This window comes from Delphinapterus leucas, chromosome 11 (assembly GCF_059928025.1).
Source record: "Delphinapterus leucas isolate spDelLeu-1000000601 "Yukka" chromosome 11, BTC_Dleu_Yukka2, whole genome shotgun sequence".
In the NCBI taxonomy this organism is placed as follows: Eukaryota; Metazoa; Chordata; class Mammalia; order Artiodactyla; family Monodontidae; genus Delphinapterus; species Delphinapterus leucas.
The window spans coordinates 37,609,921-37,682,009 of NC_143139.1; the positions used below are offsets into that span (position 1 = coordinate 37,609,921).

General features: G+C 41.0%; 1 protein-coding gene and 1 long non-coding RNA gene across 7 annotated transcripts; one reads left to right on the forward strand and one right to left on the reverse strand.

Moving 5' to 3' along the window:
• The first annotated feature begins 22,571 nt into the window (after positions 1-22,571).
• Positions 22,572-48,296, forward strand: PCED1B (PC-esterase domain containing 1B). 6 transcript variants are annotated; one of them, XM_089920590.1, is made up of 3 exons: positions 22,572-22,717; positions 35,010-35,211; positions 46,651-48,296. In XM_089920590.1, exon 3 carries the CDS (start codon positions 46,707-46,709, stop codon positions 48,024-48,026), a length of 1,320 nt encoding a protein of 439 aa, XP_089776716.1. In that variant the 5' UTR covers positions 22,572-22,717; positions 35,010-35,211; positions 46,651-46,706; the 3' UTR covers positions 48,027-48,296. The 6 variants fall into 6 exon arrangements, with proteins under 6 accessions (XP_089776716.1, XP_030618974.1, XP_089776717.1 ...); XM_089920591.1 differs by lacking the exons at positions 22,572-22,717; positions 35,010-35,211 and adding exons at positions 36,286-39,617; positions 45,376-45,550; XM_030763114.2 differs by lacking the exon at positions 22,572-22,717 and having other exon boundaries at positions 33,974-35,211.
• Positions 27,582-35,396, reverse strand: LOC111174079 (uncharacterized). Its single transcript, XR_002644363.2, has 4 exons — positions 34,908-35,396; positions 32,959-33,208; positions 31,348-31,399; positions 27,582-29,169 (listed from the first exon to the last, which is right to left on the reverse strand). It is a non-coding gene; the product is annotated as an uncharacterized LOC111174079 (long non-coding RNA).
• Positions 48,297-72,089: the final 23,793 nt, after the last annotated feature.

The window sequence follows — 72,089 nt, forward strand, 5'->3', positions numbered from 1 at the left end:
ATCATCTCATAACGTATTTAAATGTCAAATCACTATGTCGTACCCTGAAACTAACATAATACTGTATATCAGCTGTATTTCAATAAGAAAGGAAGGGAGGATGGAAGGAAGAAAAATTTAGGTAAGGGATCCAGTTATATGGTTCCAGGTAAGAAGTTAGAAAAATGAGGGGCAGTGTTCACAGGAAGAGACCGTGGAAGCTCATGGAAAACCAAGAGAGGGATGGAAATTTTAAAGAAAAGCAAGTGTCAGGAAACTGGAAATCTCAGGGAGAAAAGGCAGGTGAAATGGTCTGGTACTAATGAAAATCCCCTATCCCTACTCCAAGGGAATTATTAAGCCAGTTTCAAAAAGAGAGAGAATAAAGGAGAAAGAGAGAAACAGAGATGTCATTTTAACTGTAGGCAGTATCGTATAGTGAAACAAATTTTTCATCTTCATTCAGTGACAGGTTTAAACAGTTAAACCTAGCACTAAACAGTAAAATGTTGAAAAATCCATGTTTTAAAATCTATTTTTTCACAGTTAAGGCAGAGACTAAAGATGCTTAGGAATTCAGCTCTGAGAACCAGAGGCAATAGGGAAGTAACTGTCGGAGCATTCCATCTCCCAGGCAACCCCCAACTCTACACGTTCTGGAATTGCTCTTAAACATTAAATTGGCTTCATTGAAAGCATATCTGGGAACTATAGACCATCATATGGCGGCCAAGTCTTGTAAAGACTGTGGCTTTAAGGGTTACACTCCCACTGGCCCCGTCAGCCTCCTCTTCTACCTGGACCTATCCTTTATCCTACCTGCTGGACCTATCCTTTATCCCACCTGCTCCAAGGATAGGATTTCGATTGGTCAACTGGATCTACCTGCATCTTCCTGACTATCCCAAACTCTTTGACGCATGGCTGCTTTATTTATTCCCACAGTTTGCTCTGCCTTGGAGCACCTCCTTGTCCTTTGTGTCCCCTCTCTTCCCCAGACATACATGTCATAGCACTAGAGTATTTCGTGGCATTTATTAAATTAAATGTCTGTCTTCCCTTACTAAATAAGGACTTTGGAAGCAGTAGCCATGCCTTAGTGATCTTTGTGTTCCCAGCGTCTAACACAGTGGGGGATCTATTAAATGTCGGATGAATAAATAAATTTTCAAAGGCTAATCTCAAGGGAAACAGATCATGTTATAAATTCCTCAGCTGGAACCCATAGGAATCAGTGATGTTCCATGCAAAAGCCTTATAGGGATAGGAATCCAGAGTGTCGACCACAGGTCTTCTTAGTCTATTGAAAAGTGTGGGACATACTGTGAGCCTAAAGACAAATATCCTTTGAACTAATCTCATTTATTTCTATGAAATTCTTTGCTTAGGTGTTGTGAGCTCTGTTTCTAATGTGCAAATTCTGCGTTCCTTAGAAATTGAAAGGGGCTTGAGACATTTCTTAGGTAGTTTCAAGACGAAACCGCTTGTGAGAGTTAAGGACTTCCTTTTCTGACTGTGTACTAGAAAAGTTAGCAGTTAGAGGTGAGAATGGCAGAGCCTTGCCGATATGAACATAATATGGAAACTCATGATCCAAACTGAAACGTAAAACATTAGCAGTAGCCATCCAGTTCCACTGAGGTGTTGGAATGGGCTGAGGAGGAAGGGATTTTGGATGAAAGTGAAAAGAAGTGCAGAGGACCACTGGAAACGTACTCATTTTATATTTTCTCTCTAAAAATAGACTTGCTGCTGGTAAAATGGACTTTTTCTAGCCCCGGTTATACAATTGCTGGATTTAGATGCCAGATTCATGTTGCTTCTTATTGCAAAATGCCTCTGTGTTGCATTTTGCCTCGTTTTCATTTCTGCCATTCATTAGGTCACTGAACTTTTTCTCCGTGTTTACTCACAATATCAGAAAGACATGGGGGGAGACTCCACTTATCTTGGGACCTCACTCTGCTGTTCTTTTACATTTCTTCTTATATTTGATCATTTTTCTCTTCTCTTCTTTCTTCCTCTTTATTGCTCACATCATTGGTTTCCTACCCAAGTCTGGAAGTGACCTTAAGAGGCTACCTAAGCAGAAGAGTATGCACTGTGTCTTCAGACTTTCAGAGATGGGCTGCCATTACTCCATGGGGTGCCTTTGTGTGAGGTGGGAAAAGGCATCCCTTCATCTGGGCTGATGCAGCCCACACTCGGGTGCACGGCTTAGTGAGCACAGGACAGACTGATTTCAGGACCAACTCTATTATTCACTCATGTGACGTGAACAACCAGCCCTACCGGAAGGTGCAACCCTGTTCAGAAAAGAAGAGTCCACAATCTTGCTTAAATAAACCATTATAGCGACCATCATTCTCATGATGAAAATACTCTTCTTTAAAGTCCTCTTAAGGGATGAATAACCTTGGACACACATTTATTTCTTCAATTTTCAGTAGTTTACATGTCCTGAAACACTACTCAAGGTTACATCATGGCTTTCCGGTGCCATTAGCATCAAATCCAAACACCATGATCTAATTTGCTAGGCCATCTCTTCTATTTAGTGCTACATCATCATCCCACATTTTGTCCTCATTTCAGCAAACAATTAATGAGCATGAACTATGAGTCAAACTCTTGAATCCCATCTTTTGTTCCTCTCCAGCTTGGCATTTTCACTTCAACTAGCCCTACGACAAAATAGACATCCTTGAAATCTCCAAACAGAAGGTTCCTGAGCTGTTTGGCAAGCCCTGGGCGTAACTTTCTGCTGCTTCAGACCTGGAATCCACAGAAGAGAACTCATGGGTCCGTTCCTCCAGCCCTGCCTGGCATTTCTCTTAGTCACCCTCACCCTCCTCCCCACAAACCCACACGCCCGCTTCAATACAATGTGCTCAGAATCCTGCTTGAAGTGCATAAGCACCGCACTTGAAGTGCACTAGTTCAACGTCATTTCAGGGGATCTCTAGGTACAAACTACACATAGAAAAGCAATGGTAAGTCTTTATTCACACAGTAGTGTGTTCTTTAGAAAACCCTTTCATATGCATTAGTTCTCTACACAGACTTACCAATATTTGTCATCTGGTCTTTGCCCCAACGTGGAGGTTCTCAGCCTTTGTTGCACTTTAGAATCACCTGGGAGCTTTCATAAAGTGTGGAGACCCGGGCTCCCTGCCCCGGAAACGGAAACAGAATCTCTGAGGGTGGGGGCTGGGTGCAGGTTCCTTTGTTTGTTTGTTTAGTACCAGGTGATCTTAATGAAAATCACTGCCTGCCTTTCTCTTTGCCAGTCTTTACCATTTTTAGAGCTCAGAATTATCCAGATACTATACGGCACACCCAGCATAGCACTGGTCAAAGAGATGATTCTTTTCTCCCCATACATCCTCATTAGCTCCCTCCCAATACACCAATTGACTTTGTCTCCTCTGTTTGAACATATCCAACCTACCCCATATGACCATGGAATATCTATACATTATCGCAGAATTATTGTTTTCTCTTTGCATGTAGATCTGGTTTATTTAAACAAAACGGCAACTGTCTCAAAGATGGAGGCTATCTTTTCTATTCTTTGTCTCCTTCCATAGGGCTAGCGAAGAGCTTCTGAACCACAATAGACAGTAAACGGATGTTGATTACAAGTAGAACCTATCCATTTTGCTTTCATTTTCCTTTGATATGAAAATCAAATAGGCTTCAGAGAATGGGGTTAGAGGGTTGAAATAAGAGAAATATGTAACCTGGAAAAAAAACAAAAGCAAAACCAAGATGTCCAGTAAGACAAAGTAAATTTATATGTACTGCAGACTTAGTACCTGTCAAAGTGGTTAATCCTTTTACATATGAGCTCATTCAAATGTTAAATGATTTCATTTAGAACTTCATTTGGGAAAAGTTGCTAAGTTTCCATGTTACACAAAAAGATCCAACACTCTCTTTAGAATCTCCAGTAGGAAAAGTAGGATGGATGAGTCCAGACCTTTACTTTTATTTTGAGCATAAAACTGTGGCCTGGATCCTAGTCTAGTCTCTGCTATTAACTAGCTGTGACCTTGATATGTCATTGAGTTCATCAGAGCTCTTTAGTACCAGAGTTCTCCATAGTAATAATGTTAATAAAAATAGCCAACGTCAGAGAGAGGGGGAAGATGGCGGAAGGGTAAGACGAGGAGATCACCTTCTCCCCACTGATACATCAGAAATACATCTACACGTGGAACAACTCCCACAGAACACCTACTGAATGCTGGCAGAAGACCTCAAACCTCCCAAAAGGCAAGAAACTCCCCACGTACCTGGGTAGGGCAAAAGAAAAAAGAATAAACAGAGACAAAAGAAGAGGGACGGGACCCACACCAGTGGGAGGGAGCCGTGAAGGAGGAAAGGCTTCCACACACTGGAAGCCCCTTCGCGGGCGGAGACTGCGGGTGGCGGAGGGGGCAAGCTTCGGGGCCGCGGAGGAGAGCACAGCCACAGGGGTGTGGAGGGCAAAGCGGAGAGATTCCCGCACAGAGGACCGGTGCTGACCAGCACTCACCAGCCCCAGAGGCTTGTCTGCTCACCCACCGGGGCGGGCAGGGGCTGGGAGCTGAGGCTCAGGCTTCGGTCGGAGCACAGGGAGAGGACTGGGGTTGGCGGCTTGAACACAGCATGCAGGGGGTTAGTGCGCCACGGCTAGCCGGGAGGGAGTCTGGGGAAAAGTCTGGACCTGCCGAAGAGGCAAGAGAACACTGTTTCAGGGTGCGCGAGGAGAGGGGATTAAGAGTGCTGCTTAAGGGAGCTCCACAGACGGGCGTGAGCCGCGGCTAACAGCGCGGACCCCAGAGACGGGCAGGAGACGCTAAGGCTGCTGCTGCCGCCACCAAGAAGCCTGTGTACGAACACAGGTCACTATCCACACCCCGCTTCCCAGGAGCCTGTGCAGCCCGCCACTGCCAGGGTCCCATGATCCAGGGACAACATCCCCAGGAGAACGCACGGCACGCCTCAGGCTGGTGCAACGTCACGCTGGCCTCTGCTGCCGCAGGCTCGCCCCGCATCCATACCCCTCGCTCCCCGCGGCCTGAGTGAGCCAGAGCCCCCGAATCAGCGGCTCTTTTAACCCCGTCCTGTCTGAGCGAAGAACAGACGCCCTCCGGAGACCTACACGCAGAGGCGGGGCCAGATCCAAAGCTGAACCCCGGGAGCTGTGCAAACAAAGAAGAGAAAGGGAAATCTCTCCCAGCAGCCTCAGGAGCAGCGAATTAAATCTCCACAATCAACTTGATGTACCCTGCACCTGTGGAATACCTGAATGGACAACGAATCATCCCAAATTGTGGAGGTGGACTTTTAGAGCACGATTTATTATTTTTTCCCCTTTTCCTCTTTTTCTGAGTGTGTATGTGTATGCTTCTGTGTGAGATTTTGTCTGTATAGGTTTGTTTTCACCATTTGTCCTAGGGCTCTATCCGTCTGTTTTTTTTTTAATTTACTTTAAAAAAATTTTTTTCTTAATAATTATTTTTTTATTTTAATAACTTTATTTTATTTTACCTTACTTTATTTCATTTTCCTTTATCCTCTTTCTTTCTTTCTATTTTTTCTCCCTTTTATTCTGAGCCATGTGGATGAAAGTCTCTTGGTGCTGCAGCCAGGAGTCAGTGCTGTGCCTCAGAGGTGGGAGAGCCAACTTCAGGACACTGGTCCACAAGAGACCTCCCAGCTCCACATAATATCAAATGGCAAAAATCTCCCAGAGATCTCCATCTCAACGCCAGCACCCAGCTTCACTCAACGACCAGCAAGCTACAGTGCTGGACACCCTATGCCAAACAACTAGCAAGACAGGAACACAACCCCACCCATTAGCAGAGAGGCTGCCTAAAATCATAATAAGTCCACAGACACCCCAAAACACACCACCAGACGTGGACCTGCCTACCAGAAAGACAAGATCCAGCCTCATCCACCAGAACACAGGCACTAGTTCCCTCCACCAGGAAGCCTACACAACCCAGTGAACCAAACTTAGCCACTGGGGAGAGACACCAAAAACAATGGGAACTACGAACCTGCAGCCTGCAAAAAGGAGACCCCAAACACAGTAAGATAAGCAAAATGAGAAGACAGAAAAACACACAGCAGATGAAGGAGCAAGATAAAAACCCACCAGACCTAAAAAATGAAGAGGAAATAGGCAGTCTACCTGAAAAAGGATTCAGAATAATGATAGTAAAGATGATCCAAAATCTTGGAAATAGAATAGAGAAAATGCAAGAAACATTTAGCAAGGACCTAGAAGAACTAAAGATGAAACAAGCAATGATGAACAACACAATAAATGAAATTAAAAATACTCTAGAAGGAATCAATAGCAGAATCACTGAGGCAGAAGAACGGATAAGTGACCTGGAAGATAAAATAGTGGAAATAACTACTGCAGAGCAGAATAAAGAAAAAAGAATGAAAATAATTGAGGACAGTCTCAGAGACCTCTGGGACAACATTAAACACAACAACATTCGAAATATAGGGGTTCCAGAAGAAGAAGATAAAAAGAAAGGGACTGAGAAAATATTTGAAGAGATTACAGTTGAAAACTTCCCTAATATGGGAAAGGAAATAGTTAATCAAGTCCAGGAAGCACAGAGAGTCCCATACAGGATAAATCCAAGGAGAAACATGCAAAGACACATATTAATCAAACTGTCAAAAATTAAATACAAAGAAAACATATTAAAAGCAGCAAGGGAAAAACAACAAAAAACGCACAAGGGAATCCCCATAAGGTTAACAGCTGTACTTTCAGCAGAAACTCTGCAAGCCAGAAGGGACTAGCAAGACATATTTAAAGTGATGAAGGAGAAAAACCTGCAAACAACATTACTGTACCCAGCAAGGATCTCATTCAGATTTGATGGAGAAATTGAAACCTTTACAGACAAGCAAAAACTGAGAGAGTTCAGCACCACCAAACCTGCTGTACAAAAAATGCTAAAGGTTCTTCTCTAGGCAAGAAACACAAGAGAAGGAAAAGACCTATAATAACAAACCCAAAACAATTAAGAAAATGGGAATAGGAACATACATATCGATAATTACCTTAAATGTAAATGGATTAAATGCTCCCACCAAAAGACACAGACTGGCTGAATGGATACAAAAACAAGACCCATCTATATGCTGTCTACAAGAGACCCACTTCAGACCTACAGACACATACAGACTGCAAGTGAGGGGATAGAAAAAGATATTCCATGCAAGTGGAAATCAAAAGAAAGCTGGAGTAGCAATTCTCATATCAGACAAAATAGACTTTAAAATAAAGACTATTAGAAGAGACAAAGAAGGATACTACATAATGATCAAGGGATTGATCCAAGAAGAAGATATAACAATTGCAAATATTTATGCACCTAACATAGGAGCACCTCAATACATAAGGCAAGTACTAACAGCCATAAAAGGGGAAATCGACAGTAACACAATCATAGCAGGGGACTTTAACACCCCACTTTCACCAATGGACAGATCATCCAAAATGAAAATAAATAAGAAAACACAAGCTTTAGATGGTACATTAAACAAGATGGACTTAATTGATTTTTATAGGACATTCCATCCAAAAACAACAGAATACACATTTTTCTCAAGTGATCATGGAACATTCTCCAGGATAGATCATATCTTGGGTCACAAATCAAGCCTTGGTAAATTTAAGAAAATTGAAATTGTATCAAGTATCTTTTCCGACCACAATGCTATGAGACTAGGTATCAATTACAGGAAAAATCTGTAAAAAATACAAACACATGGAGGCTAAACAATACACTACTTAATAATGAAGTGATCACTTCGAAGTGATCACTTTCGAAGAAATCAAAGAGGAAATAAAAAATACCTAGAAACAACAATGGAGACACGACGACCCAAAACCTATGGAATGCAGCAAAAGCAGTTCTAAGAGGGAAGTTTATAGCAATACAATCCTACCTTAAGAAACAGGAAACATGTCAAATAAACAACCTAACCTTGCACCTAAAGCAATTAGAGAAAGAAGAACAAAAAGAACCCCAAAGTTAGCAGAAGGAAAGAAATCATAAAGATCAGATCAGAAATAAATGAAAAAGAAATGAAGGAAACTATAGCGAAGATCAATAAAACTAAAAGCTGGTTCTTTGAGAAGATAAACAAAATTGGTAAACCATTAGCCAGACTCATCAAGAAAAAAAGGAGAAGACTCAAATCAATAGAATTAGAAATGAAAAAGGAGAAGTAACAACCAACACTGCAGAAATACAAAAGATCATGAGAGATTACTACAAGCAACTCTATGCCAATAAAATGGACAACCTGGAAGAAATGGACAAATTCTTAGAAATGCACAACCTGCCAAGCCTGAATCAGGAAGAAATAGAAAATATGAACAGACCAGTCAAAAGCACTGAAATTGAAACTGTGACTAAAATTCTTCCAACAAACAAAAGCCCAGGACCAGATGGCTTCACAGGCGAATTCTATCAAACATTTAGAGAAGAGCTAACACCTATCCTTCTCAAAATCTTCCAAAATATAGCAGAGGGAGGAACACTCCCAAACTCATTCTACGAGGCCACCATTACCCTGATACCAAAACCAGACAAGGATGTCACAAAGAAAGAAAATTACAGGCCAATATCACTGATGAACATAGATGCAAAAATCCTCAACAAAATACTAGCAAACAGAATCCAACAGCACATTAAAAGGATCATACACCATGATCAAGTGGGGTTTATTCCAGGAATGCAAGGATTCTTCAATATATGCAAATCAATCAATGTGATACACCATATTAACAAACTGAAGGAAAAAAACCATATGGTCATCTCAATAGATGCAGAGAAAGCTTTCGACAAAATTCAACATCCATTTATGATAAAAACCCTCCAGAAAGTAGGCATAGAGGGAACTTTCCTCAACATAATAAAGGCCATATATGACAAACCCACAGCCAACATCATCCTCAATGGTGAAAAACTGAAACCATTTCCACTAAGAGCAGGAAGAAGGCAAGGTTGCCCACTCTCACCACTCTTATTCAACATAGTTTTGGAAGTTTTAGCCACAGCAATCAGAGAAGAAAAGGAAATAAAAGGAATCCAAATCGGAAAAGAAGAAGTAAAGATGTCACTGTTTGCAGATGACATGATACTATACATAGAGAATCCTAAAGATGCTACCAGAAAACTACTAGAGCTAATCAATGAATTTGGTAAAGTAGCAGGATACAAAATTAATGCTCAGAAATCTCTGGCATTCCTATTCACTAATAACGAAAAATCAGAAAGTGAAATCAAGGAAAAACTCCCATTTACCACTGCAACAAAAAGAATAAAATATCTAGGAATAAACCTACCTAAGGAGACAAAAGACCTGTATGCAGAAAATTATAAGACACTGATGAAAGAGATTAAAGATGATACAAATAGATGGAGAGATATACCATGTTCTTGGATTGGAAGAATCAACATTGTGAAAATGACTCTACTACCCAAAGCAATCTACAGATTCAATGCAATCCCTATCAACTACCACTGGCATTTTTCATAGAACTAGAACAAAAAATTTCACAATTTGTATGGAAACACAAAAGACCCCGAAGAGCCAAAGCAATCTTGAGAACAAAAAACGAAGCTGGAGGAATCAGGCTCCCTGACTTCAGACTATACTACAAAGCTACAGTAATCAAGACAGTATGGTACTGGCACAAAAACAGAAATATAGATCAATGGAACAGGCTAGAAAGCCCAGAGATAAACCCACGCACATATGGTCACCTTATCTTTGATAAAGGAGGCAGGAATGTACAGTGGAGAAAGGAAAGGCTCTTCAATAAGTGGTGCTGGGAAAACTGGACAGCTACATGTAAAAGTATGAGATTAGAACACTCCCTAACACCATACACAAAAATAAGCTCAAAATGGATTAAAGATCTAAATGTAAGGCCAGAAACTATCAAACTCTTAGACAAAAATACAGGCAGAACACTCTATGACATAAATCACAGCACGGTCCTTTTTGACTCACCTCCTAGAGAAATGGAAATAAAAACAAAAATAAACAAATGGGACCTAATGAAACTGCAAAGCTTTTGCACAGCAAAGGAAACCATAAAGAAGACCAAAAGACAACCCTCAGAATGGGAGAAAATACTTGCAAATGAAACAACTGACAAGGGATTAGTCTCCAAAATTTACAAGCAGGTCATGCAGCTCAATATCCAAAAAACAAACAACCCAATCCAAAAATGGGCAGAAGACCTAAATAGACATTTCACCAAAGAATATATACAGGTTGCCAACAAACACATGAAAGAATGCTCAACATCATTCATCGTTAGAGAAATGCAAATCAAAACTACAATGAGATATTATCTCACACTAGTCAGAATGGCCATCATCAAAAAATCTAGAAACAATAAATGCTGGAGAGGGTGTGGAGAAAAGGGAGCACTCTTGCACTGCTGGTGGGAATGTGAATTGGTACAGCCACTATGGAGAACAGTATGGAGGTTCCTTAAAAAACTACAAATAGAACTACCGTATGACCCAGCAATCCCACTACTGGGCATATACCCTGAGAAAACCATAATTCAAAAAGAGTCATGTACCAAAATGTTCATTGCAGCTCTATTTACAATAGCCAGGAGATGGAAACAACCTAAGTGTCCATCATCGGAAGAATGCATAAAGATGTGGCACATATATAGAATGGAATATTACTCAGCCATAAAAAAGAAACAAAATTGAGCTATTTATAATGAGGTGGATGACCTAGAGTCTGTCATACAGAGTGAAGTAAGTCAGAAAGAGAAAGAGAAATACCCCTACTAGAGAATGGACCTGAGGATATGGGGAGGGGTAAGGGTAAGCTGTGACAAAGTGAGAGAGTGGCATGGGCATATATACACTACAAAACATAAAGTAGATAGTGGGAAGCAGCCGCATAGCACAGGGAGATCAGCTCAGTGCTTTGTGACCACCTAGAGGGGTGGGATAGGGCGGGTGGGAGGGAGGGAGACGCAAGAGGGAAGAGATATGGGAACATACGTATATGTATAACTGATTCACTTTGTTATACAGCAGAAAAAAACACACCGTTGTAAAGCAATTATACTCCAATAAAGATGTAAAAAAAAAAAATAGCCAACGTTGATGGAGTACTTGCTATGTACCAGGCACTGTATTGGGCATTTTTCAGGGATTATTTCACTTAACCCTCACAATCACTCCTTGGGATGATTACTATTATTATCCCTAACTGAGGAAACAGCGGCTCTCGGAGATTAATTTGTCCAAGGTCACAGGGGAGATGCATTTTTGTGGAAACGTATTCATTCAAGCCTGGCTCAAATACCCATTCCCCTCTCCCAACATCTGCAAGCAGAACACCTGATTCTGGGCTCCTCGAACACTTTTGGGAGGCTGATATCTTTGTGCTTATCACTTGCCCCCTTGTAGTGTGTGGATTGTTTCTGCACGTCTCTCCCAGCATACTGGACTTTGAATTCAGGGTTTGGCAATTAATAGACTATCAGTATACGTGTCAAGTTAGTGGTATGAAGTCTCATTTAGCTCTCACAACCACTTTGTAGGTAGAATTTTTCTTGTTTTTACAGATAAAGGCTGAGAGAGGTTAAGTAATTGGCTCAAGTTCACACAGAGCATAGAAGCTGGAGTCAGGTTTTGACTCCAGACATCTAACTGTGCCTACTCTGTGCTGGCATCCCGGTACACTCAGTTGTCCGAGCCAATCCAGAAACCAGTGTTAAGTTAACTCAACAAGGAGACCATTAAGACGGGTGGCACCGGGCTTCCCTGGCGCCGCAGTGGTTAAGAATCCGCCTGCCAACGCAGGGGACACGGTTCGAGCCCTGGTCTGGGGAGATCCCACATGCCGCGGAGCAGCTAAGCCCGTGAGCCACAACTACTGAGCCTGCGTGCCACAACTACTGCAGCCCACGCGCCTAGAGCCCGTGCTCCACAACAAGAGAAGCCACTGCAATGAGAAGCCCGTGCACCGCAGCGAAGAGTAGCCCCCGCTCACCACAACTAGAGAAAGCCCGTGCACAACAAGGAAGACCCAACACAGCCAAAAATAATAAATAAATAAAATAAATAAATTTATTAAAAAAAAAAAGACAGGTGGCACTAATGCCGTGGCAGCCTACGTAAGCAAACCCAAATCGAAATGCAAACCTAAGGACAACCAGTCACAAACAGCCAACGAGGCTTTAAGCTATAGCCAACCAATAATTCCTTGCTTTGCTTCCACCTTCTTTCTATAAAGTCTCTCCCAGAGTTCCTGTTGGTGGAAGGCTCCTAACAACTTCTGGTCTAGTGCTGCTCCATTCCAATTGATTTTTTCTCAAAGAAACTAAGAAGTTTTAATATGCCTCAGTTTATCTTCTAGCACCAAGGAAGCATTCTGTACAATACTTCTCGGCTCGTGATTCTCTCCCATCCCCCACTCCCCTCCAGTCACTGTTCAGTCTATCACCTTGTCCCCGTCCCCTCCATCACCACCGCCTTCACTCACCTGGATTACTGCAATGGTTAGTGTAAAAGATTTGGAATTTTGGCTGACCTCCAAAACAAAAAGACTAAAAATTATCTGTGACTTTCATAAATTGCAAGCATTTCTTATTATCTCCCTTAGAGACAAAGGCATACTTCCGCACCCTCAGCCCTGTGTAGCTTAAATCATGGTTCACTGGGAAGTTAGAATTGTGTTTACACCTTGTGACATAAATTTTGGTATGAGGATCAACACACTTCTCCAATCCTATAAATCACATGAAGCAACTGGATAGTTTCCAAGGTTCTAACCTCGTTTGCTGATTGCATTTATGAGTTTATTTCAGAGTCTGCCATTTGGGACCCAACTGTGATAATTGCACTTGTTTTCCTGAGTTGTTGTTTTCTTTTTGTGGTACGCGGGCCTCTCACTGTTGTGGCCTCTCCCGTTGCGGAGCAGAGGCTCCGGACGCGCAGGCTCAGCGGCCATGGCTCACGGGCCCAGCCGCTCCGCGGCATGTGGGATCTTCCCGGACCGGGGCACGAACCCGCGTCCCCTGCATCGGCAGGCAGACTCTCAACCACTGTGCCACCAGGGAAGCCCCTGAGTTGTTTTTAACCCATTTCATTTGCTCTTTCTCTCTGGGGCTGGGGCCTTGCCTTGCTCTTACCTTCACTAAGCTGCATTTCTGGTTTCCTGCCTTCCTACCTTGGCATTGAATATCATATACTCCTGCTATGCTATTGCTATGCTCTGTCACCTGTAGGGACACTTGGTCGTGTTGTGTTAAGACCCCCCTGCAGTACCGGCTGCCCGCCCTTTGCTGCCAGCATCCTTCAGAAAACTTCCTCTCATGCCCTTGAAACAGATCTGTCTCCCAACTGCCTGCCTCGTCTCGGGGTGGCCCTCTTTCCAAGCACCGGAACTAGTTTAGACCCATAAATGTCCCTTTGATATCTACTTATTGCAAACACAAGAGAAACTTCTTCAGAGCAAAGGAAGTCAGTCATTTTTGGCAGTCGGCTCAGACTGTTTCAACAATAAAGCTTCTCCGAATATTAAGGTCTCCTGCTCTTCTGGGAACAAAGTACTCTAGCTAATATTGTCAGGTGACCTGCCAAAAAGAAAGGTCACTCTGGTAGGAGTTCCACATGCTATTTAAAGATCGGATGTCCCTTGGATGGGAAAGCCGCGCTATATGGCCAGGGTTTTAATGAAGCAGAGAAAGGTACAATGTGGCAAAATTTGATAGTAAACAAAATTGCTCCCTTGAAAAATAACACTGTCCATTTATTCTGTTCTGTAATTCCATTTAAAGTTATTGTCTTCGTTGGAGTATTGTGAATTATTTGTTAGCATTATGTATTTAACTTGTTAAGTGAAGACGTGTTCTTGAATGAGAGGAAAACAAACTTGTTTTAATCGTTTTTTAATAGTCTTAGGAATATTTCTAAAAGTTGGAGCTATGTCTCAAGGGAGGAAATGGAGATCATGAGACAATGAAACAATCTCTCTCCATATTTATTATGTTTACCCTCAACTCCATCTAATAATTGATGCTTGCAAGGCTATTCCTTTTTTGCTCTACCAATCCTTCTTCTTCCTCTGATTGTTCTACATTCATTTGGAAATAGCGATTCCCCAAAACTAGAGTTGTCTGTTCCACTTTCTCCATTTTCCACTTCCTCACCTTTCGTTCACTAGTTTTGTGTAGTTAAACATTCATTTTTCACTTTATTATGTCCATGCAAATAACATTCACAACTTAATGTTGTGTGTACTGTAATCGTGAGGTTTCTCTTTACCATTTGCTTTTTCCCTATAGTTAATAATTGCCTTTTCTTAAAAATTGCTTAGTTTTCCTTGTCTCATAATTTCTCCCACATCTTCGAATATTCTATCAGTCCACTTTTCCATAAGATCAAAGTACATAATGCGTCAATTCCAATTCCAAAATAAATGAATTCTTTTAAATTTGCAAGGGCTATGACATATAGCTCTATGTTATAAAATTTGAAAATCTTGACACTTTAAAAGTAGAGTGTTTATGAGTGTCCTTTTTAAAAAATATGTAGACCATTGAAAAATATTGATAAGTCATACCACCTTCAAGTGGCAGCACTTCTCTGGGAGGCAGTAAAGCTTAGGGGCTGAGTGTCTGGTATTAGAGTGCCTAGCTTCAAATCCTGGCTCTGTGCTCACCTGCAACTAGAGACTCACCGTCTTGTGCCTCAGTTTCCTCATCCTTAAGATGGAGATAATAATACCTACCACAAGGGTTCTTGGAGGTTTAACCTAGATAATATACAGTTATCCATATACTATAGATAACTATGTTATATATATTATATATAATTATATATCTATACTCTATAAAGTATATAAAGTATTATATACTTTATATAATGCCCGATGCACAGTAAACACTTAGTGAATGTTAGGTATTATTTAGCACGATAGCAAAGGAAGAAACAATGTTTAAAATACTGAAAGACTTTATCTAAAGCCTATGTATGAAAAATATGAACACAAAATTAAGAGGAAAGTAATAAGTTGGAATAAAAACATTCGCAGCATGTGTGACAGAGCAAAAGGTAAACATTTCATATTAGATAAAATAGAAAAACCGGCAAAGTACATAAATTCTGTGGTTTATAAAAGAAATAAAACTGGGGACTATATGGGGACTTCCCAGCAATCCAACGGTGAAGACTCTGTGCTTCCACTGCAGGGGACATGGATTCAATCCCTGGTCTGGGCTCTAAGATCCCTCATGCTCTACGGTGTAGAAAAAAAAAAAAAAGGCTATATGAAAACATATCTGCTTTCATTTATAATAAAAATTGCACATTAAAATATAATGTATACAAAAAAGAGAGAAGACAAATTGCTAATATCAGAAATGAAAAAAGGGTTATTACTACTGATCCCACAGATATTAAAAGAATAATAAAGGAGTGTTATCAACAACTCTGTACCCACAAATACGATAACTCGGGTGAAATGGACCATTTCTTTGAAAGACACAATCTACAAAAACCCACACCTAGGAGAAACAGACAATCTGAAAAGCCTATATCTATTATGGAAATTGAATTAGTGATTAATAATATTCCAAAACAGAAGGTACCAGGCCCAGATGGATTCACTGGTGAATTCTACCATACATTTAAGGAAGAAATGATACCAGTTCTCTACAATCTCTTCCAGAAATAGAAGCTGAGGGAATACTTCCCAACTCATTCTATGAGTCCAGCATTACCCTAACAGCAAAACCAAACAAAAACATTAAAGAAAGGAAAACAAGCCAATGTCTCTCATAAACATGGATGTGAAAATTCTCAACAAAATATTAGCAAATCAAGTCCAACAATGTATAAAAAGAATTATACACCATGATGAAGTAGGATTTATTCCAGGTACATGAGGCTGATTCAACATTTGAGAATCAATTAATGTAATTCATCACATCAACAGGCTAAAGGTGATCATATGATTATACCCATAAATGTAGAAAAAGCATTTGAAAAAATCCAATAGCCATTCATAATTCAAACAAACAAAAGAAACCTTAGCAGACTGGGAACAGAGGGTAACTTCCTCAACCTGATAAAGAATGTCTACAAAATACCTACATCTAACTTCATACTTAATAGAAACTAGATGCTTTCTGCCTAAGATTAGGAACAAAGCAATGATGCCCCCTCTCACCTCTCCTTTCCAGCACTGCACTGGAAGTCCTAAGTAATGAAATAAGATTAAAAGAAGAAGTAAAAGGTATACAGTTTGGGAAGAAAGAAATAAAACTGTCTTTGCTCACAAATAACGTGACTGTTTGTGTAGAAAATCCCAAAGGAAGAACAAAAAACCTCCTGAAGCTGATACATGATTGTAGACAGGTTGTAAGATACAGATGAATGATACCAAAGTAACTGCTTTCTTATATACCAGCAACGAACAATTGGAATTTGAAATTTAAAACACAACACCATCTACATTAACACCATTTACAAAAGAAAGAAAAAGAAACACTTAAGGAAAAATCTCCAGAAATATATATAAGATCTAGCTGATGAAAATTACAAAATTCCGATGAAAGAAACAAAAGAAGATCTAAATCAATAGAGATGTATTCCATGGATAACGAGAGTCAATATTGTCAAGATATCAGTTCTTTCCAATTGGATCTATAGATTTAACTCAATTCTAATAAAAATACCAGCAAGTTATTTTGTGGCTATTGACAAATTGATTCTAACGTTTACATGGAGGGCCTTCCCTGGTGGCACAGTGGTTAAGAATCCACCTGCCAATGCAGGGGACATGGGTTCGATCCCTGGTCTGGGAAGATCTCACATGCCACGGAGCAACTAAGCCGGTGCATAACAAATACTGAGCCTGCTCTCTAGAGCCTGTGAGCCATGACTACTGAGCCCATGCACCACAACCACTGAAGCCCGTGCACCTAGACCCTGTGCTCCATAACAAGAGAAGCCACCGCAGTGAGAAGCCCACGCCCTGCAACAAAGAGTAGCCCTCGCTCACCAAAACTAGAGGAAGCCCGCAAGCAGCCACGAAGACCCAACGCAGCCAAAAATAAGTAAAATAAATTTTTTAAAAAAGAAATTTTTATGGAGAAGCAAAAGACCCAGAATAGCCAACACAATATTGAAGAAGAAGAACAAATTTGGAGAACTGCCACTATCTGACTTCAATTCTTAACTCTAAAGGTACAGTGATGTGGAATTAGCAAAAGAATAGACAAATATATCAATGGCACAAAATAAATAGCTCAGAAATAGACCTACACAAATCTGATCAACTCATCTTTGACAAAGGAGCAAAGGCAATTCAGTGGAGAAAGGATAATCTTTTCAACAAATGGCACTGGAAAAACTGGACCTCCACAGGCAAAAAGAAAAGGAAAGAAGGAATTGACACAGACCTTACATCTTTCACAAAAATTAACTCAAAATGGATCACAGACCTAAATGTAAAATGCAAAACTAAAATTCTAAGAAAATATAGAAGGAGAAAGTCTAGGTGATCTTGTGTTTGGCAATGAGTTTTTAGATTCAACATCAAAAGTGCAATCCATGAAAGAAAACTTAAGTGGAACTTCATTAAAATTAAAAACTTCTGCTCTACAAAAGACACTGTTAAATGAATGAAAAGACAAGCCATAGACTAGGAGAAAATATTTACAAAACACGTATCTGATTAAGAACTTATATCTAAAATGTACAAAGAATTCTCAGAACTCAACAATAAGAAAATAAACAACCTAACTTTAAAAATGGGCAAAAGATCTAACACCTTAACGAAGAAGCTATAGATGGCAAAAAAGTATATGAAAAGATGCTCAACATCATATGTCATTAGGGAAATGACAAACTAAAACAAAAATGAGACACCTATTAGAACGGCCAAAATCCAAAACAATGACAATACCAACTGCTGAACAGGATGTGGAGCTACAGGAGCTTTCATTCATTGCTGGCGGGAATGCAAAATGGTCCAGCCATTTCAGAAGACAGTTTCTTACAAAGCTAAACCTAGACTTATTGTACAATCCGTTAATTGTACTCCTTGGTATTTACCCAAATGAGTTGAAAATTATGGCCACAAGAAACCCTGCATTTCAATGTTTATAACAACTCCATCACACTTTCCTGAACTTAGAAACAACCAAGATGTCCTTTAGTAGGTGAATGGATAAACAAACTGTGGTACATTTATAAAATGGAATAGTATTCAGTGATAAAATAAAATGAGTTATCAAGCCATGAAAAGACATGGATGAACCTTAAATGCATATTGCTAAGTGGAAGAAGCCAACTAGAAAAGACTATATACTGAATGATTACAGCTATATGGCATTCTGGAAAAGGCAAATTATAGAAATAATAAAAACAGTAGCGGTTGCTAAGGCTTCTGGGGGAGGGGAAGATGAATAAGTACAGTACAGAGAATTTATAGGACAGTGAAACTATTCTGTATGATACTGTAATGGTGGATACATTATATGGTGAAGCATGATAATACATGACACCATGAAACATAATGTATGCAAATAAACACTTGTCTAAACTCATAGAATATACAACACAGAGTGAACCCTAATGTAAAGTAAGGACTTTAGTTAAAATAGTATATCAATATTGGTTCATCAGTTATAACAAATGTACCACACTAATGCAAAATTTAATAATAGGGGAGGGCTTCCCTGGTGGCGCAGTGGTTGAGAGTCCGCCTGCCGATGCAGGGGACGCGGGTTCGTGCCCCGGTCTGGGAGGATCCCACGTGCCGCGGAGCGGCTGGGTCCGTGGGCCATGGCCGCTGAGACTGCGCGTCCGGAGCCTGTGCTCCGCAGCGGGAGAGGCCACAACAGTGAGAGGCCCGCGTACCGCAAAAAAAAATAATAATAATATAGGGGAATCTTTGGGGGTGGGAGGAACGTGTATGAGAGCTCCATACTTAATAGTCTATTAATATATATTTTATATAATGATATAACATGTTTCATCCATGACATTTCAAAATTGTTTTTGTATTGCAATAGCCACTGTTAGTGAGGATGAAATCTATTTTCCACTCAAGGCCTGAGTTATCCATTTTTAAAATTACATATGTATTTATACATATAGTGTAGGTGTGTGTGTATACCTTTTTTAAAACCTCTGTTTTTTTCTCAGTGTTCTCTACAAAAAAAAAAAAAATTCATATTTGCTCCTATCCTTATAGAACCTAGAGCAGTACCTAGTCCATAGTAGATTTCCAGTAAATATTTGCTAAATCAATGTTGAATGATATGTTGAATGTAGATAACTAACTGTGAATGCACTAAAATGTGCTGTCATCTAGTTCATACGTACTTCTCCATCTTATTTCTAATGTTATAATGATAGGCATTGCCAAATGCCTTGCTGATATCTGGATACAGTGTGACTATAGCTTTCCCCTGTTGTGTCAGATCACTAACTCTAATCCATCTCAATTTGGCTTATTAGAGAGTATGTGGAAAAAATAATAAGGACAGTTAAACAGTAAAGGGCCCATGAGATGTGGACTAAAAGGCACAGTTGTTCATTTAAATTCTATTTCCCCAGTGTTCTTAAAAACAAAGTAGAGATTTGTTTGAAGTTATTTGGAAGGCTTTTTGAAGTCCTAGACAGTGTGGTTATTCATACTGCCCAAACAGTATTTTATTACCATTATTATTCCTTAACAAAAAAAGCAGATATCTTTAAGTTCATCTTTGAGTAAAACTGAGCCTCTAACTGAGCTGTGCCCAACTGTGAAGAAATATTAAAATCCATTTAGATCAACTACACTACCAGCATATTGGTGTTACAAATATCCAAGTATCTATATTTGTTTTAAGCACCACAGATAAAATAAAAACAATGCCTAGAAGATTCTTATGTGGCAGTCAGGCTTTGAGAACTTGACTTCAATGAACTACAAAGACAAAGAAATGAGAATTCATTAAGAACTGTGTACTTCACAGAAGGGTTAAAATTGGCCATGACAGGGAGTTGCTACCCAATAGCACCATCTCACCTTCCATTCTTGGGTTGGTTATACTCTGAGAACTGGTGCCAAAATTTGCCTATCAAGAAATTATGCTGCACTGCAGAAGGACATGAGTTTTCAGGCTATTCCAGCCTGGATGTTGCCTGGGAAACTGTCACTGGTTTGTACTACAACTAGAGGGGAAAGTGTTCCCAAGGCAAGAAAGTTTTCAGAATTCTGTCTCTCTCTGGCCCTTCTGTAGCTCCTGCAATCCTCACTGCTTCCCTCTCTTCTACCGACTGCTCGCATTTGATAGGATTCTATGTGGTTCCCCATTCTCAGATGTTTGCTCTAACTTGACTCCCTCACTGTCTAGATAGAAGTAAAAAAAACTGGATACTGGAGCCAGATTCTCCAGTATCTGGAGTATCTCCAGTATCTGAAGCAATCTGCTAGAGCAGAGTGGTTCCTGCCCACTTAAATGGTACATGTGTTCTCCAGTTTGCCACAATCCCCACTACTCCCTAATGTCTCCAACATTGAGGCTGAGTATTAAGTTTTTGTTTACCACTATACTTTCACTTCTGTTTTATCCTTATGGTAGAGAGGTATTTCTCTGTTCCCATATATAATATTTATCAGAAGTGGCAAAACACGAGATATGAGAGGTTTAAGAATTTAAAAAAAAAAACAAAAACGTATAGTATAGTCATCCCTTGGTATGCATAGGCGATTGGTTCCAGGACCCCCAGAAGATACCAAGGTCCATGGATGCTCAAGTCCCTCCTATAAAATGGCCATATATTTGCATATAACCTATGCACATCCTCTTGTATACTTTAAATACTCTAGATGATTTACAATACCTAGTACAATGCAAATGCAATGTAAATAGTTGCCAACACGTGGCAAATTCAAGTTTTACTTTTTGGGACTTTCAGGAATTTTTTTTTTTTTTAATATTTTCAATTCCCAGTTGGCTGAATCCATGGATGCAGACGGAACCTATGGAAACGGAGGGCCAGCTATACAAGTCTTAGAGTTAACAAAGACTATTCCTACATGTTTAATATGCAAAATGATTGTCCATACAATGAACAGACCCTGTTCCTGTACCCTCTTCCATCTCATGTCTAATCCCTACAGCCACGGGAGCTTGCAACTCCTGGTCTTGTTCTCAGGCATCTGGGTGTTCCTGGAGTGTGTCTTAGGTTCTGGATTAGTCCCAGTGCTTGCTAGTTTCCTTAATCCCCCACTGCCTACAGACCGGGACAGGCAGGTCAGACATCTAAAAGTAAAGGTTCTGGTGGCTCTAATTCTCCTCCTTATTTACATGCCTCATTGTCCAAAAATAAGCTGATTTCCACAGTTGAGCCATCATATTTCCTCCTAGTTTAGCATTAATGCTATATATTCAGTGGTTCTTAGTGTAGAAGAATCTGAATACCCTAGTTCAGTTACCTCCCTAATCATTTCATCTCCTTGTAATTGAGGTTATGTGTAGATTGTTATAACCAGCAATTCATTGAGCCCATAGTTTTTTTTATGAAAATGAAGGAAAGGGAGGGAGGGGAGGAGGGAGCAGAGACAGGAAGAGGAACACAAACAGGGCTCAGTAAATGTGGACCATAGTGTGATCAATAGTTGGCCTCAGGACTGGTGTGTTTTACTCTGAGTCCTCTCTCCTTGGTAATTCCTTCAGCCTACTGGAGACAAGGCAAAACTGTATTTCCATTTTCTGCACTCTCTCTTTATATTAATTATTTAAAAAATTCTAGGTTTTTAAAGGACCTGGTATGTTGGAAAGGAAAGTGAAGAAAGAGATCTGCGTGCAATCATCCACCTTCCACTCTGCACCCCCAAATCTCAGCGCACCTCTGGGGAATAGACTGCTTAGCCAGTGTCCCCCTCCACAAACAGATGGCTGTCTGAATGGACAGGGACTTGGATGGACTCGCCCAGAAGAACTGGAGCCAGCTTCATCGGCATCCAGATAAAATGTCTCACTGCTCAGACTGGCAGGGGCATTGAATGGGATGTCAGCAAAGCCGACAGATTTTTTCTCCAAAAGCTCATTAGGAGAAGGTGTAGCCCAAGGTGACCCTGGTGGTCTCTGGCTGAGGACCTTCAGGGAAAAAAATCTTTTCGGGTCCTAAGAGGCATCCCGTGGTACAACCACCAAGAAAAGGGACTTTAGCCCCAAAGTGACAGACTGAGGACTAAATTAGATTAAATCTTTGTCCCCAGATGTAAAAGAAATGATTAGGAAATCTCAGTGTTGGCTTGAAAAAGTGTGTGGGATTGGTTGAGATGAAGTGGGGAGAGCCAGCCAGCAGCTGGGCTCATCTGGGAGCACAGATAAGAGTTGAGACTCTGTAATTAGCTCCAGGAAAGAGGAAGCCCTGAGCCATCTCCCCGAGCAGGCTGAGGCCACAGGGCCATGCCCTCCAGCTGGCTGAGGCTTCTGCTCACACCCAAGCCCTCCGACGGAAGTACCATCTCTCTCCTGATAGGACGAGAGTGACCCAGCAGATCGGCAGGTGGCCAAGAGGAACTCCCAACGGCCTTCTTCTCCTCTGAGCACGGGTGACAGTGTGGCATGCCCCCGACCTCTCTTTCTTCCTCCTGGACTAAGCCCTGATGGGACAGGACAATAAGGAAATCGTCCTTGCATGACCCTGTGAGTATGCATCCCTCATCACCAGACTCGGCCACAAGGTAAAGGACTTACCCCAGGCTGGTGAGCTGGGTCCTGGCCCCTGGCCATCAACGATACATCGCCTGTTCTTAAGACATCCACTGAGAGAACTTATTCAGACAAAACATTTGGGGTTTTTTTCGACTTAGGACTTTCCCACTTAAAGAAATAAGAAGCTTCTCATCTAGTTTTGTTTGACAGCCTCAGCAGACGACAGGCAAAGTTTGCAGATTTTTCTTAGGCTACTTCCTCCTAAAATTTGTCTGTGGTTAATCACGCTCTGCAAGAGACAGTTTCTCCTTCAGCCTGGGGGCTAACATTCTGTGACTCCACCGTATGTCCGGGACTTCTGAGCCTGCCGTCACCAGACACAACCCCGAAACCCAAACAGTAACACTTTAGGTAATGGACTTGGGGAAGTCAGCTTAGTGCCAAGCTTCGTTCCCCAGAAGTCGTAAGTCAAGACAGGCTGCCTGAGTTGGCCACAATATTTTAATTTCCATTTCCATCACCTTTCTTTTTTTTTTAACTTTTAAGTTTATATTGGAGTATAGTTGATTAACAGCATGGTGATAGTTCTAGGTGTACAGCAAAGCGATTCAGTTATACGTATACATGCATCTATTCTTTTTCAAATTCTTTTCCCATTTAGGTTGTTACATAATATTGAGCAGAGTTCCCTGTGCTGTACAGAAGGTCCTTGTTGGTTATCCATCTTAAATATAGCAGCATATACATGTCGATCCCAGACTCCCGAACTATCCCTTCCCCCAACCCTTCCCTCCATAACCGTAAGTTTGTTACATCTGTGAGTCTGTTTCTGTTTTGTAAATAAGTTCATTTATGTCATTTCTTTTTAGATTCTGAAAATAAGCAATATCACATAATATTTCTCTTTCTCTCTCTGACTTACTTCATTGAGTATGACAATCTCTATGTCCATCCATCTTGCCGCAAATGGCATTATTTTGTTCTTTTTAATGGCTGAGTAATATTCTATTGCGTATATGTGCCACATCTTCTTTATCCATTCCTCTGTCGATGTACATTTAGGTTGCTTCCATGTCCTGGCTATTGTAAACAGTGCTGCAATGAACACTAGGGTGCACGTATCCTTTCAGATCACGTTTTTCTCTGGATATATGCCCAGGAATGGGATTGCAGGATCATACGGTAGCTCTATTCTTAGTTTTTGAAGGAACCTCCATACTGTTCTCCATAGTGGTTGTATCAATGTACATTCCCACCAACAGTGCAGGAGGGTTCCCTTTTCTCCACACCCTCTCCAGCATTTGTTGTTTGTGGATTTCCATCACCTTTCTTGATGTGACACCACTATAGGCATGTAAGTGGTGAGGTGCCCAGTACTGAGGGTGGGCAGAGAGCAGGGACAGGGGGAGTTGGCTGGCTCTGGACCTTGCTACTTCCTAGCTGACTGGCCTGGGGCAAGCCCTGACCTAAGAAATCCCTTCCCTCATTTCATCTTCCTCCTGGAGACAGGAACACTAACCCGGCATGGTGGTTTGAAAGGTAACAACTAATGGACACCTAATGCCTGGATGGAAATTAGACTCCCAATAAATGGTGGCAATAATTATTATTGCTGACTTTGTGAAAAGAGTTAAAACAAAGTGCTCAGAATAGTATACTCAATAAGTGTTTGCTATTATGTATTCTTGTGATCTAAAGGAACCCAGATGCCTTGTCACTTTGGGATCTGCAGGCCTCACTGAGGTAATGCTATGTATTTGGCTAACATGCCTGATTAAGAAAAGGCAGAAGGTTTGATATTTTCAGAAAATTTTTGATACGATTTAGCAGGTTAAATTTAGCCTATGAAAGGGAAGTGAAATTGTATGATCTGCGTCTTAGGAAGAACAAAGACTGCAGGTCAGAGAATGAGGTGGAGGAAGAAAACCATATACATGGGAAGATAAATTAAGAAGCCACAGCAGGACTGCAGGTCTGAGCTGAGGTCAAGACTGTAGGGAGAGAAGGGGACTTATCCAGCAGTGGTTCAGCATGTAGAATCTACTCTACTCCAGGTGGATGAAGGCAAGGGAGGAATCACAGATGACCTTGTAATTTCTGTCGTGTGGCAATTAAGTAAATGTTGGCTTCACTTACTGAGAAGAAGAACAAGCTTGCGGAATAGGCTCATTAGTTTAGAACTGATTTTAAATTGGATCTTTGCGTAGTTGCAGAGTTTATTCAACCAGCAACAAAGAGACATTTCTTTCTTCTTAGGAATTTTTGTCATGTATTTTAAAACTACTCCGTGATTTAACTAGCATGCATCTCCAAGAATAAATGCATATATGGAACATAACACAACGTTTTTTGTTCTGATACCAGTATATCAGGTGACTGATCAACAATTATGCAACACTTAGAAATCATGACTAAGAAAATAGAATATCAACATATTATTCAAAGATTTACAGTCTTAGGTTAATTAAACTGGTGAACACTATATTAAGAGAAGTGGAAGTAATTTGTAGTCCTCCATCTTCATTTTTTTTAATGTATTTCAGAGATTCAACAACAAAATGTGTTAAGGAAAGGAATGTCCTAAAGGAGAAAGAAAGGAAAGCAATAAGAAATAGCCAATAACATTATTTTTGTAAATAATAATTTGGAAAAATATTTAAAAGCCTACTATTTTACTGGTAGAATGGAATAGTGATACACATTTGATTTGTAAAACAAATGATGCCATTTGGGGCAATCATTATCTTTATAAAGCAAATGTCCTTCTGAAGAGGGTCTGACCAGAAGCCACTTTTCACAATGCTATTTTCAATCATATTCATATCTTCAGTAAGATTTTTCAAATCCTTTTTCAGTGATAGAAGTGATGCCCTAACATAAGGCTGTAACTGCACTTCCAACATTGAATTACAGTAATCTGCTTCTGTGTTTCTCCCTGACTGACTGGGAACTCTTGAACACAAAGACTGTATCTTACTCAGCCTCGTACCCGTACCCTGGTGTCAGGCACTGTGCCTGGCTCTGGAAGCACTCAGTGAGATTTACCTAACGAAAAAAGAAAGGAAGAGTAGCATGCATCAAAAATATTAAGCAATTTCTACCTTCCAGGACAAGACAACTTCAAGTTCAGGAATTCTACAGTAAATAATGTTTAAAATATTAGAACTTTTCTCTATAAATGTGGTATGACCAAGTTTCAGATAGCTTTGAAAATAAAGGAAATTATTGCATCCATAATCCTCCCATGCAAATAGATGAAGGGTTAGCATTCTGGTTTTAGCAAAGAATAATGCTACCACTGTTAGAATTAATGTATAATGCCACTTAAAAGCATGTATTTAAAAAAAAATACACCCAGTTTTATTTTATTGAAGTAGAGTTGATTTTAAATGTTGTGATAATTTCTGCTGTACTGCAGAGGGATTCAGTTATATATATATATATATATATATATATATATATATATATATATATATATATACATTCTTTTTCATACTCTTCCATTACGGTTTATCACAGGACATTGAATATAGCTCCCTGTGCTATACAGTAGGTCCTTGTTGTTTTTCCATTTTATATATAATAGTTTGCATCTGCTAACCCCAAACTCCCAATCCATCCCTCCCCCTCCCTCCCTCCCCCCTGCAGCCACAAGCCTGCTCTCTACGTCTGTGAGTCTGTTTCTATTTAATAGATAAGTTCATTTGTGTCATATTTTAGATTCCACATATAAATGATATATGATATTTGTCTTTGTCTGACTTATTTCACTTAGTATGATAATCTCTAGGTCCATCCACGTTGCTGCAAATGGCATTATTTCATTCTTTTTTATGGCTGAGTAATATTCCATTGTACACATGTACGACATCTTCTTTATCCATTCATCTGTCGGTGGACATTTAGGTTGTTTCCATGTCTTGGCTATTGTGAATAGTGCTGCTATGAACATTGGGGTTCTTGTATCTTTTTGAATTATAGTTTTGTCCAGATATATGCCCAGGAGTGGGATTGCTGGATCATATGGTAGCTCTATTTTTAGTTTTTTAAGGAGCCTCCATACTGTTTTCCGTAGTGGCTGCACCAACTTACATTCCCAAAATACCCATATTTTTAAAAACTGACAGTGTTGTGAATAGCCCCCTCCAATATGACAAGCTGAAAAGTAAAAGGCATTTTAAAGAGAAGATTTTCAAACACAGATCATGAATGTAAAAGGTAAAGGGAGATTCTTTGCCAGCTTTTCTTGGTGAGAGAAAAATGATGCTCCTAGCGTTTTGCAGGTCTAGGAGGGAGCCTCTTTGCTTGCATAGTTTATGCCAACATGGATTGTGTATAGGAAATTTGTTGTCACTAATAAATAACTAAGTCAACTGACCCTTACATAAAACATCTCAAAAAGAGTGTCTTCAAGCACTGGCCTGGGGTTGGACAAAGCTGTGTTCTTACAGATATGGTGAGCAGGTGAATTTTAGAGAACTGGATGTTCGATGTTATTCAGCCTGAAAAAAGAAGGAAATCCTGTCACCTACATCAACATGGATAAACCTTGGGGATATTATATTAAGTGAAATGAGCCAGACACAAAAAGACAAATACTTGTGATTCCACTTCTGTGAGATGTCTATAGCAGCCAAATTCACAGGAACAGAAAAGTAGAATGGTGGTTCCCAGGGGGTGTGGAGACCAGCAAAAGGAGAGTTATTGTTTAATGGATAGAGTTTTTCAGATTTGTAAGATGAAATGGTCTGTTTCACAAAAGTGCAAATATACTTAACAGTGCTGAACTGCACACTTGCAAATGGTTAAGATGGTAATAAGAGAGAGAGAGAGACTGGAATCAGAAAACTAAGCAAGTAGTCTGGAGTCTTCTAATAAAATGTAATATTATTTAGAGATGAGGGACATTGCTAAATAATTCAGGGCCCTATTCTCCTAGGGTATTAAATTACTCTTTGTGAAAAAGGTTCACAAGCTTTTATTTTTCCTGATTTTCCTGAAATTCATGAACCGTGGCTCTGGGACTATGGGACCAAGATTTAGGAGGCCTGGTCCTTGGTCCAAGCTCAGCAGTTAGCCATTGAAAGTCTATTTTTATGCTGCTAAATTACTAAGATAATTTAGTAATTATTTTATATTACTAAAGCATAGATGTATGTATACTAACTCCTAGAATAAATTGAACATTGACCAAGTGCCAAGCACTCTGCTTAGCATTTGGCCTGTTCAATCTCCACAAGTGGAATTGGACCAGAGAGCTTAAGTAACTTTCCCAAAGTCACTCAGCTTGTGCATTACAAACTTCGGACTCTGAACTCATTTCTTCTGCCTGCAAAGGCCGTGCTCGGAACCATGAAACTACACTGGAGCAGAATAGGGAAGTCACATGAAACATAAAAATTCTAAGAAAGTTTGCAGAAAAGTTAAAGCAATCCTGACAGAATGAGGTCTCTATAAATTCCGTTCCTCTGAAATTGAGTTATTTGTAGTGAAGTGGATGGACCTAGAGTCAGTCATACAGAGTGAAGTAAGTCAGAAAAAGAAAAACAAATACTATATGCTAACACATATATATGGAATCTAAAAAAAAAGAAAAGAAAAAAAAGTAGTTCTGATGAACCTAGGGTCAGGACGGGAATAAAGACGCAGACGTAGAGAATGGACTTGAGGACACGGGGAGGGGGAAGGGTAAGCTGGGACGAAGTGAGAGAGTGGCGTGGACATATATACACTACCAAATGTCAAATAGATAGCTAGTGGGAAGCAGCCGCATAGCACAGGGAGATCAGCTCGGTGCTTTGTGACCACCTAGAGGGGTGGGATAGGGAGGGTGGGAGGGAGACGCAAGAGGGAGGAGATATGTGGATATATGTATACATATAGCTGATTCACTTTGTTATAAAGCAGAAACTAACACACCATTGTAAAGCAATTATACTCCAATAAAGATGTTTAAAAAATTTAATAAATAAATAAATTCCGTTCCTCTCATTCCATCCACCCTGGTGAAACCACAACCTGGGCTCTTGCCAGCCTGTAACCTCCCAAACTCTAGCAGCTCTAGCCTTGTTCCTCTACAACACAGAAGTTTGCATATACCGAATTAGTGCAGAATTGAGTCCGGTTACTAAATTCAGCTCATGAGAAGTTTTGATCCAGTCTCAAAGTTCTTTTTTTTTTAGATTTTTTTCTTTTTATTTATGTATTTTTTATTTACTTTTGGCTGCTGTGCACGGGCTTTCTCTAGCTGTGGCGAGCAGGGGCTACTCTTCGTTGTGGTGTGCAGGATTCTCATTGCGGTGGCCTCTCTTGTTGCGGAGCACGGCCTCTAGGCGCACAGGTTTCAGTAGTTGTGGAGCGCGGGCTCAGTGGTTTTGGCGCACGGGCTTAGCTGCTCTGCGGCATGTGGGATCTTCCCAGACCAGGGCTTGAACCCGTGTCCCCTGCATTGGCAGGTGGATTCTTAATCATTGCGCCACCAGGGAAGCCCTCAAAATTCTTAATATACTCTCATAGAAGACTTTGTGCCCCCAAAGAAACAAATTATTCATATGTGCTTGAAAGTGCTAAATGCAAATGCTTTGAAGAGAAAGTCATACAAGCAAAGAAAACACATATTTTTTGTGATTTGCCAAATTTGGTCCTCTTTTTAAGGTAACCAGGCATTGATTTGAACACAAACACACACCAGCTGGCTGAAATAAGTGCATTTATAAGTAAATATTTAGTGGGCCGATTTCTGGCCCGCTTGAAACACTCAGTTCCAAGAAGATAAGAAAAATAAGTGTTCCTTAAAATAGAAAATGTGGCTATAATGATAATGGCTCATAGAAAGATAAGTCTAAATTAATCTGTGGCTGGAACTATTAAAAAGTTGTTAATATTAAAGGAACCATCATTTCTGCCCTTATATTCAGAATACTTTTTCACTAAATTATATTTCACTTTTGTGAGTTTGCTTTTAAATAAATCATGGTTTAAAATAAATTATAAAATTCTAATGGCACATTAACATAATAGAAACTGAAAGGCAAAACCGCAATCCGACCAAATACCATTCTTGCCCACTCTGCACCTGCACCCACATGGCTGAAACCAGACTAGAGAAAACCAACCACCCCTGCTGGGCATCCTCAGTCGAAATAAGGGCTCCCAGCCTTAAGTGGGCCTCCATATTGTTGAGTAATGGCAGCCTCCTGATCTCCCAGATGACTATTTCATACCTTCTTCTCTATCCTCAAACCTCTAATCCCACCTTCCCCAGGTTCACTCTCAACTGGTGACCTGGACCTTGCTGCCTATTTCACTGAGAAAAGAGCCATCAGGAAAACCCCAGCCTGCTGTCACCTCCACATCGTGCGTCTTCCCTGGCATTTCTCTGGTTGAACTGTCCACGCTCCTACCCAAGGCCAAGCCCTCCACCTGGGCACTAGAGCCCATCCCTTTCGCCAACTCAAGGGCATGGCTCCAGAATTCGCCCCATTCCTCCTGCAGCATCTGTTTTTCCCTGTTTACTGAATCATTCCTGTAAGCATCCAAACACGCTACCATTGTTCCCCATCTTAAACGAAACAAAAACTCTCTTATCACCACTTCCCCTGCAGCTGACTTCTCTCTCTTGGCTTCCCTTTAGAGTAAAACTCCTCTCGAGGGGGGCACTGCCTCCAATTCTCCTCCCATTGTCTCTTAACCCGCAGTTTTCCCCACCACTCTGTCTGGGTTCCCAATGTCCTGCCAATGACCAAACATCCCACTTGACTTATCAGCTATCTCTGACTCAGACCATCCCTCCTTGGAGTCCTCCCTCGACATGTGTTTTTCTCTTGGCTCCTGGGACCTCACACATTCTTCTTCCTGCTTCACCGACTCTTCCTTCTCAGTCCCTTTCCAGGTTGCTTCTCCTCTTCCTGACCTCCCAGGTGTGGAGCGCCCCAGGGCTCAATTCTCAGACAGCTTTTCTTCTCTAGCTTCACCGTCTCCATTGGCAACAGCGTCCAAACCCAAACCAAACTGCTATCTCCAGCCTGGTCCCCTCCCCTCAGCTCCAGATCCCCATTCCACAAATGACTATGGACGCATAAAAGGAATCTTGAACAGAACAAGCCCTCCACCCCCAAACCTGTTTCTCCCAAAGTTTCTCCAGCTCAGTAACTTCATCCAGTAACTTCATCCCTCCTGTTGCTCAGGCCAAGAGCCATGGAGCTAGCCATTGTCTTCCCTCCTTTTCTCACACCCCATCTAATCTCCACAGGCAAATCCTACCACCTCTATTTTCAAAATATATCCAGAATCTGACCCTTTCTCATTCCTTGGCTAATGTCATTCCGGCTTAAGGCTCAACTCCTGCCTTACTCAGTAACCTCCTAATTGGTCCCCCTCCTTCCCCTCTTACCCCAGACAGTCTAGACTAAAGTGGTGCTGATCTTCTGCTCAAACCCTGCACAACGGCTCCGAAAATAAAAGCCCAAGTCCTTTCAATGACCTTGATCTGCCTCCCTTTTTCCCTGAGTGTGTCTCCCGTGTCCCCCTCCCTCGTTCACTCAGTCTAGTCACGCTCGCCTACTTGTTCTCTCTGCTTGGAGCTTTCTCCCCACAGATTTCCACGTGGTTTGCTCCCTTACCTCCCTCTGGATACTGTTGGTCCCCTCTGTCTTCTGGTTCTCAGCTGGGTCTCTGTAACAAAAGACAGATTAACAGGAGAAAAGCTACAAAGTAGCCTTCCAAAGGAAATGAAGACCTAAAGGAAGGTTCAGCCTGAGTGTTTTCACACTGGGTGTGATGAAGGTTGATGGGACAAAGGGTAAGAGCTAAGGGCGGAGAACAGAGGGAACTTAACAAGGCCAGTTTGTTGGAATTCCTCTCAGAGTCCCTTTGTCTTCAGAGATAAGGATGCTCCTTTCTTATGAGTATAGAGAGGGCCCCTCCCACACAGGGTCTTAGGACCTGCTTCAGGGGGCATCAGAGAGTCCTTCCAGTACCTGCTGTTTCTCACATTCTTTCAGCTTAAAATATTTAGTATGTTGAGGTGCTGTATTCTAGGGTACAGTGTTATGAACCCTGTCGCCACACCATTTAAAATTCCAACCCACAGTCCCTACGTCCTCCCCATGCAGCAATCATGTTCCTCTTTTCTTTTATATAACATATTATTCTACTTACTTTTTAATTGTCTGCTTCCCCTCAGCCCAAATGTCAACTATATAAGGGCAAGGTGTTTTTTTTTTTTCCATGTTATTCACAGCGATATCCCTAGCACCTCTAATACTGCCTACCACGATTATTTTGAATGAATGAGTGAAAGAATAAATGAGCCATGGTTAATGATATAGATATATTTTATTATACACCACCGTGTACCTGGTTCTTGTGTGTTTTTCTCGTTTAATCTTTGCATCTCTGTAGTGCTTATTTCTATCCCTGTTTCGCAGATGAGAAAATCAGAGTCACAGAGGAGTTAATTGACTACCAAAGACATGCAGCTACAAGTGACAGAATCAGGTTTCAAACCCAAGTCTGTTTGGCCCCAAAGCCAGTGATCTGACAGTTCACTTTATTTCACAGCATTATAGCTCTGGCTCCAATCCTCACCGTCAACAGACATGCAGTCACCAAATCACAAATCAAGATCGGGGTTTCTGTGGGCTTCCCTGGTGGTGCAGTGGTTGAGAGTCCGCCTGCCGACGCAGGGGACACGGGTTCGTGCCTCCGTCCGGGAGGATCCCACATGAGGCGGAGCGGCTGTGCCCGTGAGCCATGGCCGCTGAGCCTGTGCATCCGGAGCCTGTGCTCCGCAACGGGAGAGGCCACAACACTGAGAGGCCCGCGTACCGCAAAAAAAAAAAAAAAAAAAAGATCAGGGTTTCTGAGTGGTCCCCAGATGGGATAGCACACCACAGGGACAGCGGTCCACCTCCCTTTACAGGCTGTTGTGAGTCTTGAGTTTTTTGAAAACATTTGAGTGTTTGGAACATTCTGGGTGATCAGTTTACCAAAGATCAGTTTCTGCAGTTTAACATTGGTTCTAAGTGATGCTCATATTCTTTCCAAACAACTGCCTTCAATGAAAAGGGAAGTTGACTCTTTCAGAAAGAAGAAAGAGAATAAAATATTTCAGAGAGATATAGGATATCTGTATAGAATATTTCTGGTAGAATAGACAAGAAGCTGATGACAGTATTGTTTCTAGAAAGAAAAATGAGGGATTAGGGAACAAGAAAGGGAGGGGGACTTACTTCTCTCTCATATACCAGTTGTACCTTCTGAAGTTTTGTGCCATGTGCATTAAATAGCTTCTAGAAATAAGAAAAATGTAAGAATCACAATGAGGGCAGTGTGCCCTGTCTGGCCTTCCCCGCCCCCCAACTCCCCAAGCCCCCAGAGGGCAGCGACGATGACTCCCTGCAGACGGAAGCACTCCATCCTATGATGATCACCGAGGGGATTTAAGTCACTTAAGCTCTCCCAGGGCCTCAGTTTCACCATCTACAAAGTGAAGATAATAATTAGAGCTTGGCTTACTTTATGTACTGGGATCTGTTGCGAGATAGCACATTCTAAGTGTAAAACATTATACATGGGTAGTTCTCATTATTTTTTAGGAAAAAGCCAGGTTTGGTGGATGAGAAAGGCAGCTCACTGAGCTACGGAACATGAAATGGGGCCAGGATAGCAATCATAACTGTCTCCATGTATCATAATAAGTTCTTGGAAGTAAGAAAATCGTTGGAAAATCTGTTGCTTGGTCTCAAAAATATTCATTTTAAATTTAAAGAGTACAAGCAAGATTATCATTTGCATTATTACAGCTCCTCTATTCTCTGGTCTTAGGATAATTATGTGAATTTTAGTCATCCTCTAAATTGTTCTTTTATTCTCACAAAGTACACACTAGCTGGAATTTAGAGAACTGGAAAGATCTGCAACTCATTTATAGAATTGCAAGAATCAAATAATGGCAAGTTTTCAAATTATGTCATAGATTACTCTGAATTTTAAAATACTAAAGTTAGATTTGCAACTCATTTATAGAATTGCTAGAATCAAATAAATGGCACATTTTCAAAGTGATGTCACAGACTACTCTGAATTTTAAAATACTAAAGTTATCAGCTGGGTTCTAGATGCAGCCCTGCCTTGAGACACAATAATGATTGTATTAAAACTCATGGAAAAACTGTGAAATAATTTGATTTGTGGCTATAGATAAGAGGATCAAAACAATGGGTAATGTGTAGGATTAATTTTTAAGCCATACATTGAGCAGTCAGTGAAGTAAACTGGTATTTTTCAAAAAAAGACAACTGCGTTGCTTTATCGGCCAGTTTACCTAAAACATAGCATTAAATACAAAAACAATGTAGGCATGAAGGGCATGTATTTCAGGACCATTTTGGAATCTGTTACTCTTGTTCATTAGGTATTTTATACCATTTAATGTAGTGGAGACACATTCTATCCTAAAATGTTTGACACACCTCTAGAGGGTTCGCCATTTGGGGAGAACTTTTAAAACTTCATTTTCTCTTTTTTTATGATTTATTTCCTCCGTCCCTTTTGTCTTGGTATCTGTAGGGGATGTGATATGATTTTCCTCCTCTTCCAAATCAGGTCCTTCCAAAACAAAACAAAGCTCTGAGCTTATCTAATCAATCAGAGGACCACTTCCCTTTTCCCCCTCCGTCACCTGCTGGTTTCAAATGGAGCGGGAGAGAAGGCGTCCTGGCTCTGCCACTTTCTGTGTTTACCTGAGGCCTGTGGCTGAGGCCCCTTGCTTTCTGCAGCTGTGTAATGGTCTATTCTTCCGCTCACAGTGCGTGGGAGGAGCAAGGGAAGTGATCTGAAAGTGGTTTGTAAACTGTAATGCCCCACACAAAAGTGCAAGATTATGACTTTAAAAAATTAATTAGAAAAGGGAGCAATCTTCCTCTCATCATTTCCTGTGTCTCTCTCCTCACTTCTTCCTCCCGGCCCCTCGCTGTCTCTCCTTCCTTCCCCCGCTCTAATAGCTTTCCCAGCTGCGAACAAACCACACAAGTAAGGGTAACAAGAGCCCAGGGTCTGAACCGTTAGAACGAAACCAGGCAAGAGTCAATACGCATTACACCCAAATTACTGAGAAATATGAAATGAAGACTAGCTCAGAGCCAAATTCCAGGAAGATGCTGTATTTTGATTTACTTACCACTTTGTGTTTTTGTATTTGCCCAGTTCTTAAAGCTTCGGTTATTAGTCTTCCACTTCGTAATGCAAGAAAGTAAATGCTGACTCGTGTCATTTGCCCCAGATGCCTCCAGAAATGGCCTCTTCTCCCCAGACGCTGGCTCACAAACGGAGCAGCACCCAGAGGTGAACTTATCTGCCTTGCAGCCCAGGCTCTGGGCTCTCCAACCTGACACGTCAACCTCCAGCTGAGAAAGGAGTCTGTCTAGGAAAAGAACTAGAATCAACTGAGAGGCACAGTTTTTAATCACCAGTTACTTTAATGAGTAAGTACTTTCCAGTTTTTCCATTTTATTTTAAGCATTAATTTTGCATTTCTGACCAGCCTTTTTCGGGATCCTCATTTCTTGGGCATTTTGTATAGGAAGAAATCACCATCCTAGCCCAGTCCATCGTACCCCCACTTAACTGAAGAGCCCTAGAGAGACAACCATTATTATTGTAATATTATTTTGTAATAAGGATTTATGACTGATAAGCTACTAAATCTCTAAAAGGAGTAGCAAGGAGACAGCCAGCTGTGAACTGGAGAAAGGAGGTGACACGTCTATTGTCTGTGTAATCTTGTATGTTGTGGTTGACCACAACAGCTTGGCATCAGTTATGACTCCCAGATCCACCTTTTATAAAATGGATGACCTTGGTCAATGACTCAATCTTTTAATTTTCGAAGGTGTAAAATGGAGAGAATAAAGTACCAATTTCATACGGGTCTTAAGAGGAATAAATACTGAACATACTGTCGGAGTGGGTACTAAATAACGTGACTAAGTAACAAGTTAACTTAGTAAATAATAAGCTAGATTTCATTGGAAAGCTCCCTTAACTGCTAAATCCCATCCCCCAAATTGCTGAGCTGACTCTGAATAACAACAATTAACATCGTGGAGTTTACAGAGCATTTCCTTTCATTTCCACAATTAACCCTGAGGTAGGCAGTGCTGTTAGCTTAGTTTTGTTACTGAGGGATAAGGGAGAAGCTGAGAGCTCTCCTGAGCATGTGGCAGGAAGAAACTCTTCGGTCCCAACTCAGGTCTCAAGGGAGGAAAGCACGACTTGGGAAAGGCCTGGCGTCAGAAGTGAGCCGGTGCCTTCAGTTCTCCAGCCTAGATTCTCATTTCCTCAGCCCCCTCCCCTCCTGCACTTCATCCCTCCTCCTGTTCCCAGCCTTGGGCTTGAAACTGGGGAAATCTTTGACATACGTACACTAATACGTATAAAATAGATAACTAATAAGAACCTGCTGTATAGCACAGGGAACTCCACTTCGCTATGCAGTAGAAAGTTACACAACATTGTAAAACAACGATACCCCAGTAAAAAACAAAATTAAAAAAAATGCTTTCTGAAAGTAAGAACAAAACCTTTTCATGGCCCAGAAAAACATAAAAATTAAAAAAAAAAAGAAACTGGGGAAATGTACACGGAAAGCAGTGAGAACCCAGGGCTTCCAGATCCCTCTACCAAAGAGAGGTGCTAGGCAGCAGGGCAGACAGAGACTGGCTCTGAGAATCCTATTTTTCCATTCAAGAGCTTTGTTCGCCATTGAAACACTATTGCACCTAGTATCTCAATACTATGTAATATTAATAATAATACCCACAGCAATAATAAAATAATATTCATTTTAAAAGCTCTTCTGGGCAATCTCCCTAGAGAAACATAGGGACCATCTCTTCCATTTCACGGTTGAACACACAGAGGTAAAGTCAGCACTGGCAGTGGCAGAAACCCTCAGCCTGCTGACTCAGCCTAGGGTTCGCACGGCTGGTTAAATGGGCTTTTGTGGCCATTCCTGAAGACAGAATTTTCAGGATCCAACCTGTTAATCACTTGAAAGCAGTTTGGTCATTATTAGCGCCACCCACGCTCTTTTCAGTCGTGGAAACTTTTACTCAGCCACTGAACCTAGAGTAGTTAGAATCTAGAGTAGGCAACGTAAGAACAGAAAAGTTTGAAACATTAATGTAGCTTTAGGGCAGCACTGACTTTCCCACTGACCCACTCAGAAGAAGAGCTGACAATCAGTGACGGAAACAACTAGGTTGATTTCGTAACTGCCTTGTTTTCACATGGAAAAATTGAAAGCTGTGCACACGGCATTGCTTTGTTTTGTTTTACGACAGAGAATAAAAAGGAAAATTACATGCAAATTTTTTTCCTAGGTAAGATTATTTTTTCCTCTTGATTTCAATAAATCTGTATAGCTGAGGTTAAAAGCCTGGGCTCTGGAGCCATATGTCCTCCTAAAGAAGCAAAACAAAATCTTAAGCTAATCTAATCCATCAGTAGATTCACTGTCCATAAGGGACAGGTGCTGCCTCTTCCTACTAGCTGTACAACCTTGGATGATTGACATAACTTCTCCAAGCCTCACTTTACTCACCCATAAAATGGAGATAATAATAGTTTCTACTTCACTAGGTCATGAGAATAGAATAGGCCTTGCACAGGGTAAATGCTCAATGGATAATAACCATTGGTCCGTGAGGGGTACAAAGATGGGTGAGACCTATTTCTGCCCCCCAGGACTGGGATGTACTGGGGTAGAAATACACATGGACAGGTAATTATAGAACAAAACAGAACCAAGTGCTAAATAGAGGCATCTGTCAGAGGAAGGGGAGATTTTTCTGTCTGGGAAACTAGGAAAGGCTCTCAGACAGAATTGTACTCTAAACTGGGTCTTAAAGAAGGAACAGAATTTCAAAAGGAGAAGGGGTTAGGGAACGCTCAATGCTGAGTCACGGAGCAAACATGAAGAGGTAAGAAAAAGCCCTCTGGGTATACGCAAGCTCTATAATTCATCCACAGGCTTTGGAGAGATGCACAGAAGGAATGATCATACCCTAGGTTAAAAAACAAAGTTTATAAATGCAAAACGTTGTAGTTATGCTAGCGTATCAGATGAAAGTGAAGATATGAAATTGAGAAATATGAGAAAACACGTATACAATAAAAACTCTCCCATTTTAGAGAGTATTTCCATCAAAATAAGACACACTTCCTTAAGGATTAAGAGAAATGTATGGGAAGTAGAAAATTTAACCGTAAAATCTAAAACAGAGGTGAAATTGATTCCTGTGCTCAGCCTCCTAAAATATATTGCAACGTTCTCCTCCCTAAAGTGTATTTTCAAAAATTACATCTTATTTTTTTATTGCCAAGAAATAGTTGAACCGGTCTATATCCAGGCTGTCACTGAAGGATTTTGATGTTTTACGAACAGTGACAATGGCCACAGCCATGAAAAATAAAAATGACTTGACCCAAGCGTTTTAGAAGCAGAGTTTGTTTCCACCTAGTTATCCCGAGCCAGTGTTGCAAGCATAAATTATAGAGCAGCTCTCCGAAAATGCACAGCAAAATATGCCATCATTCCCACGGATGATCGACATTTACCTTTAGGAAGATTGTTCAAAGGTCACAAGAGAATTATGTTAGGAATTCAGCCACAGTTTGATGGGAGGATAATGGCATCTAGAGAATTTAGAAGTGATAAGAAGCCCACGCAGACTAAGTCACTCCTTGCCCCCCCCCACCCCCACTTGGAACTCACCTGAACTCACCTTATTCTACTCACCAGAATATGTCAGGCACTCAGGAGACAAGTTTGGGCTAGCTAAATTTACTGAGCACTTAAAAATATGGTAGACCTCATGTTAAGGACTTTACATGTGTTCATTTAACCCTCACTTCTTAAGAAATCTATAGTAGTATTCCTGTTTTATAGGTAAAAATTCTGAAGTGTTACTCTACCCAGGGTCTCAGAGGCTAGTAAGTGGTGGAGCAGGATATAAACCCAGAGGGCTGACTCGAGGGCCCACCCCCTCAGTCTCTGTGATTTATGGCCTCAATTCGGAGTCATCTGCATACAAATAGTAATTGATATGGGGACTGTATCATTTGTTTCCTTCCCAAATGGGACATTTAGGGGGAGGGTCGCTATTAACGATTATGCTGGGAAAGCAGACGTAAACCAGAAAAGCTGGGGCAATTAGGAGTGTTTGTTCACCTTACGGATGGACGCCAAGAGCGTGGATGAATCCACCAAAGGAAAGAACGTTGAAGAAAAGAAGAAAGGAGCCAATGAGTGGGCCTTGAGAAAGACCGACGTTTGGGGATGGCCAGAGGAAGAGAAACTCACACAGGATACCGGGGGAGGTGAGACAGGAGACCAGGGTGTCAGAGTCTCCGGCAGAGTCGTGGAAGGGAGTCACCATCGTTGCCCCAGCCCCAAGGAGCTAGGAATGCTACAGATGTGATAACGACCGAGAAGTAGTCGCTGAAAGGAGCAACAAGGAAATCGCTGGGGATTTACTGACAAACGTTTCGCTTTGGTGGAGTTGGAAGCCAAAATCAAGTAAAAGGAGGAGTGAGTGGGAGGTGAGGACCCAGACACAGCCAGTTCAAACAACTTTGCAAAAAGTGGCCTTGAAGGGGAAGCAAAAGATAGGACTGTCTTGGAGGTGGAGTCAGACGTTTCCTTTCTTTTTTAAAGCAAGAAACTAGAATGTGTTTAAGGTTTAAAGAAAGGAGTCAGCCCCAGGAGATTGAAGGAAACATAGAAAGCACAATTCTCTCCTCTCCGGGGGACCTCCTGGAGCAAAGTGCCTGAGGATGTAGGAGGACCAGCCACCTGAGCTGAGGGATCACCTTTACACCTGAGGAGGTACAGCTCTGCCCCTTTGGGAGGGAGGAACGGGGAGCTGTGGGTTTGAAGTTTGAGGGAGGCAACCAGAGCGAGCTGCCTTCTGCCGGCTCAGCATTCTTCCCACAGGGAGGGGTTGCTGTGCGGGGGGTTTAAAGGTGCCTAATGCACGTCGGCACTGGCCTAGACCTCTGATGGACGCTGACCTTGATCTCTTTTCATCTTCACTATTATTGAGTGACATGGGGGATATTACCCCTGTTTGACACCAGAAAAAAACCGTGGCTCAGGGCAGTGGGCAGGCAAGAGCGCACGGCTGTTCAAGGCCAGACTCCACATCTGACTATGTCGTCTCCTCGAAGTGAAAGCCAGGTCACTGCCTTCCAGTATCTTTCATTCCTGTTAGAGGAGTAACAGGTAGGGAGTTAGCAAATGTAGGGTTTTTTTGTTGTGTTTGGCCTCACCACGTGGCTTTTGGGATTTTGTAGTTCCCCGAGCAGGGACCAAACCCTGCCCTTGGCAGTGAGAGCTTGGAGTCCTAACCACTGGACCGCCAGGGAATTCCCACAAGTGTAGTTTAAATAATGGTTTGAGACCAGAATGTGGAAGTTCGTCATAGGCTGTACGTGATTGAAATCATATTTTGTTTATATGAATTGCTTTGATTTTTTTACTTTAGGAGGTCCTTTTGTAAAACACAAGGTTTTTGTTTGTTTGTTTGGTTGGTTGGTTTTTTTTAATGAGGCTCTTTGGATAAAGGCTCCATAGTTTATCTTTGTTTTTATAGAAGTTACCTGCATATCAGGTATTATGAACCCGCACTTCATTCATAAAGGATGTCCCCTGCGTTTCTTTGTATAATCCATAAGAAATTTTTATATTGGACTATTACTATGCGGAAAATATGCTGCCTTAAGGATTTTTAAACTTGCTAATTTTCAACTTCTTCAAATGTGTGAAATTCTTCTGTTGATACTTTGTTACAAAAGAATCACAAATTAAGACTGGTCTGGTGAGGATGGTATGGATACAAACGGAATTATGTCCACAGTGATTCCTGCCTCCACAAGGAAAACTTGTGGTTACATTAATCTAAATTTTCAAAGATCGTTAATCTAAATTCAATTTTCTATTTATGCCACATGTTTCTGAGATTTTAGCTGTGGTGTATAAGAACTAACTGAATAACCAAGTGAGATATATAGGCCATATGACATATGTGTTGGGATGGGGCAGAGAAACCATGAGAGTTGTTGCGGGATGGGAGCCAAACTTGCAGAATGACACCTGTCACAGCCCCAGGTATACACGGTGTTTTCTAAATTTTTACTGAATTAATGGGCTGCAGAGCTGAGGCCTATATTATAGGTGAGGGGTGTGGGATTAAAATCGGTCTTTCCAATGGCTAATATTTGGAAATCATCTTTCTATTGCTTTATGTATCACGGTATCTCACAGTACTTTCATGCATCTTTAAAAATGTCTCCTAAAACCACTTTTTAAAATAATAGGCCTGCATTATTTTCCCATTTTTGTGTTTACAGAGGAGTAGAATGTTAACTGACTTGCCCCAAATCGAAAGGTCAATCTCTTGAGAATCCCCACCTGCAGAAAAGAGAGGTTTGCTTTCCTAACGAGAAGTTTGAATCTTTTGCTTTTCTCTTTTCTTTGGAAACTTTACATGATACGCAATTTAATTTTTGACCAGTTTAAATTCCACATAGAATACTAAACAAATACCGAGAACTGGTAAGCTGTATAGGTGAGTTCACGAAAAATCATTTTCTTATTTGTAACATCTATTCCATTAACGTTTAAGGGGATCTTGGATAGTTCAAACATAGATCTGATCACCAAAAATGCAGTTAGAAGGAAATAAAGTATTTATATTCCTAATACAGTGGTTGCATTAAGACGGTTAGTCATATGCAAGAAACTTCTAAACTAGTTAGAAGTACTTCCTACAACTAATCAAAACAACGTCCTAATTGTTAGTGATTACCTCTGTGATTTAAGACTTCTTTGCAGGGTCTCCACAGTAACTGGCCTCTATATCTTTGCCACTCTTCCTTTAACTAAAGATATTAGGAAAAGAAAAAAACTAACCTAATTTCTACAACACATTGATTAACGAAGAACAATGCTATGTGTTTGGTTTGCGATAGTTATAAAGCAATAGTCAGTGATTTACAAGTGATGGTTTATGAAGCTATTAAAAAGGCAATTATCCCCAAATGGAAATCTAAGCAAGATGCCTAAACGTAATTTATTATAGTAGTAGCCATTATTAATGTATATTTCTGTCAGAGCTTTAGCCAAAGCCCAAATTTTACTTTGAAAACAGAAAAACATGGAACTACTTATAATTATGATTTAAGGAATCATCATAAAGCTCTTTTAAAAATCGATTTTAATTTGAGGCTGGAGTCACAGATTGCCTTGGATCATCCGCCTATCTCCTCCCTCCCCTTTGACTCTTCCTACTGGCTTTGATATTTCATTTACATACATCAGTTCTAGCTGTTAGCTCCTTTGATATTTGTCTGTGTCCATTTTCTTACCCCTCCTCTTGAGAGAAGAGACTGCCTTTTTATACCTACTCCTTGCACCTAGCACAATATCTAGTTCTCAATGAATTCCTTAATGAATGAATGAATGCGTCAGTTGATCTATAAAATAGCTACCAAAACTAATAAGTTTTGCAAATTTGAAGCAAAGAAAAACTCTTAAGCCAAAAAGATCACTGATCTGACTGTTTTCAAATCCCTTTTTTGTTTCATTTTTATAAATAAAAGCTTTGAAAATGGAACTTACCAACTTTTTTTTTTTTCCAGACCAGAGAAGATTCAGCTCTCCAAATTATTCTTCACTCACACTTCTGAAAAAAATCACTTTGTTTTTATTAGGTTTTGTTTTTAATGCTTGGCATCTTAGTTTTTAAATGATTTTTTTCCCCACAGTTATAGTCCTGAGGATGTCTGATTTGTTAATTCTGTTGTGACAGGAAGTTTATCAAGAATTTCATGAATTTCCTTTCAGTTTCAGCTTCTAACTGGAATGCTTCTTTCCAGTCATTTCCCCCTCCCTTCTTGCCTACAGTCCAATCTGCGTGTTGCATTGCAGAAGAACAATAAGAAATTCTTAGGCGGGCATTTTTGCCCAGTTTTGGCTCCAAGCCCTTGGAACACCATCTGGGTGGATTAGGTTCACTGGTCAGGATATAGGGCAGCCAGAATTTCTCAAACACTGTGAGACTCTGAAATCTGTAGAAGTTTGTTTTGGTTATTCTAAAATCCAGGTCTTTTAATTTTTGCATGTCTCTTGCTTGAGATCAAGGTATGGGATGAGACATATCTATATCCTCACTTGACCCCCCCCAACCCCCTAAGTACGCATGGACCCCTCTCCCTAGCAGGCAGAGTAAAGGATTACCTGCCTGTGCTTAAAGGCACACTGAAACACTCTTCTCCCATCTTGCCCCCAAATATTTCCCTGACATGAGCCAAGCTTTTGGATTCAGACTCACCTGCAGGGGTTCTGCTCTAAGGGGTGTCTCCTACAGGGACAGGCTTTGCCATCAGTAGTTTTAAATCTTAGCTCCATCACATGAAGCTCCTTCCCTATAACATGGAAAGAATAAGAACCTTCTCACAAATCAGATAACATTTACAAAGCACTTGGCATCTGGTAGCTGTCCAATAAATGTTAATTTTGCTTTATTCAAAATCTTTCACTTGCTTCTTCTCATTTTATCTTCACAGAACCCTGCTAGACAAACGGCACAAATATTGTAACCCCCTTTTACAGACGATTAACCGGGTGTTCTGAAACTTGCTCAATGAATTATTATTGATTATAATATTTATAATTATATATATAATAATATATTATATTATATAATAATATAATATTATATATAATATATATTATATATAATTATAATTATGACTATTAGAAATAGTCATTCATCCTGACTATTTGTCAGGGCATTGTTCTAACCACTTTATATTTAATCTTCAGATCAAATCTCTGAAGTGGGTGCTAAAAGTCCCATTTTACAGATGAGGAAAATTAAGGCAGAGAAAGGCTAAATAAGTTGTCCAGGGATAAAGAACTAGCAAAAAGAAGAGCTGAGATTCAAACCCAGATAGTGTGGCTCTAAAAGCAATGCTCTTCACCAGTATATTTAAGAGCCTCCGTTTTCCACAGCTTTTAAGTAGCGGATTTGACTCACATTGTGAGTTCAGATCTAGGGACTTCATACTCAGAGAAGGAATGCATTGGGCCATGTAAACACAGTACCACTGAAGGAGAGAGCGCTGGGTTATCACATCTGCCAGCCTAGGGGAGGGAACTCCAGTGGAAGGGGATGATGTCCTCTACTCTAGGACAGGGGTCCACAACCCCCAGGCTGTGGACTGGTACAGGTCCGAGGCCTGTTAGGAACAGGACCACACAGCAGGAGGTGAGTGACAGGTGAGTGAGCGAAGCTTCATCTGCTGCTCCCCCCGTCGCTTCCCATTGCTCGCATTACCGCCTGTGCCATATCCCCACCCCCGCCCCATCCATGGAAAAATTGTTGTCCATGAAACCAGTCCCTGGTGCCAAAAAAGGTTGGGGACCGCTGCTCTAGGGGACTAGAACAGAATATGACAAGAGTCCAGCCCAGAGAGGGCACATATAGCTGGGGTGGCACAGGAGCCCTGAAAACACTGGGAAAGGTTTTCCCCTTCACTTTGCACTTTGGAGACTTGGGTCTAGGGTAGAGTAATCCTGTTCACAAAGACCCCTGAAAGTCCACTGCACCTGCTCATTCTATTTTCATGGCACTTAGCACTTTCAACTTTTTATTACAGTTATCAATGAATATATCTGATCTGCTCCTGAAGGGCGAGACCAGGTTTTATTCATTTTTATATGCTCCATGTGGAGCATTTAGTCAGTGCTTAGTGTAAGTTGGATGAATAAATGAATATAAACTAGTGAACATGCCTGAGCCCCAAGGGGATCTGGAGTTTGCTTAATTATGTTTTATTTTGTTGTACCACAATGAGCAAAATCCTAGTTTTAAGCTTTTTATCTGATAGCAAAAACATTTAAATGAAGATTCATATAAGCCAATATTTTAAACTGTTCTCTTAGTGGAGCACTTATGTACTCCATCCATCTTCATGTTTTTATTTTTGTACTCATACCCATTTAAAACCACAAATAGTAGAGCTTTAAAAAACCAGATGTGTAATTTAATAATAGCTATCCACCACACCTATTAAAATGTTTACTAATGCATGAAAGCCTACGAATATCAAGCCACAGCAGATTTTAACAGCTTCTGTGTAAGTGTGTGAAGTGGATGCCATGTTCCTCCCCATGTGAGATTTGCCAGTAGTATTTTAGTGTGTTTCCACCTTTTATTCATTAGTGGATATGGCTGTAAATGGCAGCTTGAAATAAACTCGATCTGAAGTTCTGAAGACAAGTTTCACAACTTCTGACGTTTTATTCAGTGTAACTGGGGAAGAAAAATCTTTTCCTCTACACTTTTAGGTTCAGTGTCTGGGGCCCTGTGAATAAAACTAACAAAAGATAGATTAACAGGAGAAAAGGCACACAATTTTTGTTAATATTTATGTGCAAAAAAGTTCACAGAAAAGGAATGAAACTCAAAGAAGCGGTGAAACTTGGGCTTATATACTATTTGGGTTTTTTTTTTTTGTTACGCGGGCCTCTCACTGCTGTGGCCTCTCACTGCTGTGGTCTCTCCCGTTGCGGATCACAGGCTGTGGACGTGCAGGCTCAGCGGCCATGGCTCACGGGACCAGCCGCTCCGCGGCATGTGGGATCTTCCCCGACCAGGGAACGAACCCGTGTCCCCTGCATCGGCAGGCAGACTCTCAACCACTGCGCCACCAGGGAAGCCCGGGCTTATGTACCATTTTAACAAAGAACAAAGGGTATGAGTTTCAAGGGATGATAAATTGTGGGGAAGGGATTTATGGGGGTACTAATGGAAAATAAGGGCTCTTTTAGTAAGGTTTGTTTATGCAGACTCATCTCGGGGTTGACAATTCACTGCCTTCTTCCTTGGCTCTTCTCTCCTTGCTGGGGGAAAGGGCACCTTCCTCAAAAGGAAATTTATGCCGTGCTTTTAGGTTCATAGTGGGAGGGCAGAAAACTCTTCCTGTCATCTATTGATTCTCAGTGGCCTTTAGCTAAAATATTTCTTATGCCAAAGCATCTTTGGGGGTGGCATAATCTGACCTTCAAATGAAACACTAAGAATATTACAGCTGAAACACACGTGAATTATTTCCAATTTTATTTATTTCTTACAAGTCCCATTAATAAGAAACAGTTGCTCGCTTGTAAAAGAAATCTGTTTTTAATAATACCTGGCATATGTGCTCTTCCTTTCTGCGGCCTGTTGCATTTCATTAAATTCCTTTTAAGTTATTAAAATTGATTTAAGACTATATAAAGTATATTTACAAAAAGGGGAGGGGGAGGCAAGTCACCCATCCTACTGTCCTATTAAAAACTGGTTTTTGCCTATTTTCTTTCAGTGTGATCTATGCATATCTATTTTATACCATTTCAGGGAAATGGGGCACACATATGGTAACTTCCTCAACTTAACAGTATATATCACACTCTCCATGTTCTTGCTTGATATAATCCTCAGTATTTAACAGCTGCAAAATTTGCCTAACCATTCTCCAGTTGTCAGACTTCTGGGCGGCCTCCAGGCCGGTAGTGGGGTATCTTGCGGTGGTTGTACCTCCAGCCCGGGAGGGCAGGGCCCCCACCCCCACCCCCACCCCCCCCGCCAGGTGGAACCTGGGTTTCCTGGGTGTTCAGAGTTACGTCTCAGGCAGAAACTGCGTGCAGGCCAACCAGGGCTTCTGGCTCCAGGCTCCCTTCCTTCCGGGCTGAGGGTAGCGGAGCCCCGCCCCTGCAGGTGCCCCAGGCTAAAGTTCCATCCCCGTCCCCGGGCCCTCCCAAACCGTCCTGCCCGAGGTGGACCCTTCCCATATGCTCTCTCCTTCTGTCCTAGCCATCCGCAGAGCCACCGAGTGAAAGGAAGGAGCTAGGCGGCGCGTCCCGGGCGTCATGGTCCACCTGCTCGCCTCCGAAGTGCGGCAGCTACTTCACAACAAGTTCGTGGTCATCCTGGGGGACTCGGTCCAGAGGGCCGTGTACAAGGACCTGGTGCTCCTGCTGCAGAAGGACTGCCTGCTCACACTCAGCCAGCTCAAGGCCAAGGGAGAGTACAGCTTCGAGCAGGACGAGCTGGTGCAGGGGGGCAAACAGGGCCGCATGCATAACGGCACCCACTACCGCGAGGTGCGCCAGTTCTGCTCCGGCCAGCACCTGGTGCGCTTCTACTTCCTGACGCGCGTGTACTCCGACTACCTGGAAGCCATCCTGGAGGAGCTGCATTCGGGTGAGCACGACCCGGACCTGGTCATCATGAACTCCTGCCTCTGGGACCTCACCAGGTACGGGGAGGACTCCTGGCCGAACTACCTGCAGAACCTGGAGAGCCTGTTTGGGCGCCTGCGCCAGGTGCTGCCCGAGTCGTGCCTCCTGGTTTGGAACACGGCCATGCCCGTGGGCAACAACATCAATAGCGGCTTCCTCCCGCCCGAGCTCCGACCCGCGGCCTCCACACTGAAAACCAACGTGATTGAGGCCAACTTCTACAGCTCTGCCGAGGCCCAAAAGCACGGCTTCGATGTGCTGGACTTGCACTTCCACTTCCGCCGCCACACAGGGAAGTACCTGCAGCCCGACGGGGTGCACTGGAACGAGCGAGCGCATCGGCATCTCTCCCAGCTTCTGCTGGCCCACGTGGCCGACGCCTGGGGGGTGGAGCTGCCCCAGCGTGACCCAGTGGGCAAGTGCATCAAGGATGGCCCCGCGAGGGCAGGACCTGGCAGGAGACTTGAGAGGCAGCTCCCAGCCTGCAGAGATCAACCGGCCTTCCCTCCTCCTCACCGACCCTTGCCTCTGCCTGGGTGCTGCCCCCTGCTCCCCACGCCATCTCCCCGCCCACCCCAGTTCCCACTCCTGCCCCCAAAACCCCTTCCCATCCCCCTTCAGCAGGTGACACCCCCGTTCCTTGTCTGTCCCCAAGATGCCGATTTTTCTTCAGACCATCCTTTCCAATCGGATCAGTTCTCCTTGAACCATTTCCATTCAGATATTCTCCCATCTACCCAGACAGAATTTGCCTTCGATGGTGACTTTATGTTTAGCCCCCAGCCACCTAGGCTCCCCTTCCCCCAACCCTGTTATCAGCAGCGGGCCCCTGTGGTCCATAGGGGTTTTCCCCGGTATTGTCCCCGTGGCCCCTACTTGCCCTGGAGAGGGCGGCCCAGAAATTCCAAGAGAAGGGCCCCAGCCTATAGAGAGCCAAGGCCTCAATAGACTGACTTGGGTGTCTTCCTCCTCATGCACATGGACTGGACAGATCGCCCGACTCTCCCCAGGAAGACTGACCTTGTTAACTGAAGCCTTTGGTCCATTGCTGTTATCAATAATGGCAGGGAAGGGCAGTCTGACCTATTCTTGCTGGCTGTCGCCTCTCACTGCTCTCTGCGAGGGGGAACCAGGCATCATTCCTGCCTCCCCACTGCCTATTCTCTTTGTCTTTTTGTAAATATAAAATTGAAATTAACAAGTTGTTTCATAAAAGTCGTTGTGGGTTTTGTGAGTCTGTATTTAATGGTGCCTCTCCCTTCCATTGAACACTTAGCTTCATAAGAGCAGGGACAGTATCTGCTGTAGAGTTACGGCCTCTTGATAAACTACTCAAAATGGAATTTCTCTAAAGGGTTTCCATAAAATGGATCTGATTCCTTACAAATAAATAAAAGAACTTTAACTTTTTGTGGTGATATTTTCCAGAGATTCTCGAAGAATCATGGAATTTTAGAGCTGAGAAAACTAAAAACATAAAATTTAACTAACATTTACAAACAGGGAATCTGAAGTCAAGAGGTGAGTGACTTGTTCTAGGTCACACAGAAAAATCACTCCTCCACTAGTCTTTCACAGTTTATACTAGTATCAGTTTATATTAACTTTCAAACTTGATTTATACTGCAACAAACCAGGAAGGGAAGTTTACCAAGCATGGTCTTTCTATGGAAGTGATGATGAAAAACCCTTATAGCTCCATAACCAGAGGTTTATTGGTTATGTAAACTAGAGTGAATGGCATGCTTATGACCTTATGATTTCTTTAATAGTCTTGAGTTTGGGGCTTGAGAAAATTAAGTTGCACTCAATGACAATATGAATCATCATAGAGTAAAACTAGGAGTTGGAAGGGACCACCCAGTGCACAAATCCCTTCCTTGTAAATTGGACAGGTGGACACCACCATCTCTTCTCTGTTTTGTAAGAATGTTAACATCATTGAGATTAAATGTTAGGCCCTTTGTCACACTAGACTAGTGAAATGTTAATGCCTAGATAAAACAGTCAAAATAAGGCATGACTAAAATTGTCCAGATAACAGGGTTTTTCATTGAATTGATTTGACTGTTTTACAGGTCCTCAATTGGACCATCCCTAACGTTGGCAATGAGGGTAAGGAAATGTTATTCCGCAAAAATGGAATCCATGAAATCACAAGACATGGATGAGATCAGCTATTTACAGAAGAAATACGCGGAAACTTTTAATCCACTAAAACACCGTAAGAAAATAGGGCCTTTATCTTACTTATCTTTGGGTCTGAAACCCTAGCACAATGTCTGGAACTTAGTAAGTACTGAATAATATTTCTTGAATGAATCCGTGAGTGAATGATGAGGTGGAGTATGTGTTCCTGGTGAGACTACATGAGATGAGGTAAACTGACATTTAATCTTTGTGGTCCATTCGAGGGAATCTTACCAAAATAGGGTCATGATGATCTTTGAGGACTCTAGAAAGGTAGTGCCTACAAGTCAAAATTTGCCAGAATGTCCCAACATAATCAGGAGAGGGACCCGTCTGACCAGTGTAAATGTTCTCATCCCATGGAGATGAGTGTAGTAGGCTATGAGATTTGGTAACATTAGGCATCAAGATGAGCCCGTTGCCATCATTCTGGCTTTACAATTCCCAAGCAAGATCAAGCAACATTTAGCTGCTGATCTAAGTAAATTGACCCACTTAGTATTTCTACTTCCATGAATAAGCCAATTAATTGATGTGTTGTGGTTTATATCTCGCTCTTGTGAGTTAAGTTAGTATGTATTCATCCTCCTTAATCTGATCATGCCTAATGAACCAAGGAGAATGAGTTCCTAGACATACAGTGCTGGGCACCAGACACTGACTCGATGATGACTCCACTATGTTATGGATTAAGTGGCACCGATCACTTAACAGTCCTGTTTCTCTTAGTTGTTTAGGAGTACGGGTAAACTCAGATAATCTTCTTCCTACGTGTATTAATTTCCTATGGCTGCTGTAACAAATACTACAAACATGGTGGCTTAAAACAACACGTATTTATTCTCTTACAGTTCTGGAGCTCAAAAGTCCAAATCCATTAGCCCAGAGTAAAATCCTTACTATGTCTTATGCTGTCCTACATGATCAGGCTTCTGCTTGTCCCTGCAGTGTTATCTTTTGGAACTCTCTTCGTTGTTCTTTACATTTTCAACCCCACAGGGCTTCTTTGTATTTTTACAAGATGTCAAACTGTTGTATAACTTGGGTCTATGCACTTGCTATTCCATTTGCCTGGAATGTTCAACATCCTCTACTCCCTAGTTCTTTGGATATCTAACTCTTCATCCCTCCCCCCACACCTTCCAAGTCATCTCCTAAGTGGCCTTCCATGACCATCTAAGAGTGCTGTTAGGATCATCATAACACACTCTTTAACTCCTTTGTGTTGCTCCCCACTCAGTGGCGTCAATGGCTGCTTGTTTGTTAGCTTCTGCAGGAGTCTTGCTTGCTGTTGAATTCCCAATGCCTATTAGCATGGTGCCTGGCAAAGAAGGTGTTCAAGCATGTTTACTTTAGTTAAATGTTCAAGAATACAATTACTTCACATTCTATCCTTAAGTAAGAATGCAATTTATATCAGAATTGAGCTGTATATTTTTACTTTTCTTTCCAAACTGTCTACAGAACTCTCCTATAACTTTACCTCAGTCATTCTGGGAAGCTAACGCCCCCTGGACCTCCCCACCCCCACTGGGAGTTAGAGCCTGAGGGCACCTTCAATGGCCTTCCTGTTAATTTCCTACCTATCCTGACCTTATCTTCCAGCCTAGAGCTTTCTTCTGTGCCCATTTGTTTTGCTATTGTCTTCTTGTTCCTTAAGTCAAGAAACCTAGCAATGCAATCAAGCTATTGTCTGGTAAAAAGAGCCAAAATTATTCAACCTTTATGAGAGAAATTATTGCTCTATTGTTAAGACTTAGAATTCAGGGTTCATTTGGCCTATTCTTTCCAGCCTCAAGAAATGACAGCTTTTTTATATTTGACTCTTGTCTGCAGTTTTCTGGGGAAAAAAAAAAAAAGAGGAAAATTAATGATTAAATTAACATCTGTGCAGCATATTTCTCACAAGATTCTGTAATAAGATATACTATGTTATACCAAAAGCCAAAACTTTAAAGCTGTAACTTTTTTTTTTTTCGTTAATACAAGCAAAGCAAGGCCCAACATTTGAAAACAAATGGAAACTTACATCCTCCCACAGGATCAGGATCAGCCCCATCCCTGGTCAGCCACAGAGCTCTTGTTCGTTCCCATGCGCCTCCCTCCAGCTTCCCACTCCCAACCCCTCCCCCGCATCTGCATTGCATAACAGCCAGGGACAATTTTCATTTTAAATTCTGGAGTTGTATGTAGCAGCAGCTCCATCTCTGGAGCTTTCAGTTCACGAATTCCGCAAAGGTAAGTTGTTTTGAAAACGTAGATCATGTCAGAGAAAGGATTTACCATTGTTTTCAGCTACTGTATGTTTGTTGCTATAAACTAGAAACAGTATTCTCATTGTCACAACTTTAAGAAAAGCCTTTATTACTGCATGCTTAATTTATAGATATAATTCTTCATGAGACTTTACCCATTAATCTTTAAAGAAACATGTTCTAAAACATGTCCCTTTAAGCCATAATCTTTACTCCTCATGCATTCTGTGGGCAAGGATGCTTACAAAAGGGTTCGCTCTACAGTCACCCCACGTGGAAACTCACAATGGCTTTTAACGCATTAGAGGCTCTGAGAAGTTCTGTATGAAATAAACTTGAGTAAATGTATTTAACCTAGTATTTCCAAGATTTATTTAACCACAGACCACTTTCATATGTAGCATCTTTTAAAAGCATGTTTGGGGAAATATTATGCTAGAGAAGTCCAGATAAAACAGTTGGGCTACGTGAAGAGAAAAGGTTTGTTGGTGACACTTTATATATGAAGCCCTTTTCAAATGGAGCATTATAATGATCTGTGCCCAAATATGGGCTAAAATTTATCAGATAAACCTGGGACAAGTCTGAGATTAGCTAGTTAATCAAAGTGGGATGAAATGTACAAGGAATGGTTGCCCTCTTCTTCCCCTAAGATGGGGGAGGCATCAGGACAGCCTTCCTTGACAACAAGCATTGGGGCGGGTCTACTCCAGCCTGCAGAGTATGGCGTGGAGTGGAGGTATCCCACCCCAGGTATTTGATGCCCAACACAGGGTCACAGAACATCCTAAGACACATCCCAGTGGAGCATGGTAATGGGAAGTGGAGAATAAACAATATTCTGAAACTGAGCAGAGATAGTCATTCAACACAGCACCCTCTGCCTATGGACTGAATGTTTGTGTCCCCCACCACCCCAAATCATATGTTGAAACCCTATCCCACCATATGATGGTATTAGGAGGTGAGGCTTTGGGGTGATAATTAGGATTTGATGAGGGCATGAGGATGGATCCCTCATGAGTGGGATTAGTACACTTGTAAGTTTCACAAGAGAGCTTGCTTCCTCTCTCTGCTCCTTGCCGTGTGAGGGCACAACAAGAAGTTGGAAAAAGAGGGGCCTCGCCAGAATCCAGCCATGCTGACACCCTGATCTCAGACATCCAGGATCCAGCACTGTAAGAAATAAATTTCTATTGTTTAGAAGCCACTCAGTCCACAGTACAGTAGACTCCCTTATCCAGTTTCACTTTCCATAGTTTCAGTTACCTGTGGTCAATTGTGGTCCAAAAATATTACAAGGAAAATTCCGGAAATAAGCAAGTCATAAATTTTAAATTGTGCACCACTCTGAGTAATGTAATGAAGTCTCTCACCCACCTACCCCCAGTCCACCCGACCCAGGATGTGAATCGTCCATTTGTCCAGTGGATCCCACCCATTGGTCACTTAGTAGAGGTCTGGATTATCAGATCAACTGTTACTCTGTCACAGTGCTTGTGTTCAAGTACCTTTTATTTTACTTAATAATGACCCAAAGCACAAAAGTAACTATGCTGGCAATTTGGATATTCTCTTACTGTGCCTAATTTATAAATTAAACTCCATCATAGGTATGTATGTGTAGGGAAAATCATAGTATCTATAGGATTCAGTAATATCCAAAATTTTGGGTATCCACTGGGGGTCTTGGAACACATGACCTGCAGACAGGGGCGAACTACTGGACTTGATACAACAGCTGAAATAAGACAGATATTCAGTCCCCAAAATGTTTTTGACGCCTATTCAGATTGGGATCCACTAAAGAATCACACATTGCATTGCTTATTATGTCTCTGGATTTCTTTTAATCTAGAAGAGAACCCAAAGCACTCCCTTCTTTTTTTCATGACACTGACTCATTGAAAACATTTGTCCTGCAGAACGTTCCACTTTCTGAGCTTGTCTAATGATTTCTTCGTAATGTCATTTAACTTTTACTTTATCCCCTGTGTCTCCTATAAAGTGAATGATAGATCCAAAGGTTGGATTTAGAGGCAAGTTAAATGTTTTTGGTAGAACACGTCACAGACAAGGCAGTGAGCTTCAACTGTACCACAGGAGAGGGCATATAAGCTGGTTCCCAGCATTCTATGCTGAGATTGATCACCAAGTAAAGGGTGACAGTCAAACTCCTAAACTTCAAAGGTATGTTTTCCTACTTGCAACCAGCAAGTGTCTTGTGGGTGGTACATTGGTACCAAGTCAATATTCTGGTTCCTCATCAGTCTTTCACTTAATGGTTTTAACACACATTGATGATTCTTGCTCGAAACAGAGATTTCATTAGGGGTGGAAAAATGGTGATTTTCTGATTTTACCACTGTTTGCACATTTCTTAGCTTGGCATTCTTTTGTAAAGAAGGGATTTTCTTCATCTATGGGAGTTGTTTGTTTACTCTGAGATACACTTCCTACAGAAAAGCCTGGTCACCATGAGATATGGTAATGGATACAGGTGGCCTCTATTCTCAGACCCCCTTGTCCATTCCGCCCCCCATCAATCATCTAGGGCTCTACTGACACAGACCCAGACACAGGGAGAAAGGCATAACACTGATCATCTGAAATGTGATTCTAGACAGAAGCCAGGTATTTGAAACAACCCCATAAAGAGCATAAAGAGCCCCAATATTAACACTGGGAAATAAGCTCGGAGCTAGAACAATACCAAAGATATAGACCAGATGGAGATGAACTTGCAAACAGTGGACAAATTGTCCTGATTTTGCAGATGGGAAGGAATCAAAGTCTGGGGATTAGCTTAGACTCTATAAAATCTACCCAGTGGGTTAGTTAATAAATGGACAATAAAGTGGAAAAACTCCTTTGCATGTCAAGTGATCTTCGTTTTGGTATTATATCTTCCTTAATTGACTAATACATAAATGATTACACATCAGAGTGAGGGTATTTATGTGTCTATGTCAATTTGCAAATGATATACTAGTCTCTAATTAGTTTATTGACAAATACATATTTGTTAACTCAATAAAAATATTTATTAGGCAATACATTAAGTTTTCATGGCTAGAGATAAAATTTAGATAAGAAATCATATTATATAAGGTTATTCAAGGAAATTACTACTGGGTGAATTAACTTAAGAATGCTTTACTAAGTAATTCCTTAATACCATGTTCTCACTTTTCCACTGGAATACCTCTAATGGTGGAGGAGGCTGAACCTTTATCTACAGGAGGTCTCCCTGCAGCAGCGTAGCCCCCAAATTAAATTTATTTCATGCCTCATATTAAAATATTAATGGATAGAATCTAAAAAAAATGATACAAATGAACTTATTTACAAAACAGAAATAGACTCACAGACATGGAAAACAAACTTATGGTTACCAAAGGGGAAAGAGGGTGGGTAGGTAAATTAGGAGTTTGGGATTAATGGATTCACACTACTATAAATAAAATAGAAAAAAACAACAAGGACCTACAAGGACCTACTATATAGCACAGGGAACTATATTCAGTATCTTGTAATAACCTATCATGGAAAAGAATCTGAAGAAGAATATATATATATCAGTTAGAACGAACAGGAGATGTCAGAGCATTGAGGCCGAAGTTGACTCTGAAAGTTATCGTGAAGTTCCAGAGCCAGACCAGAAATGCAGTTGAGATTACCAAGGTAAGCCAAAACAGCAGCACTAGAAAAAAGTAAACTTAACCTTGAACAATTTCTCAATGAAGATAAAAGTTAGAAGAAGATATGATGGAGGTGGAGTCCTTTGAAAAATGTCCATTAGAATTATGTTCAGTTCTTTGCTTTAATAAATTTACCCTTGTACGAAAATTAAAAAATATATATATATGTATACACACACATATATATATATATATATATTCAAGGTTAATATATATTATATTGCTCAGGGTTAATATCAATATATATATATAACTGAATCACTTTGCTGTACACCTGAAACTAACATAACATTGTAAATCAACTATACTTCAATAAAAATTAAAAAATTAAATATTAATTGAAATTCTATGTTCAACTCTGTACAGTTTAATTTAAAAAATAATGCTCTTCAAAACTGGGTAGTATCAGTGCTACAAGAATACAGTGGAATTTAGGGTCCTAATTTGTAAAATTAGGATGGTAGCATCCTACCTCATAGGTAGCGTCCTACCTCATAGGATGTTTATGGATGGACATCAACCAAGTTAATGTTTATAAAGCCTTACAGCTGCGACTGGCACATACTTAGCACTATGAAAATATTTGTTAGATAAAATTAAAGGTTTGCTCCAAGTTCATCCTACTGTTCTAGCTAGCACTGTATAATCACCTTCAGGGTGTGAGTAAACTAGTTTGGTGTATTTTTCTTTTTACTTATTTAATTATTTATTTTTAACTGAAGTATAGTTGATTTACAATGTTGTGTTAGTTTCTGGTGTACAGCAAAGTGATTCAGTTACATATATATATATATATATATATACTTTTTTTCAGATTCTTTTCCCTAATAGGTTATTACAAAATATTGAGTATAGTTCCCGAGTGTGTTTTTAATATTGAAAGACGTTAAGTATGGTTGGAGTAGGATAAATAGGAGAATGTGGTTATTTATTTGGGCTAAGATAGAAAAGGGATCAAAGAACAGAGGAAAATGGGCATGGAGCCATGCGGCTGGTGGAGGGCAGCGGAGCAGTCAGGCAGGTTAGTGGGGCAGTCACTTAGCAAACATTTCAGACCACTGGCCACAGGCCCGGTTCTAAGTACTGGACTGAGGAAACTATAAGCAGTTGGTGAGACAATGAAGCGGAGCAGTGTTTTTGAGATCACTTCCATCAGAATCACTAAGGTGTTTGTGAAAAATGCACAATGTTTGTGGCGCCATCCTGATGCACGTGGTCAGAACTGCTGGGGCTGGGCCCAGGGATCAGGATTTTAAACAAACCCAATCCTTCTGTAACTAGAATGTGAAAAGCACTCTTGTAAGGGATATTGCTTAGGGTTAATGACCTTTTCTTCTTACAAAAATAAAATTTTAAAATAATTTTTAAAAATACAACCCACTCACCAGTCAAAATAGCCTAGAATTTTTCGCTGGAAGAAAATTTAGCAATCATTTAATCCAGTAATTCCTATCCCTGGTGGCTTGTTGGTGTAATGTGGGGAACGAAAAAACAAAAACAAACAAAACAATAAGACAACAACAAAAGCCAGGGCACAGGCCCTACCCGAAGAAAATTAAATCAGAGATTCTGGGGCAAAAACCTGGATAAAAGTGTATTTAAAAGCTCTTAAATATTTCTAATTTACAGTCAAGATTAAGAATCACAAATCTTGTCCAGCCTCCTCATTTTGCAGATAAGGAAACTGGAGACTCAGAAATAACTTACTTAAGATGGTAGACCTCTCTTCCAAAAGTAATTGTGTAAGATAGGCTAGCTATGTATTAGTGTCATGATTTTCAAAATAAAGATAATAACCTATTAGTGAATTCTGATAACAATCTAGTGGTTCCCGACCAGAATTTTAAAAAATGAAATAGAGTAGAATAAAATATATCAGAGCACACATAGAGTAGAAATGATATTATGGGGGGTGTGTGTGTGTGTGTGTGTGTGTGTGTATGTTCTGTGATTAGATGTTAAATGTGATTCTTATTATGGGTTGTTGTCAAAAAAGTTGGAAAGTCCTGCCCTGGAGTTTCTTTCAATTCTAATATCTAAGGTTAGAAGCTGACATCTGTGTACAGGAGGGGTGTAGCTCCTTCCTCTGCCTGATAAGTAGCCCACAGGGAAGTTCTGGATGGCACTGAGGTCAAGAACGTGGGATTAAGGATGCAAACACCTTGGGGTAAATGGTGTCTTGTGCCCCTTACTGGTGATGAGAGCTTGTATAAGTACCTAAACTCTTTGTGGCTCAGCTACCTAAACTTTAAAATAAAAATAATAATACCCACCTCACAGGATTGTTAGTTTTGGGGTTTTTTTTAATTTTTAAAATTTTTCATTTTTATTTAATTTTTAAAGGTTACACTCCATTTACAATTATTACAATTGGCTATATTCCCCATATTGTACGATACATCCTTGTAGCCTCTCTTACAGCCAATTGCTTGTACCTCCCACTCCCTCTTCCCCACTGGTAACCACTAGTTTGTCCTCTATGTCTGTGAGTCTGCTTCTTTTTTTGTTATATTCACTAGTCTGTTGTATTTTTTAGATTCCACATATAAGTGTTATCATACAGTATTTTTCTTTCTCTGTCTGACTTATTTCACTTAGCATAATGCCCTCCAAGTCCCTCCATGTTGCTGCAAATGGCAAAATTTTGTTCTTTTTTATGACTGAGTAGTATTCCATTGTGTATATATAGTACATCTTCTTTATCCGTCCATCTGTTGATGGACTGTTAGGTTGCTTCCATATCTTGGCAATTGAAAAAAGTGCTGCTAGGAACATTGGGGAGGATTGTTAGTTTTAAATGGCAGGATATCTATAAACACTTAGCATAATGTCTGGCATATAGTAATAATAAATACAGACAATTAAAAATGCATTTGTGATCTATCGTTTCCTGACTCTAAGAGGAAAGAACTAAAAATATACCAGGAGTAGAATAGTCTTTGGAGGGATGTGTAATGGGTCTTGGGTCTAATGTTTCTTTTAGAAGGACGAAAGCTAAAAAATACCTAAAGTAATTGCTTTAATATGCAAAATATGAACAACAACAATTTTCTATTTTCACAGAACTGGAAATTATGGTGCCACAAAGCTACCTGCTTGTCTTAGAGACAAAACATTAATTATTTTTTATTTTTGAAGAATGGCCCTGGGCTTCCCTGGTGGTGCAGTGGTTGAGAGTCCGCCTGCCGACGCAGGGGACACGGGTTCGTGCCCCGGTCCGGGAAGATCCCACATGCCGCGGAGCGGCTGGGCCCGTGAGCCATGGCCGCTGAGCCTGCGCGTCCGGAGCCTGTGCTCCGCAACGGGAGAGGTCACAATAGTGAGAGGCCCACGTACTGCAAAAAACAAAGAATGGCCCTGTTTCACAGACGCACAAGCCAAGTGTGCCATCAGCTCTTTGATGTTGTGGCTTGTTTAGCTTCATTCTTAGTTTCTTTCTTTCGAGAAAGATATTGATTAACATCTGCATTTTTTAAAAAAGCGTTTTGCATTCTTTTCTGGTGGGCAGCTGGATCAGAAATAAAATAAAAAATTAAGCTGTTGGCCCAAGACCTTACTGCTGCTCATGGACCTCACCTTCCTCTATTTGTTCAGATCCTGTGCCTGAATGCAGGAGAGTCTCAGGTACAGCTCTCCACTTTTGCTGCACATCTCCTCCACCAAGGGATAAACTTACCATAGTCTTCCATGCTGCGATAGCCGTCTTGTGAAGGGAGGAGTGCTCAGGCTAGCCTTAAAGGTGTGTCTGGGATGCTTGACATTTGCATGGCAGCTAGTGAAAAACCTTAGTTTTCTTTTCTCCTTTATTCTTATGAGGGCATATGGTTCTATATGACATACTATAATGTCATTTACACATATGCACATACGTACGTACACACATACATGCATATACACATACACACGTGCATATATGTACATGTACACACATTTAAAGGACCGTGATTATATGTTAAGTTCATAGGACATAAACCTATTGAGCTAAACATTATGGAAGATTTAGAGATGAGTCAAACACTAGCCCTGTCGTCAAGGAACTTAAAATCTTGTAGAGAAGATATAATACGTGAATGAATAACTCTTTCAGGAGAAAATGCAGTAAATGCCAGGACAGGGAGAGACAGACACAGCACTGCAGGAGTTCAAAGGAGGGAGAGATTGCAGGCAACTGACAGATGCAGTAACAATGGAGGTTGAGGCAGAGGAGGCATCTGAGCTGCATCCTGAAAGAGGGACAGGATTTGACTCTGCTGAAACGAGGTGGCGTGACGCCCTCATGAGGGAAAGCATAAACAAGGATCCAGAGGAGTTGGAAGAGCATGCCAGGCACCACAGACAAGGTCACTTTGCCCAGAACACAGGACTCATAAGGAGAGTAGAGGTCAATGACTTGAGGAAAGAGATTTGTAGTAGTTTTCTTGGCTGCTGTAACAAATTGCAAAACTGGTGGTTTCAGAGAACATAAATGTATTATCTTACAATCCTGGAGGCAAGAAGCCTGAAATTGTGCTCACGGAGCAAAATTAAGGTGTCGGCAAGGCTGCGTTCCTCTCTGGAGGCTCTAGAGGAGAATCCAGTTTCTTGCCTTTTCCAGTGAGAAGCTGCTCACATTTCTTGGCTCCCGGCCCCAAACGTCTTCAAAACCAGCAATGGCCAATTGAATCTTTCTCACACCATATCACATCACGTCAGTCTGACACTGACCCTTCTGCCTCTCTCTTCCACATTTAAGGAGCCTTGTGATTATACTGGGCCCACGTGGATAATTCAGGATAATCTCCCCATCTCAAAATCAACTGACTAGCAACCATAATTCCATCTGCAACCTTAATTTTCCTTTGCCATGAAACCGAACATATTCACAAGTTCCAGGGAATAGTATGTGGACATTTGGTGGGGACGGGAGCGGTGGCTTTCTGCCCATCAAAGGTTGGAACCAAAGACTAAGGGGTCCCGAGTGTAAGATTCTCATCTCCATTCTTCCTGCTGGGGGAGAAAACACAATGTCTGTTTTCAGATTAAAGATGGTTTCCTTTCAGATATTTTCTTGCTTTTAACTGGAATTATAGCAATTCTGTGTAGTAACCCAGGTTGTCTCATACTGATTGGATGTTCTGGTTGGCAGTTATAGATGACTTTGATTAATAAAAAAATGGGAAGATAAATTAAATATTGATAAATGCAGTTTGGTGTGTTCGATTTTTCAAAACACAGGGCCCATGGGGATGGGAAGTCATAAAAGAGGATCTCAGTATTGGAAACCACTGTCTTAAAAAATATGGCCTCTGATTATTTCAGTTGGTTCCAGCTGTGTATACGGCATTTTTCTCTATTATTGACACATCTCTAGGGTTGGAGGATGAAAAGTTTGGAAAAGATTAAAATAAAACTGATTTAGCAAATGCATTTCATCTTCCAACTTGTTTATGGTTTGATCAATAATTCATCCCTTAACGTCTGTCTCTAAAAGACTATCTTGTCTGTTGTCTTTATGGATGAAAAATTAGGATATTGGGGAAACAAAAGGTCTTCTTTTTAAAGTACACAGCGTCTCAAATGAAATGCCTGAAATTTATAGTGTGTAGATAACAAAAACAAATGACTTAAAACTGTGCAACAGGCAGAGGGAAGAAAGATCTGATAAGGCAGGAAGTACAAATAAGATAACAGAAAATCCATCTGGACATGGGCACCGAACTGTTCAAAGGGCCTTTATTTATGTGTTTAGCCAATCTGAAGATTCTCTCTTTTAAAATACCATTTAAATTAAAATGTTCTACTATGAACCTAGGGGTAGGGGCAGGACAGGAATAAATACGCAGACGGAGAGAATGGACTTGAGGACACAGGAAGTGGGAAGGTAAGCTGGGACGAAGTGAGAGAGAGGCATGGACATATATACACTACCAAATGTAAAATAGATACCGCATAGCACAGGGAGATCAGCTCAGTGCTTTGTGACCCCCTAGAGGAGTGGGATAGGGAGGGTGGGAGGGAGATGCAAGAGGGAGGAGATATGGAGATATATGTATATGTATAGCTGATTCACTTTGTTATAAAGCAGAAACTAACACACCATTGTGAAGCCATTATACTCCAATAAAGATGTTAAAAAAAAAAAAAGTTCTACTATGAACTACTGGAGTATAAGTTTATATAGCTGTTCATTGCCCTGGACATTAATAGCTTTCTAGTATAGCTGTTTGTGTGCAATATATTTTTCTCAGAATTTTAGTGCTTGTCTTTTTGATTTGAATAAAGAAATGATGAGGAGGCAGAACAAACTAGTTCTATGGAGAGACACATCTAGGCAGGGAGAGGAGTGTCAGTTGGGCACAGACAGTGGTTTGTGGTGAAGTGTTTTGACTCATCACAGCTAACGCTTCCTGTGCGCCAGGCATTGTGCACGATCACTGATCTTCATGCCACTCCATGAGCCCTGCACTGCCATTAATCTTATTTCCGATGAAGACACTGAGGCTTGGAGACATTAATTTGCTTATCGAACCTCACACTGTCGGTGAATGAGTGAGTGAAGGAGCAGGGTATCAATCCCTAGGCTGTCTTTTAAAAATACAAATTTAGAACCCTAACCCGAAAAAAAAATATATATATATGTAAATACAGTTGTTTCACTCCCCTGCTTTGTAAACATTATTTCTTTAAACTTCACTGTCTTGTGGTTCTCTACCTTGGCTTCACCTGGGGACCTGTTACAAAATAACATTGCTGGGGGGAGGGATAAATTAGGAGTTTGGGATTAACATATCACACTACTATATAAAATAGATAATCAACAAAGACCTTCTGTAGAGCACAGGGAACTCTACTCAATATTCTGTGATAACCTATATGAGAAAAGAATCTGCAAAAGAATGAATATGTGTATATGTATAACTGAATCACTTTGCTGTAGTACACCTGAAACTAACACAGCATTGTAAATCAACTATACTCCAATATAAAATAAAAATTTGTTTTAAATTGACGTGCCAAAAAAAAAAAAATCGACATGCCGCTTGATACTCTGGGCCATGAAACATTTTTTTATACCAAGGGCCAGTCTCTGTGCTCATAGAATAAAGCAAACACACAAACAAACAAAATACCATTGCCTAGAATCCACTCCAGACTATTTAAATACAACAACGATAACACTAATAATTATCAGGAACACTTATATTTGGGCTAACCATGTGCCAAGCATTTTTCCAAGTGCTGTATATATTCTCATTTAATCTTCAGAACGACCCTGTGATGAAGACACCGTTACGTTTACAATTGACAAACGAGGAAGGTGAGGGTAAGTGCTTAGCTCAGAGTCATGCGGCAAAACTGAGCTTCAGAATCTGCGCTCAGAAAACAAAAATCAAACAAATAAAACAATCACAATGAACACCTTCACTGTTAACCTCTGGATGCGATCCTAGAGAATCATGCATCTGTTTTTTTTTAAAGGCAAATAAAGAGAAAGAATCAAGCATTTATCCTGCCTTTATAGGTATAAACTGTACCTCAGGATAAGCATGAGGGGAAATCTCTCATTTTAGGAGAATTTCAACTAATGAATGAGGGATAGAATTAGAATATTCTCATTTTGACACCCTCAAGGAAATAATCTAATCCATGATCATCAATGGATAAAACTTCTCAAAAAGGGATGTCCAGACTCTTCCTAAAAGAAGTACACATTATTACTTCTTATGAAGTGCTCTTTGCTAGAAGAATCAGATCTCTTCAGGATTCTTGAATCAAATACCACTTTGAGATAAAAAACAGGAGATCTGAAAAACATGTCACATGACACCTTGGGTTCACAATCAGCAAAATCCAGACTGGGGAACTCAACAGACAAGACCACCTCTTTCACATGTAAGTTAAGAGAAAGAAGAGAGAGAGAGAGAAAGAAAAAGAGAGACGGAACCTACAGATTAAAAGATTCGTATAAACTAATTGCAATGTAATGCATCATATTTGGATCATGATTTGATCAAATACCTATAAAAATTAAATTTGGAGAGACTTAAACATTGACTAGATATCTTATGTCATTAAAATATTATTTCTTTTCTTTTTAGTGTGATAGTTATATTGTGGTTATGGTTTTGGTTTTTGGTTTGGGTTTTGGGGCATTATGTATATATTTTTCTTCCAGTTTTATTGAGATATAATTGACATACAGTGCCGTATAAGTTTAAGGTGTACAGCATGATGTTTTTGTTTTTTTTTTGCGGTACTCGGGCCTCTCACCGTTGTGGCCTCTCCCGTTGCGGAGCACAGGCTCCGGACGCGCAGGCTCAGCGGCCATGGCTCACGGGTCCAGCCGCTCCACGGCATGTGGGATCTTCCCGGACCGGGGCACGAACCCGTGTCCCCTGCATCGGCAGGCGGACTCTCAACCACTGCGCCACCAGGGAAGCCCCAGCCTGATGATCTGATTTACATACATCATGAAATGATTATGATAAGTCAGTGAATATCCATCATCTTGTACAGATTCAAAATTAATGAAATAGAAAAAGTATTTTTCCTTGTGATGAGAACTCTTGACATTTACTCTCTTAACTACTTCATATATAACACACAGTAGCATTAATTATGTTTATCATGTTGTACATTTCACCCTTAGTGCTTAACGTATCTTTTAACTGGAAGTTTGTAACTTTAGACTACCTTCATTCAATTCCCCTGCCCTTTACCCCCCACCTCTGGTAAACACAAATCTGATTTCTTTTTTTATGAGTTTGTTTGCCTGTTTTTGTTTTGAAGTATAAATGACCTACAACACTGTGTTAGTTCTTGTTACACAACATAGTGATTTGCTATTGCTATACACTTCAACACGATCACCACAATAAGTCTAGTTAGGATATGCCACCATACAAAGATATTACATAGTTATTGGCTATATTCCCCCCACTGTATAGTTCATACCAGTAACTCATTTATTTTGCAGCTGGAAGTTTGTACCTCTTAATCTCCCTCACCTATTTTTTTCCTCCCCTCAGAGGGCCATCAGTTTGTTCTCTGTATCTATAACTCTGTTTCTGTGTTATGTTTGCTCATCTGTCTTGTTTTTAGATGGCACTTAGAAGTGAAATCAGACAGCATTTGTCTTTCTCAGTCTGACTTATTTCACCTAGCATAATATTCTCCATTTACATCCACGTTGCTGTGAATGGCAGTACTTCATTCCTTTCTTACGGCTGGCTGAGTCATATTCCATTGTATATGTATATACCACATCTTCTTTATCCATTCATCTATTGATGGGCACATAGGGGTCTTCTATATCTTGGTTATTGTAAATAATGCTGCAATGAACATAGGGGTGCATATCTCTTTTCAAATAAGCGTTTTTGTTTTCTTCATGTAAGTACCCAGGAGTGGAATTGCTGGATCATATGGTAGTCTATTTTTAATTTTTTGAGGATTCTCCATACTTTTTGCCACAGTGGTTGCACCAACTTACTTTCCCATCAACGGTGACTGAAGATTCCCAAACTAATCTGTTCCTCAGTTTAGTTACCTCTTGATCTGGAACCTTGGACCCATCATGGGGCTTAAATAGAACTGTGAAGAAATATGCTCTTTTGTAGGATATTCTTATCTGACTTCATTCCAAGAGCTCAAATTTTTTTCCACCAAACTCATGTAAATTGATCAAATAAAATGGAGAATGGAGAAGGAGCCCAGGGGAGTGTCCAGAAGGCAGAACTCTTCACCTTGGGCTCAACTTTTAAAACATACACTGACACAAGTTCATGGCTGAGACTCACATGCTTCTGGAGAGTCAAGCGTGGAGATAAAAATCCCCTGGTACATGTATTTGAATCCTTGATTTACACTGAAGCTGAGGAGCCTCCAAGGAAAAAGACTTGAACCATGTACACCCTAGGGGATTAGTTGTATGTGTGTGTGTGTGTGTGTGTGTGTGTGTGTGTGTGTGAGAGAGAGAGAGAGAGAGAGAGAGAGAGTTTTCAAAGCATTCCAGTGGTTCCAAAGCAGCCAGATTACAGTGAGAATTATGGGGACTGCTACAGGAGAACATGTTATGAGGGGGGAAGGTCTCTGGTCTTGGGAGTTCAGGGTGCTGGTGGTTCTAGAAATCAGGAGGAGCCTTATAGTAGAAGTCAGCTTTACTGACACCCAAATACAGCAGGACTCTACCTGTAACAGCAACAACATATGGTGGGATTCCAACCTCATGGACAGATATTAATTTTGGCCACATGAACGTGGCATTAGGAACAATAATCTAGCTCAATGGCACTGTAGACCTGTCAGGTGAGGGACTGCAGAGTTGAGAAGTGAGCAGTAAGCAGGGATGACCCGTGGACACATGTGAGCCCAACTGGAGAGTTCCAGAAATTGCTGAGGAGGGGAACTTTGTCCAATCATCTAAGCCCAGGTGCTCACGCCTTTAGGTCTTTCTCTGCTATTGTAGCATCTAAAAAAAAAAGGCCCATAAACCCAGTTCCAAAAGAATTTATGAATAATGTTAAGGTCTCTGAAGAAGCCTCAAACAGCACTCCTCTTCCCCATGCTGGGTTCTGAACAAGTTGAAAAAATAAAACAAAGGTAGAGCAAATGGAATCACCTTTGTTACTGCTAGAGACCAGGCTGGAAGACTAGGCTTTAGGTCTGGCAGTCAAATGGGCTGAAATTAGACAGACTTGCCCATATGCAGACACTTGCTGGATCAGAGCAGCCCTGCCCAGGTAAGACTTTCAATACAGAAAGACGTTGTGCTCTCTTGGAAGGCTCACTCCAAACAGGAAGAAGCGGAGCTGATCCAGTGGGCCCAGTGATTCTTCCAAAATTATGATCAGATCACTCGCTCCAGAGCTCAAAAAGGAAGAAGCAGAGCTGATCCAAGGAATGGAATAAGTAAAGGGACAAAGAGAGACAAAGCCTGTGTTTTGGGAAATCCTCACTATAGAAACAAGGAGAAGAGAAAAGAAGCCTCTCCTCTGTATCAATCGGGGTCTGCCAGAAAAACAAAATCCACACAAGGGTTATTAAATAGAGGGTATTAAACACAGGGAATTAGTTACAAAGATATTAGAGGAGTTGAAAGAATAGCCTAGGTAGACGAGGCAACCCGAAAATTAGCAACTGGGAAGCCACTATCCATTCCTAGGGCTGGAGGAACAAATAGAAAAGTGGTGTTATCTGAGCCCAGGACCTGGGACCACTCAGTAGACCCTAATATCATAAGGGCCTAATTTGGGCAAGAGCTGGAGCCACACAGGAGTTGCTGCTGTGGCCAGGCATGCCTCCTGAAGCAGAGGAAAATACCCTGGCTTCTTCTTTCTTCCTAAACTCCAGTCTCCACCAGTGCCTAATATACAGCTGGTGGTCGAGAGAGCCTGGGAGTCATAGCTCGCAAGAGTCAGACAGAGAGAGCACAGGCAGGGAACGGGTCCAGAGCGAACAGGCAACTAGCCAGCACAACCTTTAACAAGAATAGTTTTAATGTTTCTGTAGATAAAGAGGAATCTATATCTCATATCACACACCAAAAAACCTTTCTGAATGTCATTTCACCATTTCTTTAAATTTCTCTCCTGTAGCAGCTACCATATCGCTCTCCATCTTTTCTCCCCACCTCAGCTCATCCCTCTTCCTCCCCTCCACTCCCCCACAACTCTCTCCTGAATCTTCTCCACATAAGCTTTGTCCATAAGCTGGGGAGTTCAGTTTACCCCCTTCTCACCTTCTCTATCAAAGATGGCTCTCCATGGGGCCTCCCTCACTGGCTTAGGGCTTTAAGGTTGGGTAAATATTGTATCGTATACCTTGTACACAGTAGTATGAATGTAACCAACTTGGCCACTGCAGTTTGCTTAAGCCTGAAGCAGCTGAGTTACCCACTAAGGAGAGAATATTCACCTGCTCAGCAATTGACCACTTAGTTACCTTGGTTCATGTCAAATGCGGCCCCTGCAGCGCCCCCCACCCCGCCGTTTAACAGAACTGAAAGGACTTCTGTTTCATTTTCTTGGAACCGCAGAAATTAAGCATCTGTGGTTTAGCTTGTGAACTCACTATTCGAGGGTGATAACCATTGCTATTTCAAGATAAATGAAAACGATTAGAATAGTGCCTCGGACATAATAGGTATTTGAAAACCGTGTGTTGATAAGACACAGGTAGATTATATGATTGTATTCATTTACTAAGGCTGTCATAACAAAGTGGTTTAAACAACAGGAACTTATTTCCCGCAGTTCTGGAGGCTAGAAGTCTGAGATCAAGTATCACAGGGGTAGTTTGTTCTGAGACCTCTCCTTTTGGTGTGTAGATGCTTGTCTTCTCCCTGTGTCTTCATGTGGTCTTCCCTCTGTGTAAATCTGTGTCCTGATTTCCTCTTCTTCTAGGGACACCAGTCAGATTAGATTAGGACTCACCCAATGACTTTCTTTCAATTCAATTACCTCTTTAAAGAGCCTATCTCCAAATAAGGTGACATCCTAAGGTACTCAGGGTTAAGACCTCAGCATATGAATTTGGCGGGAACAAAATTCGGCACATGATCCAAAATCACACTGTATCTCACGCAACGACATTAATATCTGAACTACAGAGAACAACACAGATATGTACACGGTTAACTTTACTGTTGATAATTGCAGGTTACAGATTTCCTGGCACACTATTCCGTGTCTGCTGGCTCTGTTAGACTGTCTTCCCATTATGTTGGGATTACAGCATAATTGTTAGATGATCAGGCAGTGTAGTCATATAGGCATGAGCCCTAATCCCAGACCTGCTACCTATCAGCTACTTGACCTTGAATCAGCTCCTTAACATCTCTTAGTTTAGTTTCTGCATCGATGTAGTGGGATAATCGTAGGACTTTCTTTACTGAGAGGGATGAGGGTTCAATGCAATGATGATGTATATTGTTAGAGAGGAAAAACTTTTCTTCTGCTCTCTTAGGTTTACTCTTTGGGGCCCTGCAAGTTCAACTAAAGGAAGGCAGTTCAAAAGGAGAAAAAACAGACAATTTTTATTTACATGTACGTGAGTTCACAGAAAAGGAGTGAAACTCAAAGAATTGGTTAGACACTGTAGACCAATGGTAATTTAATAGCCTCATCTCTGGTCTGAAGTTCAGGGCTTCTGTAAAGAGTATATGAGGGGAAAATGAGGTTACTGGTAGTGATTCTGCAAAAACATGTGCGTGAAAAGAATGGTTGTAATGTAATGAAATAGCCTTCATACGTTTCCTTGTGGAAAATATATGTTAATTTCCCAAATGTATGAGCATCTGTGTATTTTCATGGGGAATACACAGTGCCTTTTCTAACACTAAGACGCTTGAAATGGGGTTATTTCCCTTTCAAATGAAAACCAATTAAATAAATTATATTTTTTTCCCTTAGTGCTTACAAAGTGTGGGAGTTGTCTCCAAACATTACTAAATGTTCTAATTTAGTCATAAATAGGCTGGAAGAATGTAGCGTAATTACTAAGTCCAAAGTAAGTTGTTCTAAATATTTTATCTTGTTCAGCATATGCTGTTTAAAAAAACCCCTCAAACTATAATTGTCAACATTCAATTCACAAAAAGTAAACAACAGCTGAGTATAATGGGATGATAAAGAATCTCTCCATAATTCCCACCATATGGCAAAGAGTATGTCCATTTTGAAGTGGAAGATGGTCACGTTTATCAACTGAGTTATTTTCTTTCTTTGAATTCTTCCTATAGGGAAAATCATCCCCAGGAAAACTAGAGGCATTTTCCTAAAGCAGACAGGAGGACATGAGAAAAAGTTGTACGGTATGGCTGGATCACAGATGGGAGGAATTTAAAACTCACTACGGCAATCGAAAGGGGTGAAGTAAAAAAAATGCCACCTACTTCCGTATGATCAGTCATGCTAGAAGCATCACACGTGAAATGAACAAGCATAAGTGGAAAATGTATGGATACATTTTTATTTATCAGTTTCTGTGAACAAGCTCTCATGGGCCCAGCTCAGGATACTTCCTGTCATGATTTGGATTCATTTTAAATGCATGGACAGTTAATCTGTTTCTAGGCAAGGGAAGCCGCTTGAAATTTCTTCCTTTTTTTTTTTTAATCAGATGTTTTGTATATGTGGGTTTTAAGCTCAGAGGAGATACTTACAAACCATTTCTCTTCAGAGTGAAGTACTAGATGGAGAGGGGGGCATAACCCAGCCACTGTTCCAACCAGATACTTCAAACCTGTCCTAGAAGGGAAAAGTGGGACCCATCTCCAAAGAACGGGCTTTGGTTCTTGGCTGAGAGAGATAAGGAGCAGAAGTCCAGCTTGGGGACAAAGGGCTTTGTGAAAAAATGCTGAGGAACAAGACACCCCCCTTGTTTTTCCACAAGAAGGATGGCAATCTACGGTAAATCCTTTTTGGAATGAGCAGTGGGACTTGGGAGCAGGTATAGTATTGAATGCCTAAATGAACAAATCATGGAACTAATTTGTTAATTACTAACCACAGCTAGGCAGAGAGGAATGAACAAGATTTGCCAAGAACACTTGGGAGGAATGGGCAAGTTCTACATGGTCTGATGGAGGGGAAATCCAGCAATCTGGAGGCAAAGGACTGCTTTCTGAACTTTAGTTTTCTGGAGATTATATAATTAGTACCATGAATATGTTGTGCAACTCTAAAATTCCATAAAGCGGTACTTATTTCATTCTGCTTGTCTCCTTGAGATGCTGTTTGAAAATGATGGCATTATAATTAATCAGATTAATCTCTGAGTAAAAATAAAGGCTGCCTTTTCCAAGAGCTCTTCATCATGCCAGGCAGTGTGTCTGTCCACACACAATGACTCTTTCTGTATAGAGACACTGCTGAGCTCAGAAGGAGCTCCAAGAAGCATCAAGATGGTTGCCATAGACACAGCACAATAAACAGGCACACACACCACTCAGTTATTTAAGTCTACTTGAAGGAGACCAAAGGAGAATTCTAAGAAAACAAAGGGACTTCAGAGAAAAACTCAGGATGATTTGTCTGAAAAAAAACCCTGTAATGTTCATCGTAATGATTCTTGATGGGAAAGATGGCATTACCATTGCCTGAGACACAGAAAAGGAAGAGTGAGATTCTGGACAGAAAACATCCTTATCGTGAAAGGAGAACATGAGTGACTGGGATGTTTGATTGATTTCACTTCCTTCAATGTCTGAGACCTGCTCAGCGCTGTCCTGGAGGAATTGAGAAAAGTAGAAAGTATGTGTAAGGCCGGGAATTGCTTTAGGCGTGACAGTCCCATGAAGCACGCCAAAACTAGGACGGGACGGTGCGGATTGCCAAAGGGAACAGAATGGGTCTTTTCTCAAAGAAAAGAAAGAACAGTATTGGCTGAAGCAGCAGGCAAAGAGCCTTACTGTGCTAGCAGGTAGCCCACCTGGCCCCTCCTCTTATGAAACACACAGTTATTTCTTCAGTGTTGGATAATGATGGTGATGATGGTGGTGATGGAAGAAAGATGTCTTAAAGATGAAAATCTGAGAAAATGGTGCATCTTGGTCCCCATCCCAAGTCATTTAATCATGAGAAATAACTGGATTTTATTTAACATAACATTCTAATGACACCAAATTCATGGTATGGATCCTAAGGGCGGTTTCCTAGTCATTCTCTTTCTTGAACAATTTTGGTAATATTGATTCTTCCCCTTTAAGGTGTTCCTTTCCATCTATTATCTTCTCTGATGGTACTTACCTAACAACTAAATATCAAGTTGAGAGATGGTAATTATATGCCGTATCTTCTTCTTCCTATTCTTCAAATTTAACTTGACCTTTTCTTTCTTTTTTTTTTTTTTTTTTGCGGTACGTGGGCCTCTCACTTTTGTGGCCTCTCCCGTTGCGGAGCACAGGCTCCAGACGCACAGGCTCAGCGGCCATGGCTCACGGGCCCAGCCGCTCCGCGGCATGGGGGATCCTCCCGGACCGGGGCACGAACCCGCGTTCCCTGCATCGGCAGACGGACTCTCAACCACTGCGCCACCAGGGAAGCCCAACTTGACCTTTTCTTGATGGTGCATTTTTCTCCCCTTGAGTACTGGCGTTTGGATGCCACCTAAGCAAACTGTTATGGATTGTTCCTTGATAAGGAACTTCTCATATGAAGGGTTTCAATTTGAAAAGTCAGTCCCTCATTTTATTTTTGTAATTAACAACATTTTTACTGATTTAAACAGGTTATGCACAGCTCTCTAGGCAAAGGCACAGAACATATGTGTATATTACATTACAGATCACAAGGGCTCCCAGAGGATGTAAATATTATTTTAGGTTCTAGATTTATCTCTATCTTATCTAACTTTCCATTACTGAACAGAGAGTCATAGCGATCTTCCTGCAGAAGATATGTTGTTCTTTATTCAAATTGGGATTTATACTGACTTACTTAACATATATTTGGGGGGAACACCTGTGCATGGTAGGAAGGGTGAATGATCTATCAGGTTTGCTCACTGGTTTTTCATAAAAATTTCCTCATTTCATTGCTGTTAGAGAATTATTGATGCTGCGGTTTGTTTCTTTTAAGGCAGATCTTTAAGTTGGTGGAATAATTACATTTGCACTTGTCTTCTATGCCTAAGAAATAATTGATGATGCTTGTGGAACGTTCATATTTCATGTTGCCTAGTTAGATCATTGAGGATGTTCAGTTTTCTGGTCTGTGTTTTCTTTTGCTTGTTTTGTTTTTGAGAGAAAGAGGTCAGCAGGGCACAGAAAGCTACTTCTCTGAGATGTATACAGAGAGATTTACACAGGTCCCTTAAAAAAACAATTATAGTCTAAAGGCTTGCAGGAAAAAGAGGTCCAAGCAGGGAAGATAGATTAGTTTCTC

Bases quoted from the DNA above. Each gene is read 5' to 3' on its own strand.
- PCED1B (XM_089920590.1), top strand. From the start codon at position 46,707: ATGGTCCACCTGCTCGCCTCCGAAGTGCGGCAGCTACTTCACAACAAG.